The sequence below is a fragment of the Oncorhynchus keta genome, unplaced genomic scaffold (genome assembly GCF_023373465.1).
Source record: "Oncorhynchus keta strain PuntledgeMale-10-30-2019 unplaced genomic scaffold, Oket_V2 Un_contig_2152_pilon_pilon, whole genome shotgun sequence".
NCBI classification, from domain to species: domain Eukaryota; kingdom Metazoa; phylum Chordata; class Actinopteri; order Salmoniformes; family Salmonidae; genus Oncorhynchus; species Oncorhynchus keta.
In genome coordinates, this window is record NW_026282491.1 from 225,001 (window position 1) to 292,387 (window position 67,387).

The 67,387-nt window shown below is 48.4% G+C and overlaps 1 long non-coding RNA gene across 1 annotated transcript; it reads right to left on the reverse strand.

Moving 5' to 3' along the window:
• Nucleotides 1–35,082: 35,082 nt before the first annotated feature.
• LOC127921144 (uncharacterized) lies at nucleotides 35,083–41,280 on the reverse strand. Its single transcript, XR_008108296.1, has 3 exons — nucleotides 41,202–41,280; nucleotides 37,405–37,458; nucleotides 35,083–35,152 (listed from the first exon to the last, which is right to left on the reverse strand). It is a non-coding gene; the product is annotated as an uncharacterized LOC127921144 (long non-coding RNA).
• Nucleotides 41,281–67,387: the final 26,107 nt, after the last annotated feature.

Here is a 67,387-nt window from a genome sequence, read left to right on the forward strand (position 1 = left end):
GCAGCGAATGTCACCACCACCACCACCGCCCCTGCAGCGAATGTCACCACCACCACCACCACCCCTGCAGCGAATGTCACACCACCACCACCGCCCCAGCGATGTCATGTCACCACCACCACCACCACCCCTGCAGCGAATGTCACCACCACCACCACCACCACCCCTGCAGCGAATGTCACCACCACCACCACCGCCCCTGAAGCGAATGTCACAACCACCACCACCACCCCTGCAGCGAGATGTCACCACCACCACCACCCCTGCAGCGAATGTCACCACCACCACCACCCCCCTGCAGCGAATGTCACCACCACCACCACCGCCCCTGCATCGAATGTCACCACCACCACCACCGCCCCTGCAGCGAATGTCACCACCACCGCCCCACCGTCACCACCCTGCCGCAGCGAATGTCACACCACCACCACCACCCCCCTGCAGCGAATGTCACCACCACCACCACCACCACCCCTGCAGCGAATGTCACCACCACCACCACCACCGCCCTGAAGCGAGATGTCACCACCACCACCACCACCACCACCACCACCACCCCCTGCAGCGGATAGTCACCACCACCGCCCCTGCAGCGGATGTCACAACCACCACCACCACCACCCCTGCAGCGAATGTCACCACCACCACCACCGCCCCTGCAGCGAATGTCACCACCACCACCACCCGCCCCTGCAGCGAATGTCACCACCACCACCACCGCCCCTGCAGCGGCTGTCACCACCACCACCACCACCGCCCTGCAGCGAATGTCACCACCACCACCACCGCCCCTGCAGCGAATGTCACACCACCACCCCCAGCGAATGTCACCACCACCACCCCCTGCAGCGGATGTCACCACCACCACCGCCCCTGCAGAGGCTGTCACCACCACCACCACCGCCCCTGCAGCGGCTGTCACCACCACCACCACCACCACCCCTGCAGCGAATGTCACAACCACCACCACGCCCCTGCCCCTGCAGCGGCTGTCACCACCACCACCACCGCCCCTGCAGCGGCTGTCACCACCACCACCACCACCCCTGCATCGGCTGTCACCACCACCACCACCGCCCCTGCAGCGACTGTCACCACCACCACCGCCCCTGCCCCAGCGGCTGTCACCACCACCACCACCGCCCTGAAGCGAATGTCACCACCACCACCACCACCACCCCTGCAGCGAATGTCACCACCACCACCACCGCCCCTGCAGCGAATGTCACCACCACCACCCGCCCCTGAGGCGGATGTCACCACCACCACCACCCCCTGCAGCGAATGTCACCACCACCACCACCACCACCCCTGCAGCGAATGTCACAACCACCACCACCGCCCCTGCAGCGAATGTCACCACCACCACCGGAGCCCCTGCAGCGAATGTCACCACACCACCACCGCCGCCCCTGCAGCGAATGTCACAACCACCACCACCACCCCTGCAGCGAATGTCACCGCCCCCACCACCACCGGAGTCCCTGCAGCGAATGTCACCAACCACCACCGGCGTCCCTGCAGCGAATGTCACAACCACCACCGGAGTCCCTGCAGCGAATGTACCAACCACAACCACCACCACCGCCCCTGCAGCGAATGTCACAACCACCACCGGAGTCCCTGCAGCGAATGTCACAACCACAACCACCACCACCGCCCCTGCAGCGAATGTCACCACCACCACCACCACCCCTGCAGCGAATGTCACCACCACCACCACCCTGCAGCGAATGTCACCACCACCACCCCCTGCAGCGAATGTCACCACCACCACCACCACCCCTGCAGCGAATGTCACCACCACCACCACCGCCCCTGCAGCGAATGTCACCACCACCACCACCACCGCCCCTGCAGCGAATGTCACCACCACCACCACCGCCCCTGCAGCGAATGTCACCACCACCACCACCACCGCCCCTGCAGCGAATGTCACCACCACCACCACCACCCCTGCAGCGAGATGTCACCACCACCACCACCGCCCCTGCAGCGAATGTCACCACCACCACCACCACCACCCCTGAATGTCACCACCACCACCGCGAATGTCACCACCACCACCACCACCACCCCCTGCAGCGAATGTCACCACCACCACCACCACCCCTGCAGCGAATGTCACCACCACCACCACCACCCCTGCAGCGAATGTCACCACCACCACCACCACCCCTGAAGCGAATGTCACCACCACCACCGCCCCTGCAGCGAATGTCACCACCACCACCGCCCCTGCAGCGAATGTCATGTCACCACCACCACCACCACCCCTGAAGCGAATGTCACCACCACCACCACCGCCCCTGCAGCGGAATGTCACCACCACCACCACCGCCCCTGCAGCGAATGTCACACCACCACCACCACCACCCCTGCAGCGGATGTCACCACCACCACCACCACCCCCCTACAGCGAATGTCACCACCACCACCACCACCGCCCCTGCAGCGAATGTCACCACCACCACCACCGCCCCTGCAGCGAATGTGTCACCACCACCACCACCGCCCCTGCAGCGAATGTCACCACCACCACCACCACCGCCCCCAGCGGATGTCACCACCACCACCACCGCCCCTGCAGCGAATGTCACCACCACCACCACCGCCCCTGCAGCGAATGTCACCACCACCACCACCACCCCTGCAGCGAATGTCACCACCACCACCACCACCACCCCTGCAGCGAATGTCACCACCACCACCACCGCCCCTGCAGCGAATGTCACCACCACCACCACCGCCCCTGCAGCGAATGTCACAACCACCACCACCACCGCCCCTGCAGCGAATGTCACCACCACCACCACCGCCCCTGCAGCGAATGTCACCACCACCACCACCACCCCTGCAGCGAATGTCACCACCACCACCACCGCCCCACCACCACCACCACCACCACCGCCCCTGCAGCGAATGTCACAACCACCACCACCGCCCCTGCAGCGAATGTCACCACCACCACCACCACCCCTGCAGCGAATGTCACCACCACCACCACCACCCCTGCAGCGAATGTCACCACCACCACCACCACCCCTGCAGCGAATGTCACCACCACCACCACCGCCCCTGCAGCGAATGTCACCATGTCACCACACACCACCACCACCGCCCCTACAGCGAATGTCACCACCACCACCACCGCCCCTACAGCGAATGTCACCACCACCACCACCACCGCCCCTGCAGCGAATGTCACCACAACCACCACCACCACCCCCTGCATCGGCTGTCACCACCACCACCACCGCCCCTGCATCGGCTGTCACCACCACCACCGCCCCTACAGCGAATGTCACAACCACCACCACCACCCCTGCAGCGAATGTCACCACCACCACCACCACCCCTGCAGCGAATGTCACCACCACCACCACCACCCCTGCAGCGAATGTCACCACAACCACCACCACCGCCCCTGCAGCGAATGTCACCACAACCACCACCACCCCTGCAGCGAATGTCACCACCACCACCACCACCCCTGCAGCGAATGTCACCACAACCACCACCACCGCCCCTGCAGCGAATGTCACCACCACCACCACCCCTGCAGCGAATGTCACCACCACCACCACCGCCCCTGCAGCGAATGTCACCACACCACCACCACCACCCCCTGCAGCGAATGTCACCACCACCACCACCACCCCTGCAGCGAATGTCACCACCACCACCACCACCACCCCTGCAGCGAATGTCACCACCACCACCACCGCCCCTGCAGCGAATGTCACCACCACCACCACCACCCCTGCAGCGAATGTCACCACCACCACCACCACCCCTGCAGCGGCTGTCACCACCACCACCACCACCGCCCCTGCAGCGAATGTCACCACCACCACCACCACCCCTGCAGCGAATGTCACACCACCACCACCACCCCTGCAGCGAATGTCACCACCACCACCGCCCCTGCAGCGAATGTCACAACCACCACCACCGCCCCTGAAGCGAATGTCACCACCACCACCACCGCCCTGCAGCGAATGTCACCACCACCACCACCGCCCCTGCAGCGAATGTCACCACCACCACCACCGCCCCTGCATCGGCTGTCACCACCACCACCACCGCCCCTGCAGCGGCTGTCACCACCACCACCACCACCGCCCCTGCAGGCTGAGATGTCACCACCACCACCCCCTGCATCGGCTGTCACCACCACCACCGGAGTCCCTGCAGCGAACCACCACCACCACCACCACCACCGCCCCTGCAGCGAATGTCACACCACCACCACCGCCCCTACAGCGAATGTCACCACCACCACCACCACCCCTGCAGCGAATGTCACAACCACCACCACCACCGCCCCTGCAGCGAATGTCACAATCACCACCACCGCCCCTGCAGCGAATGTCACACCACCACCACCACCCCTGCAGCGAATGTCACCACCACCACCACCGCCCCTGCAGCGAATGTCACCACCACCACCACCACCCCTGCAGCGAGATGTCACCACCACCACCACCGCCCCTGCAGTGAATGTCACCACCACCACCACCACCACCACCACCCCTGCAGCGAATGTCACCACCACCACCACCACCCCTGCAGCGAATGTCACCACCACCACCACCGCCCCTGCAGCGAATGTCACCACCACCACCACCACCACCACCCCTGCAGCGAATGTCACCACCACCACCACCACCACCCCTGCAGCGAATGTCACCACCACCACCACCGCCCCTGCAGCGAATGTCACCACCACCACCCCTGCAGCGAATGTCACCACCACCACCACCACCCCCTGCAGCGAATGTCACCACCACCACCACCGCCCCTGCAGCGAATGTCACCACCACCACCACCACCACCGCCCCTGCAGCGAATGTCACCACCACCACCACCGCCCCTGCAGCGAATGTCACCACCACCACCACCACCACCCCTGCAGCGAATGTCACCACCACCACCACCGCCCCTGCAGCGAATGTCACCACCACCACCACCACCGCCCCTGAAGCGAATGTCACCACCACCACCACCGCCCCTGACAGCGAATGTCACCACCACCACCACCACCCCTGCAGCAAATGTCACCACCACCACCACCGCCCCTGCAGCGAATGTCACCACCACCACCACCACCACCCCTGCACCACCCCTGCAGATGTCGAATGTCACCACCACCACCACCACCACCCCTGCAGCGAATGTCACCACCACCACCACCGCCCCTACAGCGAATGTCACCACCACCACCACCACCCCTGCAGCGAATGTCACAACCACCACCACCGCCCCTACAGCGAATGACACACCACCACCACCACCGCCCCTGCATCGGCTGTCACCACCACCACCACCGCCCCTGCATCGGCTGTCACCACCACCACCACCACCCCTGCAGCGAATGTCACCACCACCACCACCACCCCTGCAGCGAATGTCACAACCACCACCACCACCCCTACAGCGAATGTCACCACCACCACCACCGCCCCTACAGCGAATGTCACCACCACCACCACCACCCCTGCAGCGAATGTCACCACCACCACCACCGCCCCTGCAGCGAATGTCACAACCACCACCACCACCCCTGCAGCGAATGTCACACCACCACCACCACCGCCCCTGCAGCGGCTGTCACCACCACCACCACCACCCCTGCAGCGGCTGTCACCACCACCACCACCGCCCCTGCAGCGGCTGTCACCACCACCACCGCCCCTGCAGCGGCTGTCACCACCACCACCACCACCGCCCCTGCAGCGAATGTCACCACCACCACCACCACCCCTGCAGCGAATGTCACCACCACCACCACCACCCCTGCAGCGGCTGTCACCACCACCACCGCCCCTGCAGCGGCTGTCACCACCACCACCACCACCCCTGCAGCGAATGTCACCACCACCACCACCACCCCTGCAGCGGCTGTCACCACCACCACCGCCCCTGCAGCGGCTGTCACCACCACCACCACCACCGCCCCTGCAGCGGCTGTCACCACCACCACCACCGGAGTCCTGCAACGGCTGTCACCACGACCACCACCGGAGTCCCTGCAGCGGCTGTCACAACCACCACCACCGCCGCCCCTGCACCTGCTGTCACCACCACCACCGCCGCCCCTATAGCGGCTGTCACCACCACCACCGCAGACCCTGCACCGGCTGTCACCACCACCACCGCCGCCCCTGCTGCGGCTGTCACCACCACCACCGGAGTCTCTGCAGCGGCAGTCACCACCACCACCGGAGTCTCTGCAGCAGCTGTCACCACCACCACCGCCACCCCTGTAGCGGCTGTCACCACCACCAACGGAGTCTCTGCAGCGTTAGTCACCACCACCACCGCCGCCCCTGTAGCGGCTGTCACCACCACCACCGCAGTCTCTGCACCGGCTGTCACCACCACCACCGCCGCCCCTGCAGCGGCTGACACCACCACCACCGCCGCCCCTGCACCGGCTGTCACCACCACCACCGCAGCCCCTGCAGCGGCTGACACCACCACCACCGCCGCCCCTGCACCGTCTGTCACCACCACCACCGCCGCCCCTGTCAGCGGCTGACACCACCACCACCGGAGTCTCTGCAGCGGCAGTCACCACCACCACCGGAGTCTCTGCAGCGGCTGTCAGCACTACCAACACCACCCCTGCAGCAGCTGTCACCACCACCACCCCTGCAGCAGCTGTCACCACCACCACACCCCCGCAGCGGCTGTCACCACCACCACCGCCCCTGCAGCGGCTGTCACCACCACCGCCGCCGCCCCTGCAGCAGCTGTCACCACCACCACTGCCGCCCCTGCAGCGGCTGTCACCACCACCGCCGCCCCTGCAGCGGCTGTCACCACCACCACCACCGCCGCGCCTGCAGCGGCTGTCACCACCACCGCCGCCGCCCCTGCAGTTGCTGGCACCACCACCACTACCACCCCTGCAGCAGCTGGCACCACCACCACCACCACCACTACCACCCCTGCAGCAGCTGGCACCACCACCACCACTACCACCCCTGCAGCAGCTGGCACCACCACCACCACTACCACCCCTGCAGCAGCTGGCACCACCACCACCACTACCACCCCTGCAGCAGCTGGCACCACCACCACCACTACCACCCCTGCAGCAGCTGGCACCACCACCACCACTACCACCCCTGCAGCAGCTGGCACCACCACCACCACTACCACCCCTGCAGCAGCTGGCACCACCACCACCACCCTGCAGCAGCTGGCACCACCACCACCACCACCACCCCTGCAGCAGCTGGCACCACCACCACTACCACCCCTGCAGCAGCTGGCACCACCACCACTACCACCCCTGCAGCAGCTGGCACCACCACCACCACCACCACCCCTGCAGCAGCTGGCACCACCACCACCACCCCTGCAGCAGCAGGCACCACCACCACCACCACCCCTGCAGCAGCTGGCACCACCACCACCACCACCCCTGCAGCAGCTGGCACCACCACCACCACTACCACCCCTGCAGCAGCTGGCACCACCACCACTACCACCCCTGCAGCAGCTGGCACCACCACCACCACTACCACCCCTGCAGCAGCTGGCACCACCACCACTACCACCCCTGCAGCAGCTGGCACCACCACCACTACCACCCCTGCAGCAGCTGGCACCACCACCACCACTACCACCCCTGCAGCAGCTGGCACCACCACCACCACCACCGCCCCTGCAGCAGCTGGCACCACCACCACCCCCCTGCAGCAGCTGGCACCACCACCACCACCACCCCTGCAGCAGCTGGCACCACCACCACCACTACCACCCCTGCAGCAGCTGGCACCACCACCACCACTACCACCCCTGCAGCAGCTGGCACCACCACCACCACTACCACCCCTGCAGCAGCTGGCACCACCACCACCACTACCACCCCTGCAGCAGCTGGCACCACCACCACCACTACCACCCTGCAGCAGCTGGCACCACCACCACTACCACCCCTGCAGCAGCTGGCACCACCACCACTACCACCCCTGCAGCAGCTGGCACCACCACCACTACCACCCCTGCAGCAGCTGGCACCACCACCACTACCACCCCTGCAGCAGCTGGCACCACCACCACCACCACCCCACCCCTGCAGCAGCTGGCACCACCACCACCACTACCACCCCTGCAGCAGCTGGCACCACCACCACCACCCCTGCAGCAGCTGGCACCACCACCACCACCCCTGCAGCAGCTGGCACCACCACCACCACTACCACCCCTGCAGCAGCTGGCACCACCACCAGTGCTGGTAAGTATTAATCTCCAGGTGCGGACTTGTCATCTGGCATTTTGGTCTTCTTTCAGTCTAGTTAGTCTGTCTAACATGTTTTTCCGGGGATAAAAATTATCATTATCTGGCTAATAATTTTGGAAAATATGAGCCAATATGTTAAAAATGCCAGGGCCAATTGCTGGTCCCAGTCCGTCCCTGTTTCACTGTCACCGTACACATCTATATGAGCGAAGTCAACATTTGAACATAAACATGAAAATACAATCCACTTTTGTAATTTACTGAACAACTGTTTTTCCTACTTTTTCAGGGTCATCAACCACATCAGGAAGTGCTCCCCGACCCACTTCCTTCTCTCTGGCTGCCTTGCCTCTCAGTTTGGCTCTATTAATGGTCCAGCTGCTGGCTAACTAATAGCCTGGGACATAGCTGCTGTGGCTCTGCTAGCTACTAGGCTAGCTATTAGCCTGGGACATAGCTGCTGTGGCTCTGCTAGCTACTAGGCTAGCTATTAGCCTGGGACATAGCTGCTGTGGCTCTGCTAGCTACTAGGCTAGCTATTAGCCTGAGACATAGCTGCTGTGGCTCTGCTAGCTACTAGGCTAGCTATTAGCCTGGGACATAGCTGCTGTGGCTCTGCTAGCTACTAGGCTAGCTATTAGCCTGAGACATAGCTGCTGTGGCTCTGCTAGCTACTAGGCTAGCTATTAGCCTGGGACATAGCTGCTGTGGCTCTGCTAGCTACTAGGCTAGCTAATAGATCATAGATAAAGCCTTAAAGCTAGAATCCTTAGTTGCTACACCCATTTTTTTACTTAGACATTCATTATATCTATCCATTGATTCTAGAAGAATATAACATATGAATTCCTCATGAGTTTAGCTCAACTGTCGTACCCCATCAGAACCCACAATATAAGCTCCTCCGACCAGCATGTGTGGTTAGAACTGATTCGATTGAAGCTCGGCCCTTATCTTTCAAATTACTATTTAACACTTAACTAAAATGAATTATTATTATTATTAATTATTATTAATTTGCACCAAAGCAACTTGCACACTATTTATCAGTGAATTTTTTTAACTAAAAAAAAACACAAAAATTACAAAAAGTTTCCACAGTTTGTTATATATAAATATATATTTTTAAATGTTTTATTTGATCATATTTCCCCCTTTAATTATTAACTGATGTAACTATATTTACAATTAAAATTCACCAAGACCAGAATGACATTTACTTTGAGTGATTTTGGGCATATCACTGAAAATGTGGACCACTTCAATGTTTTAAAACTGTTGTAGAGCCTCGGCTGGTTTGTACTTGTCTTGTTATTATTAAATGTAATATATTATGTAACACTCGTAGAATATAGATATGTCTTTTTTTAAATTACTGTTTGAATATAATGACATTTTGGGTCAAATGTAATGACATCTCAATATCCTTCTAGGGGCACATCTCAATAATCTGGTCTAATCTCCTTCTAGGGGTACATCTCAATAATCTGGTCTAATATCCTTCTCGGGGTACATCTCAATAATCTGGTCAAATATCCTTCTAGGGGTACATCTCAATAGTGTGGTCTAATATCCTTCTCGGGGTACATCTCAATAGTGTGGTCTAATATCCTTCTCGGAGTACATCTCAATAACGTGGTCTAACATCCTTCTAGGGGTGCATCTCTATAGTGTAATCTAATATCCTTCTAGGGGTGCATCTCTATAGTGTAATCTAATATCCTTCTAGGGGTGCATCTCTATAGTGTTAGTTTTGTTTTCAATTGTCGAACTAGACTGCCAAATTAAAATGCTCACTAGCTGTTCCACCTGACCCAAATATGGTGGCAGCATTAGTAAGACAGACAACATACTATTGAGAATCCCCTACACTACACTAGAGACACTCACCCCGGGACTACACTAGAGACAATCACCCCGAGACTACACTAGAGACACTCACCCCTACACTACACTAGAGACAATCACCCCGAGACTACACTAGAGACAGTCACCCTGAGACTACACTAGAGACACTCACCCCGAGACTACACTAGAGACACTCACCCCTACACTACACTAGAGACAATCACCCCGGGACTACACTAGAGACAATCACCCCGAGACTACACTAGAGACACTCACCCCGAGACTACACTAGAGACACTCACCCCTACACTACACTAGAGACAATCACCCCGAGACTACACTAGAGACACTCACCCCGGGACTACACTAGAGACAATCACCCCGGGACTACACTAGAGACAATCACCCCGAGACTACACTAGAGACACTCACCCCGAGACTACACTAGAGACACTCACCCCTACACTACACTAGAGACACTCACCCCTACACTACACTAGAGACAATCACCCCGGGACTACACTAGAGACAATCACCCTGAGACTACACTAGAGACACTCACCCCTACACTACACTAGAGACAATCACCCCGAGACTACACTAGAGACAATCACCCTGAGACTACACTAGAGACACTCACCCCGAGACTACACTAGAGACAATCACCCCGGGACTACACTAGAGACACTCACCCCTACACTACACTAGAGACAATCACCCCGGGACTACACTAGAGACACTCACCCCTACACTACACTAGAGATACTCACCCCTACACTACACTAGAGACTATTGAAACTCACCCCGTGGAGACCAGACTATTGAGATGCACCCCTAGGAGACAGAACTAGACTATTGAGATGCACCCCTAGGAAACAGAACTAGACTATTGAGATGCACCCCTAGGCTGACAGAACCTGACTATTGAGATGCACCCCTAGGAGACAGAACTAGACTATTGAGATGCACCCCTAGGAGACAGAACTAGACTATTGAGATGCACCCCTAGGAGACAGAACCTGACTATTGAGATGCACCCCTAGGAGACAGATCTAGACTATTGAGATGTACCCCTAGGAGACAGAACTAGACTATTGAGATGCACCCCTAGGAGACCAAACTAGACTATTGAGATGTACCCCTAGGAGACCAAGCTAGACTATTAAGATGTACCCCTAGGAGAGAGAACTTTACTATTGAGATGCACCCCTAGGAGACCAGACTACTGAGATGCACCCCTAGGAGACAGAACTAGACTATTTATATGCACCCCTAGGAGACAGAACTAGACTATTGAGATGCACCCCTAGGAGACAGAACTAGACTATTGAGATGCACCCCTAGGAGACAGAACTAGACTATTTATATGCACCCCTAGGTGACAGAACCAGACTATTGGGATGCACCCCTAGGAGACAGAACCAGACTATTGAGATGCATCCCTAGGAGACCAAACTTGCCTATTGAAATGCACCCCTAGGAGACAGAACTAGACTATTGAGATGCATCCCTAGGAGACAGAACTAGACTATTGAGATGCATCCCTAGGAGACAGAACTAGACTATTGAGATGCACCCCTAGGTGACAGAACCAGACTATTGAGATGCACCCCTAGGAGACAGAACCAGACTATTGAGATGCATCCCTAGGAGACAAAACTTGCCTATTGAAATGCACCCCTAGGAGACAGAACTAGACTATTGAGATGCATCCCTAGGAGACAGAACTAGACTATTGAGATGCACCCCTAGGTGACAGAACCAGACTATTGAGATGCACCCCTAGGAGACAGAACCAGACTATTGAGATGCATCCCTAGGAGACCAAACTTGCCTATTGAAATGCACCCCTAGGAGACAGAACTAGACTATTGAGATGCATCCCTAGGAGACAGAACTAGACTATTGAGATGCACCCCTAGGTGACAGAACCAGACTATTGAGATGCACCCCTAGGAGACAGAACCAGACTATTGAGATGCATCCCTAGGAGACCAAACTTGCCTATTGAAATGCACCCCTAGGAGACAGAACTAGACTATTGAGATGCATCCCTAGGAGACAGAACTAGACTATTGAGATGCATCCCTAGGAGACAGAACTAGACTATTGTTGATTTAATTTCATTATTCCTATATGTGTTCATTAATTCACATCACTCAGTCTATTTTATGAGAATTTGTAAGATTCTTATTTGAATAAAATAGACAGAGACCAGTCTTTTCAAAAATAGATAATGGTATTTATTCTCGGAGCGCGCTGCCATGTAACCACGAACAACAGTTTATATACAAAATATGACTTCACAGGTTCTAGAATGAAACTCCTCCTCCCGACCAAGACGGAGCAAGTTTAAAAGTGAATTCCGACCCACTAGCGCACACACAGGACACACAATAAAACTGAATTAACTCTTGATCCCTCACCATTATCGATCACCACTTAGCTGACAGTTCTAGTTAACAGAAAACCTGGGAATGCACTCACTGCCTTATCTAAAACACCCCAGAGCTCAGTTTCTGTAGGTTCAACCATAGGTTAATGACCTTTTCTGTTTACTTTTTAAAAAACACTTCCAATCTTCTCCAACGTGGCTGGAAGGGTATTTATTTTATTTAATTACTCCCCAGTTTCAGGCTCCACAATCCCTCACTTATGAATTCATATTGTTAATCATATATAATAAAACAGAGTATGAGTTTACTTAGTTACAGTTCTATTTAAAATGGGGATATTGTTTAGTCATTTATTTATGAAATTCCTAAAAATCCACCCTAAAATGTCAAAACAATTCATACCATCATTAAACACTATATGGCAACTTCAATGATATACTAGAATAAAACAAATCAATACATGTATTTACACACAATCAACTTCAATGACTGTTCTAATCAGAATCTTAACTCATCAGGATTTTCCGTTACAATCTTCATAAAAAAAAACTGTCTATACATTGACATAAGAAACCATCTAAATTCCTAAACATCAAATATGGTAATAATAATATCCTCGCGAGTGAAAGGATCCGGATTCTAATATTACGTCTGGAGCCATGCATTCATCATTCCACTGGTCAGAGCTTAGAGTGGGTCCATATTTCACCATCTGAAGTGTCATTGATTTCTCCAGAGTCCTGGAAATGAGAACTTTCATACACGGAATCAAACACATCCGCACAAAACTAACACAGTCACACAGGTGAAGGTTGCCCATAACACAGTAATCATTACATTTTTCCATCTTCCAAACACACTGTCAACCCAATTAGCCAGAGAAGTATCCACCCCTGAGTTCACTGCCAACTCGTGAACTAGGGTGTGTAAACCAGCCAAGGCCTTGGTCACTGATCCATCCGGAGCTGTTTTATCGGACACCAAACTACCTCCATACACTCCCACCCTTTTCAGCCAGCGAACATATCCAAGACTGGTCTATTCTGCCAAGTCATTCATTACATCTCCGGTATAATTGATGAAGCGCTGTGGATTATAATAGTTATAATTGATCCAATCCACGTTCTCATTGACAGTGGACCACCAAAAAAATACTTGACTCGGAGACAGAACTAGACTGTTGAGATGCACCGCTAGGAGACAGAACTAAACTATTGAGATGCACCCCTAGGAGACAGAACCAGACTATTGAGATGCACCCCTAGTAGACCAGACTATTGAGATGCACCCCTAGGAGACAGAACGAGACTATTGAGATGCACCCCTAGGAGACAGAACTAGACTATTGAGATGCACCCCTAGGAGACAGAACCAGACTATTGAGATGCACCCCTAGGAGACAGAACTAGACTATTGAGATGCGCCGCTAGGAGATACGTTTTTTGTATTTCACTTGTCAAGTCAGTTAAGAAAAAATTCTTATTTATAATGACGGCCTACAGGGAAACAGTGGGTTAACTGGTCTAGGAACAGTGGGTTAACTGGTCTAGGAACAGTGGGGTTAACTGGTCTAGGAACAGTGGGTTAACTGGTCTAGGAACAGTGGGTTAACTGGTCTAGGAACAGTGGGGTTAACTGGTCTAGGAACAGTGGGGTTAACTGGTCTAGGAACAGTGGGTTAACTGGTCTAGGAACAGTGGGGTTAACTGGTCTAGGAACAGTGGGGTTAACAGCCTTGTTCAGGGGACAGAACGATGACGGCCTACGGGAGAACAGTGGGGCGGCAGCGTAGCCTAGTGGTTAGAGCGTTGGACTAGTAACCGGAAGCTTGTGAGTTCAAACCCCTGAGCTGACAAGGTACAAATCTGTCGTTCTGCCCCTGAACAGGCAGTTAAACCCACTGTTCCCAGGCCGTCATTGAAAATAAGAATTTGTTCTTAACTGACTTGCCTGGTTAAATAAAGGTAAAATGTACAAATTAAAAAACTGCCTTGTTCAGGGGGCAGAATGACAGATTTTTACCTTGTCATCTTGGGGATTCAATGTAGCAACCTTTCGGTTACTGGCCCAACGATCTAACCACTACCTGCCGCCCGGTAGAGTATATACAGAGACATGTCTCTATGGAGATGCATCCCTACAAGGCATCTTCTTTGGTTAACTGGTCTAGGAACAGTGGGGTTAACAGCCTTGTTCAGGGGACAGAACGATGACGGCCTTTCGGTTACTGGCCCAACGATCTAACCACTACCTGCCGCCCGGTAGAGTATATACAGAGACATGTCTCTATGGAGATGCATCTTCTTTGAGTCTTTTGAGACATGTCCCTCTTTCTGGTTAATAATACAAGTGTTTCTTGTCCAGCGGTCTCTGGACAGAACAACCGTCAACCGAACAACCGTAACTGAAGCAATGATGAGGTTTGAGGGCTCTAGAGGGGCATATAAAGTTAGCTAGCTAGCCGTTTAGCTTTGTAGCTAGCTATCTTGGAAAAAAAAAATGAAAGATAAGTAATTACAGTTGTAAGTTGTAATTTCCAGATGGTAGAAATGCCAGATCGGTCTATAATAACTACCATTAAATAACGGAGATGTGAGTCTTCAGTGACAGTTGGTCCCTCTTTGCTCTGTGAGGTAGCTAACGTTACAGTATGTAGACAGACTGAAAATGTCCTTTTCTAAAACAAATTGGTCTACGTGGAGAGGAACAGCGCCACAAAACCAACCAGTGGCCAGGAATATATCACACCCTTAGTGATGAGACTTACCATAGAGAATGAATAGGAAAAATTAAGGAAAATTCCAACTTTACTATATCCGCCTCTTCCCTAGTGGCCTTCTCTCTCTGTCTCCTCTTTAACAGGCTGCCTCTCCCTTCTGCTCCTCTAGATTTAGGTTAAATTTAAGGTTAAATTGATTTGCAACAAAGAAAATAAGTGATAAACAACAATACAGATGAAAAACAAATCAATAAATATGGTGTACAGGTGGTTGGAAGCCGAAGGGCTGATTTATAAAAACAACAAATAAACTATATCTAGATGTGTGTCCCCTAGCTCCTTGTTCTCTCTCCTCAGCTCCTTGTTCTCTCTCCTCAGCTCCTTCTTCTCTCTCCCCTAGCTCCTTGTTCTCTCTCTCCCCTCAGCTCCTTGTTCTCTCCCCTCAGCTCCTTGTTCTCTCTCCTCAGCTCCTTGTTCTCTCTCCTCAGCTCCTTGTTCTCTATCCTCAGCTCCTTGTTCTCTCTCCCCTGGCTCCTTGTTTTCTCTACTCAGCTCCTTGTTCTCTCTCCTCAGCTCCTTGTTCTCTCTCCCCTAGCTCCTTGTTCTCTCTCCCCTAGCTCCTTGTTCTCTCTCCTCAGCTTATTGAGGGTAGGAAACAACATCTTCACCCCACTGATCCTCAACACTGGAGCCTCACAAGGGTGCGTCCTCAGCCCTCTCCTGTACTCCCTGTTCACCTGTGACTGCCTGGCCACGCAAGCCTCCCAACCCAATCATCAAGTTTGCAGACGACACTACAGTGGTAGGCTTGATTACAAACAACGATGAGACGGCCTACAGGGAGGAGGTGAGGGCCCTCGGAGTGTGGTGTCAGGAAAATAACCTCACACTCAAAGTCAACAAAACAAAGGAGATGATCGTGGACTTCAGCAGAGGGAGCACCCCCCTCCATCCACATCGATGAGACAGTATTGGAGAAGGTGGAAAGTTCAGTTCCTCGGCGTACACATCAAGGACAAACTGAAATGTACAGACGGCGTGGTGAAGGAGGCTGAAAAAGGAGGCTGAAAAAATTTGGCTTGTCAAACTTTTACAGATGCACAATCGAGAGCATCCTGTCTGGCAACTGCTCCGCCCACAACCGTAAGGCTCTCCAGAGGTAAGGGAACACCCCTCTGAAATGGACATAAATGAATGGGAAGTCATTGGCACTGGACAAACCATATACACGGTGTCCAATACCACTCAATTCGGCGTCGTTTTGTTCAAAGTTGATTGCAAATGCCATATGGCAAATGCCAGGTGTAACACTTTAAAAATCCAACAGGTGGCGAGCGCGCTCCTCCATGGTTTTTCATATTGCAAATGAAACACAAGTCAACATCCAAAAGCAAAATTTTGAAAAAGTGAAAAAAAAAATCAAAAACCCAGCAACCCCTGAAAAAAGTGCTTTCTGGACAATTTTTCAAAATTCTTTCAATTATTTTTGTCAATTACACATGTGTAAGAACTGTATGAATATACTTTTGTCCAATTTTATAATTATTATTTTTTTTTTACTTCTGCATAATATGTTTTGTCCATTTGCAATATGATTTCATAGGAAGTCAAAAGTCAAAGTCAAAAGTCACTTTTTTTTGGCCAAAGTCACACATATGAAGTATTTGGAAATGTTTTAACCCTTCAAAACAGACAGTGAGACCCAATTAAAGGCACTTCCGGTTGGCACAGGAAGCTATAAGTAAACACATATCTTTCTTGGGGTATGCTCTTACAGAATCCTGAGTTTAAAGTCTTTATGTTAAGAATGGACTGATCTTTACCGGTTTGAATACAGTGATTTTCATAGTGACAGGTTATGTGTTTCAAAACCCTAACGGTTCTCTCACTGTCACCCAAAAGCTAATTACATTTAGGGCCAGGCTTCATTTTGGGCCTTGTGTTTTTGAAGGTCGCTGCATTCAGAGCGAGCTACGGTCAAGCGGGGCGTCTCGTTGAACTCGGCACAGTCTGGAGACTATGGTGATGCCATTTTTAGTGTTGATTTCAGAATGCCATTTTGGTGATGGTCCCTCTCCGTTTAAACATATTGCAAATGTACAAAAGTCAACTAGCAAGTCAGTGTCCATCAGTCAATTAGATGTCATTCTGACATCAAACTGATATCAATTGACACCAAACTTTTTCCGACTCATTTAGAAGCCAACCATCACATATGTCAGAGCCCATAATTCACAACGCCTTCTGTTCAAACCATAATAAAAACAGACAGCCTTTAGAAATAAAACATAATAAAAACGTAAAACACATAGTTACGTTCTAGCTGCGGGTCCAGTTCGGACATTATGTGAAGGCCTATGTGAGGCGACCCCGAATCCCGAATTTCGGCTCGATAGATCCTTCGGTGCCCGAGCAAGACCCTTATTGGTGGTGAAAATCCATTTTTTTCCATGCCTTGCTACGGGGTTCTTGAATGAGCTATCGGACAGAAACGTTGGGGTCCGTCTCTATGGGCCGAGCCGGTTTCAATGCACCTAGTCTTGTGTCTCTGAGACTTTTCTAAATGTCGTCATTTTCGTAATGGTCAAAATGAATTGAAGTCATTGCAAATGTACGAGGCTGTTTCTCAGTCCGACAACCATCTAGAGCCACCTAACTCACCACGCACTATCGACCTGAGGTCTAGAACAGGTTTCTAAAGTTTCAGAACTCTAGGTCTGACGGTTCTTTTTTAGCTCGAACAAAGCTAACTATTGCAGGCACTGTCTGTCTCTAGGCACCCCAATGGGTCCCTCCTGCCAAGCTGTGTGTGTGTGTGATTTAGTTTTTCTTTGAAATTTTATGGGAAAAATGACTGATTTACAGTTCATGGGGGTTGCCTAATCACATATATGAAGTTTTGAAAAGGTCTGACCATTTTAACCCTTCAAAACAGCCACTATGACACCATTTAAGGCACTTCCGGTTGGTACAGGAAGCTATAAATAAACTCATATCCTGATTGGGGTATGCCTTTACAGAATCCTGAGTTTTAAGTCTTTACGTTAAGAACTGAGTTATTTACGGAGGGTTTAGTGAGTGTGTGTTATTTCAGAAAATCACAGAAATCTCGCAGAGCTCCGCAGCACACTTTAAAAAGATTCGTATGAACACCTTGCAACTGGATCTGTAACTGTTTTTAAAAGAAACACCTATTTTTGAACATCACCAATTTGACATTGTACGATTTCTCTTAACTTCTTCGAGATAGGGGGCGCTCTTTTAATTTTTGGATAAAAACGTTCCCGTTTTAAACAAGATATTTTGTCACGAAAAGATGCTCAACTATGCATGTAATTGACAGCTTTGGAAAGAAAAAACTCTGATGTTTCCAAATCTGCAAAGATATTATCTGTGAGTGCCCCAGAACTAATGCTTCAGGTGAAACCAAGATGACATTTCATACAGGAAATGGTCCAGATTATGAATGCCCTGTGTTCCAATGTCTCCTTATATGGCTGTAAATGCGCCAGGAATGAGCCTGCACTTTCTGTCGTTTCCCCAAGGTGTCTGCAGCATTGTGACGTATTTGTAGGCATATCATTGGAAGATTGACCATAAGAGACTACATTTACCAGGTGTCCTCCCGGTGTCCTCCGTCGAAATTATTGCGTAATCTCCAGCTCCATGCGCGTTCCATTTTCTTCAGAGGAGAAAGTCAACTGCCACGAATGATTTATCATCGATAGATATGTGAAAAACACCTTGAGGATTGCAGACAACTTGGAGAAACGATAGAAAGGGCAGGCTAATTCGTGGCGCTTTCACAGCCATATAAGGAGACAATGAAAAACAGAGCGTCAAAAATCCTGCTCATTTCCTGTTTGAAGTTTCATCTTGGTTTCGCCTGTAGCATCAGTTCTGTGGCACTCACAGATAATATCTTTGCAGTTTTGGAAACGGCAGAGTGTTTTCTTTCCAAAGCTGCCAATTATATGCGTAGTCGAGCATCTTTTCGTGACAAAATATTGCGCTTAAAACGGGCACGTTTTTTAATCCAATAATGACATAGCGCCCCCCATAGGTTGAAGAGGTTAAACAATACCCCTTTATATAATGTTACATACCCTACATATTACTCATCTCATAAGTATATACTGTATTCTATAACATCTACTGCATCTTGCCTATGCCGTTCGGCCATCACTCATCCATATATTGATATGTACATATTCTTATTCATTCCTTTACACTTGTGTGTACAAGGTAGTAGCTAGTAGTTGTGAAATTGTTAGATTACTCGTTGGTTATTACTGCATGGTCGGAACTAGAAGCACAAGCATTTCGCTACACTCGCATTAACATCTGCTAACCATGTGTATGTGACAAATCAAATTTTTGATTTGATTTGACATCTCTAGTTTCATTTCCCTCCTCCCCTAGCTCCTTGGTCTCTCTCCTCCCCTAGCTCCTTGGTCTCTCTCCCCCTAGCTTCTTGGTATCTCTCCCCCTAGCTCCTTGGTCTCTCTCCTCCCCTAGCTCCTTGGTCTCTCTCCCCCTAGCTTCTTGGTCTCTCTCCCTAGCTCCTTGGTCTCTCTCCTCCCCTAGCTCCTTGGTCTCTCTCCTCCCCTAGCTCCTTAGTCTCTCTCCTCCTAGCTCCTTGGTCTCTCTCCCCCTAGTTCCTTGGTCTCTCTCCTCCCCTAGCTCCTTGGTCTCTCTCCTCCCCTAGCTCCTTGGTCTCTCTCCCCCTAGCTCCTTGGTCTCTCTCCCCTAGCTCCTTGGTCTCTCTCCCTCCCCTAGCTCCTTGGTCTCTCTCCCCCTAGCTCCTTGGTCTATCTCCTCCCCTAGCTCTTTGGTCTTTCTCCTCCCCTAGCTCCTTGGTCTCTCTCCCCCTAGCTCCTTGGTCTCTCTCCTCCCCTAGCTCCTTGGTCTCTCTCCTTGGCTTATGTCCCATAACGGCATCATTGTATCTGTCCCATAACGGCACCAATGTATCTGTCCCATAATGGTGTAATATTATCTGTCCCATAATGGTGTCATATTATCTGTCCCATAATGGTGTAATATTATCTGTCCCATAATGGTGTCATATTATCTGTCCCATAATGGTGTAATATTATCTGTCCCATAATGGCATCATTGTATCTGTCCCATAACGGCATCATTGTATCTGTCCCATAACGACATCATTGTATCTGTCCCATAACGACATCATTGTATCTGTCCCATAACGACATCATTGTATCTGTCCCATAACAACATCATTGTATCTGTCCAATAACGACATCATTGTATCTGTCCCATAACAACATCATTGTATCTGTCCCATAACGACATCATTGTATCTGTCCAATAACGGCATCATTGTATCTGTCCCATAACGACATCATTGTATCTGTCCCATAACAACATCATTGTATCTGTCCAATAACGACATCATTTTCCATCTGTCCCATAACGACATCATTGTATCTGTCCCATAACGACATCATTGTATCTGTCCAATAACGGCATCATTGTATCTGTCTCATAATGGCATAATTGTATAGATATACATGACATCATTGTATAGATAGACATGGCATCATAGTACCTGTCCCATAATGGCATCATATTCCCTGTCCCATTATGGCATCATTGTATCTGTCCCCTAACGACATCATTGTATCTGTCCCATAATGGTTTCATATTATCTGTCCCATAATGGCGTAATTTTATCTGTCCCATAACGGCATCATTGTTTCTGTCCCATAACGGCGTCATATTATCTGTCCCATAATGACATCATTGTATAGATTGACATGGCATCATTGTATCTGTCCCATAATGGCATCATTGTATCTGTCCCATAATGGCATCATTGTATCTGTCCCATAATGACATCATTGTATAGATAGACATGGCATCATTGTATCTGTCCCATAATGGCATCATTGTATCTGTCCCATAATGGCATCATTGTATCTGTCCCATAATGACATCATTGTATAGATAGACATGGCATCATTGTATCTGTCCCATAACAACATCATTGTATCTGTCCCATAATTGTATCATTGTATAGATAGACATGACATCATTGTATCTGTCCCATAATGGCATCATTGTATCGATAGACATGACATCTTTGTATCTGTCCCATAACGGCATCATGTTATCTGTCCCATAATGGCATCATTGTATCTGTCCCATAACGGCATCAATGTATCTGTCCCATAATGGCATCATTGTATCTGTCCCATAATGGCATCATATTATCTGTCCCATAATGACATCATTGTATAGATTGACATGGCATCATTGTATCTGTCCCATAACGGCATCAATGTATCTGTCCCATAATGGCGACTCTATTAATAATGGCAACCCCATTGAGGGCATCTCAATTTTGAAGTAGTCCATTTTCTTCAACAACTTCTTCAATGAGTTGGTAAACAAACTAAAAGGGAGCACACTGCCCCCCGCAGGATGTTGTCTGAACAGGTATAAAGCCAAGGATGCTGATTTAATGCCACCTGCAATTATGGGACGTTTGGTCACAAATATAATGAATTGGCTGATTCCTGCTGATGACCCAGATGGAATCATTCCTTAACCCATAGGAAGTCACACCCAGCTGACTACTTCCAAATGGTGAAAGTCCTCAGTGGAGCTGCACATGCTAAAACAGTTTTATGGGCACTAGAGTCCTCTATCTAACTCTATGGTTGGGAAACACCACTTATCTCCTTGTGTATTCTCAATGGTGTAGCCTTAGGGGTGAGTCTCAATAGTCTCTAGTGTAGTCTAGGGGTGAGTCTCAATAGTCTCTAGTGTAGTCTAGGGGTGAGTTTCAATAGTCACTAGTGTAGTCTAGGGGTGAGTCTCAATAGTCTCTAGTGTAGTCTAGGGGTGAGTTTCAATAGTCACTAGTGTAGTCTAGGGGTGAGTCTCAATAGTCTCTAGTGTAGTCTAGGGGTGAGTCTCAATAGTCTCTAGTGTAGTCTAGGGGTGAGTTTCAATAGTCACTAGTGTAGTCTAGGGGTGAGTCTCAATAGTCTCTAGTGTAGTCTAGGGGTGAGTCTCAATAGTATATAGTGTAGTCTAGGGGTGAGTCCCAATAGTCTCTGGTGTAGTCTAGGGGTGAGCCTCAATATAGTCTCTAGTGTAGTCTAGGGGTGAGTCTCAATAGTATATAGTGTAGTCTAGGGGTGAGTCCCAATAGTCTCTGGTGTAGTCTAGAGGTGAGACTCAATATAGTCTCTAGTGTAGTCTAGAGGTGAGTCTCTATAGTCTAGTGTAGTCTAGGGGTGAGTCTCACACTCAATAGTGTAGTTGAGAGGTGAGTCTCAATAGTCTCTAGTGTCGTCTAGGGGTGAGTCTCAATTGTCTCTAGTGTGGTCTAGGAAGGTCTCAATTGTATATCTTCTCTCTTCGTCCGCCCACGTGTTCTCGCACACCCCGAGAGCTTCTGGTCAGCGGGGTGGTGGCACCGGGATCCTCATCTCTCCCAAGTGGTCATTCTCTTTTCCCCTCACCCATCTGTCTATCGCCTCCTTTGAATTCCATGCTGTCACAGTTACCAGCCCTTTCAAGCTTAACATCCTTATCATTTATCGCCCTCCAGGTTCCTCAGAGAGTTCATCAATGAGCTTGATACCTTGATAAGCTCCTTTCCTGAGGACGGCTCACCTCTCACAGTGCTGGGCGACTTTAACCTCCCCACGTCTACCTTTGACTCATTCCTCTCTGCCTCCTTCTTTCCACTCCTCTCCTCTTTTGACCTCACCCTCTCACCTTCCCCCTACTCACAAGGCAGGCAATACGCTCGACCTCATCTTTACTAGATGCTGTTCTTCCACTAACCTCATTGCAACTCCCCTCCAAGTCTCCGACCACTACCTTGTATCCTTTTCCCTCTCGCTCTCATCTAACACCTCCCACACTGCCCCTACTCGGATGGTATCGCGCCGTCCCAACCTTCGCTCTCTCTCCCCGCTACTCTCTCCTCTTCCATCCTATCATCTCTTCCCTCTGCTCATACCTTCTCCAACCTATCTCCTGATTCTGCCTCCTCAACCCTCCTCTCCTCCCTTTCTGCATCCTTTGACTCTCTATGTCCCCTATCCTCCAGGTCGGCGCGGTCCTCCCCTCCCGCCCCGTGGCTCGACGACTCATTGCGAGCTCACAGAACAGGGCTCCGGGCAGCTGAGCGAAAATGGAGGAAAACTCGCCTCCCTGCGGACCTGGCATCCTTTCACTCCCTCCTCTCTACATTTTCCTCCTCTGTCTCTGCTGCTAAAGCCATTTTCTACCACTCTAAATTCCAAGCATCTGCCTCTAACCCTAGGAAGCTCTTTGCCACCTTCTCCTCACTCCTGAATCCTCCCCCCCTCCTCCCTCTCTGCAGATGACTTCGTCAACCATTTTGAAAAGAAGGTCGACGACATCCGATCCTCGTTTGCTAAGTCAAACGGCACCGCTGGTTCTGCTCACACTGCCCTACCCTGTGCTCTGACCTCTTTCTCCCTCTCTCTCCAGATGAAATCTTGCGTCTTGTGACGGCCGGCCGCCCAACAACCTGCCCGCTTGACCCTATCCCCTCCTCTCTTCTCCAGACCATTTCCGGAGACCTTCTCCCCTACCTCACCTCGCTCATCAACTCATCCCTGACCGCTGGCTACGTCCCTTCCGTCCTCAAGAGAGCGAGAGTTGCACCCCTTCTGAAAAAACCTACACTCAATCCCTCCGATGTCAACAACTACAGACCAGTATCCCTTCTTTCTTTTCTCTCCAAAACTCTTGAACGTGCCGTCCTTGGCCAGCTCTCCCGCTATCTCTCTCTGAATGACCTTCTTGATCCAAATCAGTCAGGTTTCAAGACTAGTCATTCAACTGAGACTGCTCTTCTCTGTATCACGGAGGCGCTCCGCACCGCTAAAGCTAACTCTCTCTCCTCTGCTCTCATCCTTCTAGACCTATCGGCTGCCTTCGATACTGTGAATCATCAGATCCTCCTCTCCACCCTCTCCGAGTTGGGCATCTCCGGCGCGGCCCACGCTTGGATTGCGTCCTACCTGACAGGTCGCTCCTACCAGGTGGCGTGGCGAGAATCTGTCTCCTCACCACACGCTCTCACCACTGGTGTCCCCCAGGGCTCTGTTCTAGGCCCTCTCCTATTCTCGCTATACACCAAGTCACTTGGCTCTGTCATAACCTCACATGGTCTCTCCTATCATTGCTATGCAGACGACACACAATTAATCTTCTCCTTTCCCCCTTCTGATGACCAGGTGGCGAATCGCATCTCTGCATGTCTGGCAGACATATCAGTGTGGATGACGGATCACCACCTCAAGCTGAACCTCGGCAAGACGGAGCTGCTCTTCCTCCCGGGGAAGGACTGCCCGTTCCATGATCTCGCCATCACGGTTGACAACTCCATTGTGTCCTCCTCCCAGAGCGCTAAGAACCTTGGCGTGATCCTGGACAACACCCTGTCGTTCTCAACTAACATCAAGGCGGTGGCCCGTTCCTGTAGGTTCATGCTCTACAACATCCGCAGAGTACGACCCTGCCTCACACAGGAAGCGGCGCAGGTCCTAATCCAGGCACTTGTCATCTCCCGTCTGGACTACTGCAACTCGCTGTTGGCTGGGCTCCCTGCCTGTGCCATTAAACCCTACAACTCATCCAGAACGCCGCAGCCCGTCTGGTGTTCAACCTTCCCAAGTTCTCTCACGTCACCCCGCTCCTCCGCTCTCTCCACTGGCTTCCAGTTGAAGCTCGCATCTGCTACAAGACCATGGTGCTTGCCTACGGAGCTGTGAGGGGAACGGCACCTCAGTACCTCCAGGCTCTGATCAGGCCCTACACCCAAACAAGGGCACTGCGTTCATCCACCTCTGGCCTGCTCGCCTCCCTACCACTGAGGAAGTACAGTTCCCGCTCAGCCCAGTCAAAACTGTTCGCTGCTCTGGCGCCCCAATGGTGGAACAAACTCCCTCAGGACGCCAGGACAGCGGAGTCAATCACCACCTTCCTGAAACCCCACCTGAAACCCCACCTCTTTAAGGAATACCTAGGATAGGATAAGTAATCCTTCTCACCCCCCTTTAAGATTTAGATGCACTATTGTAAAGTGACTATTCTACTGGATGTCATAAGGTGAATGCACCAATTTGTAAGTCGCTCTGGATAAGAGCGTCTGCTAAATGACTTAAATGTAATGTAAAATGTATAGTGTAGTCAAGGGGTGAGTCTCAATAGTCTCTAGTGTATTCTATTGGTGAGTCTCAATAGTCTAGTGTAGTCTAGGGGTGAGTCTCAATAGTCTCTAGTGTATTATATTGGTGAGTCTCAATAGTCTAGTGTAGTCTAGGGGTGAGTCTCAATAGTCTCTAGTGTATTCTATTGGTGAGTCTCAATAGTCTAGTATAGTCTAGGGGTGAGTCTCAATAGTCTCTAGTGTAGTCTAGGGGTGAGTCTCAATAGTCTCTAGTGTGGTCTAGGGGTGAGTCTCGGTAGTCTCTATTGCAGTCAAGGGGTGAGTCGCAATAGTCTCTAGTGTATTATATTGGTGAGTCTCAATAGTCTAGTGTAGTCTAGGGGCGAGTCTCAATAGTCTCTAGTGTATTCTATGGTGAGTCTCAATAGTCTAGTATAGTCTAGGGGTGAGTCTCAATAGTCTCTAGTGTAGTCTAGGGGTGAGTCTCAATAGTCTAGTGTAGTCTAGGGGTGAGTCTCGATAGTCTCTATTGCAGTCAAGGGGTGAGTCTCAATAGTCTAGTGTAGTCTAGGGGCGAGTCTCAATAGTCTCTAGTGTATTCTATGGTGAGTCTCAATAGTCTAGTATAGTCTAGGGGTGAGTCTCAACAGTCTCTAGTGAAGTATAGAGGTGAGTCTCAATAGTCTCTAGTGTATTCTAGGGATGAGTCTCAATAGTCTAGTTTAGTCTAGGGGTAAGTCTCAACAGTCTCTAGTGAAGTATAGAGGTGAGTCTCAATAGTCTCTAGTGTATTCTAGGGATGAGTCTCAATAGTCTCTAGTGTATTCTAGGGATGAGTCTCATTCGTCTCTAGTGTAGTCTGGGGGTGAGTCTCATTATTCTCTAGTGACGTCTAGGGGTAAGTCTCAATAGTCTCTAGTGTGGCCAAAGGGTGAGTCTCATTATTCTCTAGTGTAGTCTGGGGGTAAGTCTCAATAGTCTCTAGTGTGGCCAAAGGGTGAGTCTCATTATTCTCTAGTGTAGTCTGGGGTAAGTCTCAATAGTCTCTAGTGTGGCCAAAGGGTGAGTCTCATTATTCTCTAGTGTAGTCTCGGGGTAAGTCTCAATAGTCTCTAGTGTGGCCAAAGGGTGAGTCTCATTATTCTCTAGTGTAGTCTGGGGGTAAGTCTCAATAGTCTCTAGTGTGGCCAAAGGGTGAGTCTCATTAGTCTCTAGTGTATTCTAGGGATGAGTCTCATTGGTCTCTAGTGTATTCTAGGGATGAGTCTCATTAGTCTCTAGTGTAGTCTAGGGGTAAGTCTCATTATTCTCTAGTGTAGTCTCGGGGTAAGTCTCATTACTGTTTTGTCTCTTATACTAATGCTGCCACTAGATGGGGTCAGATGGACCTGCAAGTGATATTTTTAATTTGGTATTCTAGTTCAACTATTGAGATGCATCGCTGGGAGGAAACAAAACTAGACTGTTGAGATGTACCGCTAGAAGAATATGAGACTAGATTATTGAGATTTACCCCTAGAAGGATATTAGACCAGATTATTGAGATATACCCCTAGAAGGAGTTTAGACCATACTATTGAGATGTACCCCTAGAAGGATATTAGACCATACTATTGAGATGTACTCCGAGAAGGGTATTAGACCACACTATTGAGATGTACCCCTAGAAGGATATTAGACCAGATTATTGAGATGTACCCCGAGAAGGATATTAGACCAGATTATTGAGATGTACCCCGAGAAGGATATTAGACCAGATTATTGAGATGTACCCCTAGAAGGATATTAGACCAGATTATTGAGATGTACCCCTAGAAGAATATTAGACTCGATTATTGAGATGTACCCCGAGAAGGATATTGAGATGTCATTACATTTGACCCAAAATGTCATTATATTCAACCAGTAATTTAAAAAAAAGGACAAATCTATATTCTACGAGTGTTACATAATATATTAGATTTAATAATAACAAGACAAGTACAAACCAGCCGAGGCTCTACAACAGTTTTAAAACATTGAAGTGGTCCACATTAGTCCCTCAGTCACTTTGACACTTCAGTGCCCAAAATAACAAATTTAAATGTAAATATAGTTACAGCAGTTAATAATTAAAGAGGGAACTATGATCAAATAGTCATCATGAATAGTAAGGTTAAATGTTAAATAAAGATGAAAGAAGGGCCTTAGCTTCCATCAAATCAGCTGTTTACCAGTGACAGACGACAGCTATTGTTTGGCAACTCGTTCTCAACTAGCCTGGGTAAATAAATAACGTGTTGGAGGTGCAACTGATCTTAGAACCTCTTAAAGCTAGGGGGCAGAATCTATACTTTTTATACTCACTTTTGGATAAATAGTGTGCCCAATTTCAACTTCCTGCTACTCATGCCAAGAATATAAGATATGCATATTATTCATAGATTTGGACAGAGAACACTCTGAAGTTTCTAAAACTGTTTGAATCATGTCTGTGAGTAAAACAGAACTTATGTAGCAGGCAAAACCCAGAGGACTAACTGTTCAGATGTTATTTTTTCCCTATATTGTCTTTGCCATGGGATATTTCATAGGAACCTATTTTCAGTTCCTACCGCTTCCACTGGATGTCGTCAGTCTTTGGAATTTGTTTGAGGTTATTCCTTTGTGCAATGAAGAAGTAGGCCAACACGGAACTGGGGACACTTTTGTGTTGTAATATGCTAGCTCCTTTGTTCACTGCTGGTGTAGACGGTGAAGGCTATCAGATAATAGCTTCTTATGCTTTCGCCGAAAAGCATTTTTAAAAATCTGACATGTTGGCTGGGGCGGTAGTGGTGACAGCTGCTGCAGGATTGGTGGTGGTACCAGCTGCTGCAAGAGAGGTGGTGCTGCCAGCTGCTGCAGGGGCGGTAGTGGTGACAGCTGATACAGGACGGGTGGTAGTGACAGCTGCTGCAGGATTGGTGATGGTACCAGCTGCTGCAGGGGAGGTGGTGCTGCCAGCTGCTGCAGGGGCGGTAGTGGTGACAGCTGATACAGGACAGGTGGTAGTGACAGCTGCTGCAGGATTGGTGGTGGTACCAGCTGCTGAAGGGTTGGTAGTGGTGACAGCTGCTGCAGGACATGTGGGGGTACCAGCTGCTGCAGCAGCGGTGGTGGTGCCAGCTGCTGCAGGGGAGGTGTTGGTACCAGCTGCTGCAGGACGGGTGGGGGTACCAGCTGCTGAAGGAGCGGTGGTGGTAACAGCTGCTGCAGGGGCGGTGGTGGTGACAGGGGCGGTGGTGGTATCAGCTGCTGCATTCAGCTGCTGCATTGGCGGTACCAGCTGCTGCAGGGGAGGTGTTGGTACCAGCTACTGCAGGGGCGGTAGTGGTGACAGCTGCTGAAAGCTGCTGCAGGAAAGGTAGTGGTGACAGCTGCAGACATGCAGGACGGGTGGTGGTACCAGCTGCTGCGGTGGGGGAGGTGTTGGTACCAGCTAGCTGCTGCAGGGCGGTAGTGGTGACAGCTGCTGAAGGACAGGCAGTGGTGACAGCTGCTGCAGGACGGGTCGTGGGTTACCAGCTGCCGCTGCTGGGCGGTGGTGGTGACATCTGCTGCAGGGGCGGTGGTACCAGCTGCTGCAGTGGTGGTGGTGCTACCAGCTGCTGCAGGGGCGGTAGTGGTGACAGCTGCTGCAGGACGGGTGGTGGTGACAGCTGCTGCAGGACTGGTAGTGGTACCAGCTGCTGCAGGGGCGGTGGTGGTGAGCTGCTGCAGCGTCGGTGGTGGTACCAGCTGCTGCAGGGGCGGTGGTGGTACCAGCTGCTGCAAGGGAGGTGTTGGTACCAGCTACTGTGGGGCGGTAGTGGTGACAGCTGCTGAAGGAAAGGTAGTGGTGACAGCTGCTGCAGGACGGGTGGTGGTGCCAGCTGCTGCTGGGGCCGTGGTGGTACCAGCTGCTGCAGGAAGGTGTTGGCACCAGCTGCTGCTGGAGCCGTGGTGGTACCAGCTGCAGCAGGGGCAGTAGTGGTGACAGCTGCTGCAGGGCGGTGGTAGTACCAGCTGCTGCAGGGGCGGTGGTGGTACCAGCTGCTGCAGGGGAGGTAGTGGTAACAGCTGCTGCAGGACGGGTGGTGGTGACAGCTGCTGCAGGACTGGTAGTGGTACCAGCTGCTGCAGGGGCGGTGGTACCAGCTGCTGCAGGCGTGGTGGTGCTACCAGCTGCTGCAGGGGCGGCAGTGGTGACAGCTGCTGCAGGACGGGTGGTGGTGACAGCTGTTGCAGGACTGGTAGTGGTACCAGCTGCTGCAGGACAGGTGGTGGTGACAGCTGTTGCAGGACTGGTAGTGGTACCAGCTGCTGCAGGGGCGGTGGTGGTGACAGCGGCTGCAGACACAGTGGTTGTTACAGCTGCTGCAGGGGCGGTGGTGGTACCAGCTGCTGCAGGGGCGGTGGTGGTACCAGCTGCTGCAGGGGCGGTGGTGGTACCAGCTGCCGCTTGGGCGGTGGTGGTGACATCTGCTGCAGGGGCGGTGGTACCGGCTGCTGCAGTGGTGGTGGTGCTACCAGCTGCTGCAGGGGTGGTAGTGGTGACAGCTGCTGCTGGAGCTGTGGTGGTGCCAGCTGCAGCAGGGGCAGTAGTGGTGACAGCTGCTGCAGGGGCGGTGGTGGTACCAGCTGCTGCAGGGGTGGTGGTACCAGCTGCTGCAGGGGCGTTGGTGGTACCAGCTGCTGCAAGGGCGGTGGTGGTACCAGCTGCTGCAGGGGAGGTAGCGGTGACAGCTGCTGCAGGACGGGTGGTGGTGACAGCTGCTGCAGGACTGGTAGTGGTACCAGCTGCTGCAGGGGCGGTGGTGGTGAAAGCTGCTGCAGGGGCGGTGGTGGTACCAGCTGCTGCAAGGGAGGTGTTGGTAGCAGCTACTGCAGGGGCGGTAGTGGTGACAGCTGCTGAAGGAAAGGTAGTGGTGACAGCTGCTGCAGGACGGGTGGTGGTGCCAGCTGCTGCTGGGGCCGTGGTGGTACCAGCTGCTGCAGGGAAGGTGTTGGTACCAGCTGCTGCTGGAGCCGTGGTGGTACCAGCTGCAGCAGGGGCGTTGGTGGTACCAGCTGCTGCAAGGGCGGTGGTGGTACCAGCTGCTGCAGGGGAGGTAGTGGTAACAGCTGCTGCAGGACGGGTGGTGGTGACAGCTGCTGCAGGACTGGTAGTGGTACCAGCTGCTGCAGGGGCGGTGGTGGTGAAAGCTGCTGCAGGGGCGGTGGTGGTACCAGCTGCTGCAGGGGCGGTGGTGGTACCAGCTGCTGCAGGGGCGGTGGTGGTACCAGCTGCTGCAAGACGGGTGGTGGTGACAGCTGCTGCAGGACTGGTAGTGGTACCAGCTGCTGCAGGGGCGGTGGTGGTGAAAGCTGCTGCAGGGGCGGTGGTGGTACCAGCTGCTGCAGGGGCGGTGGTGGTACCAGCTGCTGCAGGGGAGGTGGTGGTACCAGCTGCTGCAAGGGCGGTGGTTGTACCAGCTGCTGCAGTGGTGGTGGTGCTACCAGCTGCTGCAGGGGCGGTAGTGGTGACAGCTGCTGCAGGACGGGTGGTGGTGACAGCTGCTGCAGGACTGGTAGTGGTACCAGCTGCTGCAGGGGCGGTGGTGGTGAAAGCTGCTGCAGGGACAGTGGTGGTACCAGCTGCTGCAGGGGGGGGTGGTGGTACCAGCTGCTGCAGGGGCGGTGGTGGTACCAGCTGCTGCAGGGGAGGTGTTGGTACCAGCTACTGCAGGGGCGGTAGTGGTGACAGCTGCTGAAGGAAAGGTAGTGGTGACAGCTGCTGCAGGACGGGTGGTGGTGCCAGCTGCTGCTGGGGCCGTGGTGGTACCAGCTGCTGCAGGGAAGGTGTTGGTACCAGCTGCTGCTGGAGCCGTGGTGGTACCAGCTGCAGCAGGGGCAGTAGTGGTGACAGCTGCTGCAGGGGCGGTGGTGGTACCAGCTGCTGCAGGGGTGGTGGTGGTACCAGCTGCTGCAGGGGCGGTGGTGGTACCAGCTGCTGCAAGGGCGGTGGTGGTACCAGCTGCTGCAGGGGAGGTGTTGGTACCAGCTACTGCAGGGGCGGTAGTGGTGACAGCTGCAGCATGACGGGCAGTGGTGGTACCAGCTGCTGCAGGGGCGGTGGTGGCACCAGCTGCTGCAGAGGCAGTGGTGGTGCCAGCTCCTGCAGGGGCGGTGGTGTTACCAGCTGCTGCTGGAGCCGTGGTGGTATCAGCTGCTGCAGGGGTGGTGGTGGTACCAGCTGCTGCTGGGGCGGTGGTGGTACCAGCTGCTGCAGGGGGGGTGGTGGTGCCAGCTGCTAAGGGGCGGTGGTGGTGCCAGCTGCTGCAGGGGAGGAGTTGGTACCAGCTACTGCAGGGGCGGTAGTGGTGACAGCTGCTGCAGGACGGGTGGTGGTGACAGTGGCAGTGGTGTTACCAGCTGCTGCAGGGGCGGTGGTGGTACCAGCTGTTGCAGGGGCGGTGGTGGTACCAGCTGCTGCAGGGCGGAAATGGTGACAGCTGCTGCAGGATGGGTGGTGGTGACAGCTGCTGCAGGGGCGGTGGTGGTACCATCTGCTGCAGGGGAGGCGGTGGTACCAGCTGCTGCAGGCGTGGTGGTGGACCAGCTGCTGCAGGATGTGGTGGTGACAGCTGCAGGACGGGCGGTGGTGGTACCAGCTGCTGCAGGGGCGGTGGTGGTACCAGCTGCAGCAGGGGTGGTAGTGTGACAGCTGCTGTAGGGACGGTGGTGGTACCAGCTGCTGCAGGGGAGGTGGTGACCAGCTACGCAGGGGCGGTGGTGGTACCAGCTGCTGCAGGGTGGTGGTGGTACCAGCTGCTGCAGGGGCGGTGGTGGTACCAGCTGCTGCAGGGAGGTGGTGCTAGCAGCTACGCAGGGGCGGTGGTGGTACCAGCTGCAGCAGGGGCGGTGGTGACAGATGCTGCAGGATGGGGTGGTGACTGCTGCTGCAGGACTGGTGTTTGCACCAGCTGCTGCAGGGGTGGTGGTACCAGCTGCTGCTGGGGCGGTGGTGGTGACCAGCTGCTGCAGGGGAGGTGGTGGTGACCAGCTGCTGCAGGTGTGGTGGTGGTACCAGCTGCAGCAGGAGGTGGTGGTGACCAGCTGCTGCAGGGGTGGTGGTGGTGCCAGCTGCTGCAGGGGGAGGAGTTGGTGACCAGCTACTGCAGGGCGGTAGTGGTGACAGCTGCTGCAGGACGGGTGGTGGTGGTGGTGGACCAGCTGCTGCAGGGGCGGTGGTGGTACCAGCTGCTGCAGGTGCGGAGGTGGTGACAGCTGCTGCAGGACGGGTGGTGGTGACAGCTGCTGCAGGTGCGGTGGTGGTACCATCTGCAGCAGGGAGGTGGTGGTGACCAGCTGCGCAGGGGCGGTGGTGGGATCATGTGCTGCAGGGGTGGTGCTGCAGGGGGTGGGGGTGGTACCATCTGCTGCAGGGGCGGTGGTGGTACCAGCTGCTGCAGGGGAGGGGTGGTACCAGCTGCTGGTGGTGGTACCAGCTGCTGTAGGGGCGGTAGTGGTGACAGCTGCTGCAGGACGGGTGGTGGTGACAGTGGCAGTGGTGTTACCAGCTGCTGCAGGGGCGGAAGTGGTGACAGCTGCTGCAGGATGGGTGGTGGTGACAGCTGCTGCAGGGCGGTGGTGGTACCAGCTGCTGCAGGGGAGGTGGTGGTACCAGCTACGCAGGGGCAGTGGTGGTGCCAGCTGCTGCAGGGCGGTGGTGGCACCAGCTGCTGCAGGTGCGGAGGTGGTGACAGCTGCTGCAGGACGGGTGGTGGTGACAGCTGCTGCAGGGGCGGTAGTGGTGACAGCTGCTACAGGACTGGTGGTGACAGCTGCTGCAGGGGTGGTGGTGGTAACAGCTGCTGCAGGGGCGGTGGTGGTGATAGCTGCTGCAGGTGCGGTAGTGGTGACAGCTGCTACAGGACGGGTGGTGGTGAGAGCTGCTGCAGGAGGTGGTGGTAGCTGTGGTGGTGTGAGCTGCTGCAGGACGGGTGGTGGTGACAGCTGCTGCAGGGCGGTAGTGGTGACAGCTGCTGCAGGTGGGTGTGGTGACAGCTGCTGCAGGGGCGGTGGTGATGCAGCTGCTGCAGGGGTGGTAGTGGTGGTGACAGCTGCTGCAGGTGCGGTGGTGGTGACAGCTGCTGCAGGGGTGGGTGGTGGTGACAGCTGCTGCAGGTGCTGGTGGTAGTGACAGCTGCTGCAGGGGCGGTGGTGGTGAGAGCTGCTGCAGGGGTGGTGACAGCTGCTGCAGGTGCGGTGGTAGTGACAGCTGCTGCAGGTGCGGTGGTAGTGACAGCTGCTGCAGGGGTGGTGGTGGTACAGCTGCTGCAGGAGTGGTGGTGGTACCAGCTGCTGCAGGGGCGGTGGTGGTACCAGCTGCTGAAGGTGCTGTAGTAGTGCCAGCTGCTGACGGACGGGTGGTGGTGACCAGCTGCTGCAGGGGTGGTTGTGGTGACAGCTGCTGCAGGAGCAGTGGTGGTGACAGCTGCTGCTGGGGTGGTGGTGGTGACAGCTGCTGCAGGGCGGTGGTGGTGACAGCTGCTGCAGGGGCAGTAGTGGTGACAGCTGCTGCAGGGGTGGTAGTGGTGGTGACAGCTGCTGCAGGTGCGGTGGTGGTGACAGCTGCTGCAGGTGCGGTGGTGGTGACAGCTGCTGCAGGTGGTGGTGGTGACAGCTGCTGCAGGTGCGGTGGTAGTGACAGCTGCTGCAGGTGCGGTGGTGGTGACAGCTGCTGCAGGACTGGTGGTGGTGACAGCTGCTGCAGGACTGGTGGTGGTACCAGCTGGTGCAGGGGCGGTGGTAGTGACAGCTGCTGCAGGTGCGGTGGTAGTGACAGCTGCTGCAGGTGCGGTGGTAGTGAACCAGCTGCTGCAGGTGCGGTGGTGGTGACAGCTGCTGCAGGACGGGTGGTGGTGACAGCTGCTGCAGGACTGGTGGTGGTACCAGCTGGTGCAAGGGCGGTGGTGGTGACAGCTGCTGATGGGGGGTCGTGGTGACAGCTGCTGCAGGACTGGTGGAGGTGACAGCTGCTGCAGGACGGGTGGTGGTGACAGCTGCTGCAGGGGTGGTGGTGACAGCTGCTGCAGGACGGGTGGTGGTGACAGGTGCTGCAGGACTGGTGGTGGTACCAGCTGCTGCAGGGGCGGGGGTGGTACCAGCTGCTGCAGGGGCAGTGGTGGTGACAGCTGCTGCAGGACTGGTGGTGGTACCAGCTGCTGCAGGACTGGTGGTGGTACCAGCTGCTGCAGGGGCGGTTGTGGTGACAGCTGCTGCAGGACTGGTGGTGGTACCAGCTGCTGCAGGGGCGGTGGTGGTACCAGCTGCTGCAGGGGCGGTGGTGGTGACAGCTGCTGAAGGGGCGGTGGTGGTACCAGCTGCTGCAGGGGAGGTGTTGCAACCAGCTGCTGCAGGGGCGGTAGTGGTGGCATCTGCTGCAGGACTGGTGGTTGTACCAGCTGCTGCAGGGGCGGTGGTGGTACCAGCTGCTGCAGGGGAGGTGTTGCAACCAGCTGCTGCAGGGGCGGTAGTGGTGGCATCTGCTGCAGGACTGGTGGTTGTACCAGCTGCTGAAGGAGCGGTGTTGGTAACAGCTGCTGCAGGACGGGTAGTGGTGACAGCTGCTGCAGGGGCGGTGGTGGTTACAGCTGCTGCAGGGGATCTGGTGGTACCAGCTGCTGCAGGGGCGGTGGTGGTCCCAGCTGCTGCAGGGGCGGTGGTGGTGACAGCTGCTGCAGGGGCGGTGGTGGTGACAGCTGCTGCAGGACGGGTGGTGGTACCAGCTGCTGCAGGCGCAGTGGTGGTGACAGCTGCTGCAGGACGGGTGGTGGTGACAGCTGCTGCAGGCGCGGTGGTAGTGACAGCTGCTGCAGGTGCGGTGGTGGTGAGAGCTGCTGCAGGGGTGGTAGTGGTAGTGACAGCTGCTGCAGGTGCGGTGGTGGTGACAGCTGCTGCAGGACGGGTGGTGGTACCAGCTACTGCAGGCGCAGTGGTGGTGACAGCTGCTGCAGGGCGGTGGTGGTACCAGCTACTGCAGGTGCGGTGGTAGTGACAGCTGCTGCAGGTGCGGTGGTAGTGACAGCTGCTGCAGGTGCGGTGGTAGTGACAGCTGCTGCAGGTGCGGTGGTAGTGACAGCTGCTGCAGGTGCGGTGGTGGTGACAGCTGCTGCAGGACGGGTGGTGGTGACAGCTGCTGCAGGAACTGGTGGTGGTACCAGCTGGTGCAAGGGCGGTGGTGGTGACAGCTGCTGATGGGGGGGTGGTGGTGACAGCTGCTGTAGGACGGGTGGTGGTGACAGCTGCTGCAGGACGGGTGGTGGTGACAGCTGCTGCAGGACGGGTGGTGGTGACAGCTGCTGCAGGGGGGTGGTGGTGACAGGTGCTGCAGGACTGGTGGTGGTACCAGCTGCTGCAGGGGCGGTGGTGGTACCAGCTGCTGCTGGGGCAGTGGTGGTGACAGCTGCTGCAGGACTGGTGGTGGTACCAGCTGCTGCAGGACTGGTGGTGGTACCAGCTGCTGCAGGGGCGGTGGTGGTGACAGCTGCTGCAGGACTGGTGGTGGTACCAGCTGCTGCAGGGGCGGTGGTGGTACCAGCTGCTGCAGGGGCGGTGGTGGTACCAGCTGCTGCAGGGGAGGTGTTGCAACCAGCTGCTGCAGGGGCGGTAGTGGTGGCATCTGCTGCAGGACTGGTGGTTGTACCAGCTGCTGAAGGAGCGGTGGTGGTACCAGCTGCTGCAGGGCGGTGGTGGTGACAGCTGCTGAAGGGGCGGTGGTGGTACCAGCTGCTGCAGGGGAGGTGTTGCAACCAGCTGCTGCAGGGGCGGTTGTGGTGACAGCTGCTGCAGGACTGGTGGTGGTACCAGCTGCTGCAGGGGCGGTGGTGGTACCAGCTGCTGCAGGGGCGGTGGTGGTGACAGCTGCTGAAGGGGCGGTGGTGGTACCAGCTGCTGGGAGGTGTTGCAACCAGCTGGCAGGGTGGTGGTGGCATCTGCTGCAGGACTGGTGGGTACCAGCTGCTGAAGGAGCGGTGTTGGTAACAGCTGCTGCAGGCGGGTAGTGGTGACAGCTGCAGGGGCGGTGGTGGGGGCTGGTGGTACCAGCTGTGGTGGTGACAGCTACCTGCAGTGGTGGGACAGCTGCTGCAGGACGGGTGGTGGTACCAGCTGCAGGCGCAGTGGTAGTGACAGCTGGCAGGTGCGGTGGTGGTGAGAGCTGCTGCAGGGGGTGGTGGTGACAGCTGCTGCAGGGGCAGCTGCGGTGGTGGTGGTGACTGCAGGCGCAGTGGTGGTGACAGCTGCTGCAGGACGGGTGGTGGTACCAGCTACTGCAGGCGCAGTGGTGGTGACAGCTGCTGCAGGGGCTTTAGTGGTGACAGCTGCTGCAGGACGGGTGGTGGTACCAGCTTCTGCAGGCACAGTGGTGGGGACAGCTGCTGCAGGACGGGTGGTGGTGACAGCTACTGCAGTGGTGACAGCTGCTGCAGGACGGGTGGTGGCTGCAGGCGCAGTGGTAGTGACAGCTGCTTCAGGGGCTTTAGTGGTGACAGCTGCTGCAGGACTTGGTGGTACCAGGACAGCTGTGGTGGTACCAGCTAGCTGCAGGCACAGTGGTGGTGACAGCTGCTGCAGGGGCTTTAGTGGTGACAGCTGCTGCAGGACGGGTGGTGGTACCAGCTACTGCAGGGCAGTGGTAGTGACAGCTGGATTAGTGGTACCAGCTGCTGACAGCTGCTGCAGGTGTGGTGGTGTTGAGAGCTGCTGCAGGGGTGGTGGTGGTACCAACTGGTGCAGGGGCGGTGGTGGTGAGAGCTGCTGGAAATTTACAAACGTGAGAAGTATTTTTAAACCCTTCAATACACAACAAGTTTGCATTTCCTGCTGTACAGGAAGTGTACTGCAACAACGGGGTATGAAATGTGGCTGTGCATCCCCTCATGAGATATATAACATTTTTGTCCTAATGAAAGGTTAACCACTAAGGAACACAAACACAAACACAGTGTATTACCTGCTAGCAGGAGGAGAATCATCAGAGGCTTCATATCCATGTCCTTTTAGGTCTCTGTAGAGGTAAACCACACAACATCAATCATACATGAACCCCGTTAGATCTTCTGTGAAGGATGATGTCATTGACCAACATTAATTAGATATTAGTCCATATTACAAAATCATATGATGTTCATTGACCAACATTAATTAGATATTAGTCCATATTACAAAATCATATGATGTTCATTGATTTTCAAACAGCAGTCCCATAATACCTTCAGTTGTATTAACAGTATCCCCTCTGTGTTTAGCAGTAGATGTCTTATCAGCCTGCTTCTAATGTCTTCAGCCCTCTGCTCTGCTTTCACTGTAGATTACTGTATTAGTTATTAGTTATTAGTTATTCTGATCATTATTATCATTATTATATTTATTATTAATATTATTATCATTGTTATTATTATCATTATTATTATTATCATTATTATTATTATTATTATTATTATTATCATCATTATCATTATTATTATTATTATATTATCATTATTATCATTATTATTATTATCATTATTATTATCATTATTATTATTATTATTATTATTATTATTATCATTATTATTATTATCATTATTATTATTATTATTATTATTATTATCATTATTATTATTATTATTATTATTATTATTATTATTATTATTATTATTATTATTATTATCATTATTATTATTATTATTATTATTATTATTATTATTATTATTATTATTATTATTATTATCATTATTATTATTATCATTATTATTATTATCATTATTATTATTATTATTATTATTATATTATTATTATTATCATTATTATTATCATTATTATTATCATCATTATTATTATCATTATTATTATTATCATTATTATTATCATCATCATATTATTATTGCATTATTATTATTATCATTTTCATATATATATGCCAGACGCTTTTATCCAAAGCGACTTACAGTCATGTGTGCATACATTCTACGTATGGGTGGTCCCGGGAATCGAACCCACTACCCTGGCGTTACAAGCGCCATGCTCTACCAACTGAGCTACAGTTATCATCATTATTATTATTATCATTATTATTATCATTATTATTTGTATCATTATTATTATTATTTTGATCATTATTATCATTATTATATATATATATTTTATATATATTTTATATTTTATATATATATATATATAAGTATAGTACACTACTTAGGCACCCGATTCCCTATATACAGTATAGTGCACTACTTCGGCACCCTGTTCCCTATATACAGTTTATTTTAATGTAACTTTTATTTAACCAGGCAAGTCAGTTAAGAATATTTTTTTATTTACAATGACAGCCTACACCGGCCAAACCCAGACGACGATGGGCCAATTGTTAGCCGCCCTATGGGACTCCCAATCACGGGCCGAATGTGATCCAGCCTGGATTCGAACCGGTTGTCTGTAGTGACGCCTCAAGCACTGAGACGTAGTGCCTTAGACCACCGCGTCACTCAGGAGCCCAGAAGAAAAAATATGTGTTGCTAAGGTTACCAGTAATCAAGTATTTATTTTTTTACAAAATTATCTAACTATCAAAGACTGACTGGACGTTCCCAAAAGGTAGTTACTTTGACCAAAACAACGGTGGCCCTCTCTAGTGCAAAAGTTCACACAATTCCTTCAACAAAAGTTAGCCCCCTTTCTAGCCTTGTAATTACCAGACTAGCCAACAGTTATTGTCAGCTTGTGAAGGACGACCCCATCCTCTGAAGGTGTAGAGAAGGCCTTTAAAGGTGTAAATCCTAACCAGCCTCAAAACTCACCGATTCAGTGTGGTAATTATCTTAAAGTCATTGATTCAGTGTGGTAGTTATCTTAAAGTCATTGATTCAGTGTGGTAGTTATCTTAGTAATTTATTCAGTGTGGTAATTGTCTTAAAGTCATTGATTCAGTGTGGTAATTATCTTACAGTCATTGATTCAGTGTGGTAGTTATCTTAAAGTCATTGATTCAGTGTGGTAGTTATCTTAAAGTCATTGATTCAGTGTGGTAGTTATCTTAGTAATTTATTCAGTGTGGTAATTGTCTTAAAGTCATTGATTCAGTGTGGTAATTATCTTACAGTCATTGATTCAGTGTGGTAGTTATCTTAAAGTCATTGATTCAGTGTGGTAGTTATCTTAGTCATTGATTCAGTGTGGTAGTTATCTTAGTCATTTATTCAGTGTGGTAATTGTCTTAAAGTCATTGATTCAGTGTGGTAGTTATCTTAAAGTCATTGATTCAGTGTGGTAGTTATCTTAGTCATTTATTCAGTGTGGTAATTGTCTTAAAGTCATTGATTCAGTGTGGTAGTTATCTTAAAGTCATTGATTCAGTGTGGTAGTTATCTTAGTCATTGATTCAGTGTGGTAGTTATCTTAGTCATTTATTCAGTGTGGTAATTGTCTTAAAGTCATTGATTCAGTGTGGTAATTATCTTACAGTCATTGATTCAGTGTGGTAATTATCTTAAAGTCATTGATTCAGTGTGGTAATTGTCTTAAAGTCATTGATTCAGTGTGGTAATTGTCTTAAAGTCATTGATTCAGTGTGGTAGTTATCTTACAGTCATTGATTCAGTGTGGTAATTGTCTTAAAGTCATTGATTCAGTGTGGTAGTTATCTTAAAGTCATTGATTCAGTGTGGTAATTGTCTTAAAGTCATTGATTCAGTGTGGTAGTTATCTTAAAGTCATTGATTCAGTGTGGTAGTTATCTTAAAGTCATTGATTCAGTGTGGTAGTTATCTTAATGTCATTGATTCAGTGTGGTAGTTATCTTAAAGTCATTGATTCAGTGTGGTAGTTATCTTACAGTCATTGATTCAGTGTGGTAGTTATCTTAGTCATTGATTCAGTGTGGTAATTATAAAGTTTTACAAAGTTCTCAGTTGCCTGGACTCATTTAGCTAATTATGCAGTCTGTTGTCAATACCAATTCACATGGTAAAACACAATTTGCATATCTCACTTAGACTTTTCAGCAAAACTCTAAACACATTCTCATTCTCAAAAAACACATTTTGCACTCTAATGCACATGTCATCCATACTGGTAAACACAAGTGGCAACAATCAAATACAAATAGAGAACACATGTCATTGATTGAACACAACCACTCAACATTGATTTAACCTGTTTCAAATTATGCGACACAACCAATATAAGCCAGTTCAGAGAGCAAACAGGTTGTTGAAGTTGGGAAGGAGAAAGTCTGAGAATGGATAGAAGAAACAATGTGAGAGGACGAGGACGAGTGCGTATGCGAAGTGGGCGAGGAGGAAGAGGAGGAGGAGGGCAAGAAAGAGGAAGACAAAGAGTGGAAATATCTGGTGAAATTCGAGCAACAGTTAAAGACCATGGACTGACAATGAGGGAAGCAGGACTTAGAGTTCAACCCAATTTGAGCCGATTTTCTGTGTCCACCATAGTAAGGACATTCAGAGAAGAGAACAGGTACAGATGGAGCTTTCAATTGCATAGTTAGGTCTAAGACTACTAATGTCTTGAAATAGGAAGAAAAATGTACAGTGGGGCAAAACAGTATTTAGTCAGCCACCAATTGTGCAAGTTCTCCCACTTAAAAAGATGGGAGAGGCCTGTAATTTTCATCATTGGTACACTTCAACTATGGCAGACAAAATGAGAAAAAAATCCAGAAAATCACATCACATAAATATTTTTTTTGCCCCACTGTATATACAATTTGAACAAGCAATCATGACAATCAAATTCACCGAAGCTGCTTCTTACCTGAGAATATCAGAGACGTTGTGTCGGCTAGGACCTGTAGACTACTCAGATGAGAAAGTATGCACAAATAACTCCTCTCTTTCTGAGAACTGAAGATGATCCTGGGCAGAGGGGTTTTGTACAATGACAGAAAATGAGACTTGACCAACCAGTGTGGCTCTAACACAAATAGCTTTCTGAGAACTAAAGATGATCGACACCTGGGCAGAGGGGTTTTGTACGATGACGGAAAATGAGACTTGGAATTTTTATAACTTGCTGGACTCGTTTTTCAACTGCCACGAGCGTCAATCACCTTTCAAAAAGTTGACTTGCAAAACGACTAACCAAAATCAAAAAGTGACTCTTAGACTACCTTAACCACACCCTCAGTGTTATGATGTTGGCTGGCCCTCGCTTCATACTCGTCGCCAAACCCACTGGCTCCATGTCATCTACGAGACCCTGCCAGGAAAAGTCCCCCTTTATCTCAGATCGCTGGTCACCGTAGCATCACCCACCTGTAGCACGCGCTCCAGTAGGTATATCTCCAAAACCAATTCTTTCTTTGGCCGCCTCTCCTTACAGTTTTCTGCTGCCAATGACTGGAACGAACTACAAAAATCTCTGAAACTGGAAACACTTATCTCCCTCACTAGCTTTAAGCACCAACTGTCAGAGCAGCTCACAGATTACTGCACCTGTACATAACCCACCTATAATTTAGCCCAAACAACTACCTCTTTCCCTACTGTATTTATTTTATTTATTTATTTATTTTGCTCCTTTGCACCCCATTATTTTTATTTTTACTTTGCACATTCTTCCACTGCAAATCTACCATTCCAGTGTTTTACTTGCTATATTGTATTTACTTTGCCAACATGGCCTTTTTGCCTTTACCTCCCTTATCTCACCTCATTTGCTCACATCGTATATAGACTTGTTTATACTGTATTATTGACTGTATGCTTGTTTTACTCCATGTGTAACTCTGTGTCGTTGTATCTGTCGAACTGCTTTGCTTTATCTTGGCCAGGTCGCAATTGTAAATGAGAACTTGTTCTCAACTTGCCTACCTGGTTAAATAAAGGTGAAATATATATATATATTTTTGTTGTTTAAACCCAGCTGAAAACAAACAACGAATACAAAAGTGAGGGATCAATCACATTTATTCATAAAGCCCTTCTTAAATCAGCTGATGTCACAAAGTGCTGTACAGAAATCCAGACTAAAAACCCCAAACAGCGAGCAATGCAGCTGTAGAAGCACAGTGGCTAGGAAAAACCTCCCTAGAAAGGCAGGAACCTAGGAAGAAACTAGAGAGGAACAAGGCTATGAGGGGTGGCCAGTCCTCTTCTGGCTGTACTGGGTAGCCCAGAGGAACCAGGCTCTGAGGGGTGGGCCAGTCCTCTTCTGGCTGTACTGGGTAGACCAGAGGAACCAGGCTCTGAGGGGTGGGCCAGTCCTCTTCTGGCTGTACTGGGTAGACCAGAGGAACCAGGCTCTGAGCGGTGGGCCAGTCCTCTTCTGGCTGTACTGGGTAGCCCAGAGGAACCAGGCTCTGAGGGGTGGGCCAGTCCTCTTCTGGCTGTACTGGGTAGACCAGAGGAACCAGGCTCTGAGCGGTGGGCCAGTCCTCTTCTGGCTGTACCAGATAGAGAATTAATAGTAGGCTACATGTGGCCATTAAGGGCCTGTGAACAAGTCAGGGTTCAATACTCCAGATCAGACAGACTGGCCTTAACTCCCTGGCTATGCAACATAGATACTGGGCTCTGAGACAGGGGGGTTCAGAGCCCCATCTAAAGTTACCTCCGGACAGGGCCAACCAGGCAGGATGCCCACAGCCCCAACACGACTAGAGGGATATCAACAGACCACTCACTATCTTACTACCCTGAGACAAGGCTGAGTATAGCCCATCAGGTCCAGGTCAGGGCCTAAAGGTCTGGTACACCAGGGCTCTACTGTCCCTTCTTCATGTCCTAATGTCCTGGTACCCAACTCACCAATGACCGTCAGGTCCTAATGTCCTGGTACCCAGGGCTCCGTCCCTTCTTCATGTCCTAATGTCCTGGTACCCAACTCACCAATGACCGTCAGGTCCTAATGTCCTGGTACCCAGGGCTCGACTGTCCCTCCATCATGTCCTAATGTCCTGGTACCCAACTCACTGTCCCTCCATCAGGTCCTAATGTCCTGGTCTCTAATGTCCTGGTCCTAATGTCCTGGTACCCAGGGCTCTGTCCCTCCATGTCTAATGTCCTGGTACCCAGGGCTCATTGTACCCCTCCATCATGTCCTGGTACCCAGGGCTCTATTGTCCCTCCATCAGGTCCTAATGTCCTGGTACCCAATGTCCCTCCATCAGGTCCTAATGTCCTGGTACCCAGGGCTCTATTGTCCCTCCATCAGGTCCTAATGTCCTGGTACCCAGGGCTCTATTGTCCCTCCATCAGGTCCTAATGTCCTGGTACTCAGGGCTCTATTGTCCCTCCATCAGGTCCTAATGTCCTGGTACCCAGGGCTCTATTGTCCCTCCATCAGGTCCTAATGTCCTGGTACCCAGGGCTCTATTGTCCCTCCATCAGGTCCTAATGTCCTGGTACCCAGGGCTCTATTGTCCCTCCATCAGGTCCTAATGTCCTGGTACTCAGGGCTCTATTGTCCCTCCATCAGGTCCTAATGTCCTGGTACCCAGGGCTCTATTGTCCCTCCATCATGTCCTAATGTCCTGGTACTCAGGGCTCTATTGTCCCTCCATCAGGTCCTAATGTCCTGGTACTCAGGGCTCTATTGTCCCTCCATCAGGTCCTAATGTCCTGGTACTCAGGGCTCTATTGTCCCTCCATCAGGTCCTAATGTCCTGGTACTCAGGGCTCTATTGTCCCTCCAGGGCCCTATTGTCCCTCCATCAGGTCCTAATGTCCTGGTACCCAGGGCTCTATTGTCCCTCCATCAGGTCCTAATGTCCTGGTACTCAGGGCTCTATTGTCCCTCCATCAGGTCCTAATGTCCTGGTACTCAGGGCTCTATTGTCCCTCCATCAGGTCCTAATGTCCTGGTACTCAGGGCTCTATTGTCCCTCCATCAGGTCCTAATGTCCTGGTACACAGGGCTCTATTGTCCCTCCCATCAGGTGGTACACAGGGCTCTAATGTCCTGGTACCCAGGGCTCTATTGTTCCTCCATCAGGTCATAATGTCCTCGTACCCAGGGCCCTTGTTTGAACATAACAAGAATAGGCAACTGAGACATAAACTGAACAAGTTCCACAGACATGTGACTAACAGAAATGAAAGAATGTGTCCCTGAACAAAGGTGGAGTCAAAATCAAAAGTAACAATCAGTATCTGGTGTGGCCACCAGCTGCATTAATTACTGCAGTGCATGTCCTCCTCGTGGACTGCACCAGATTCGGCAGTTCTCGCTGTGAGGTGTTACCCCTCTCTTCCACCAAGGCACCTGCAAGTTCCTGGACATTTCAGGGGGGAATGGACCTAGCCCTCACCCTCCGATCCAACAGGTCCCAGAAGTGCTCAATGGGATTGAGATACGAGCTCTTCGCTGGCCATGGCAGAACACTGACATTCCTGTCTTGCAGGAAATAACGCACAGAACTAGCAGTATAGCTTGTTGTCATGCTGGAGGGTCATATCATGATGAGCCTGCAGGAAGGGTTCCACATGAGGGAGGAGGATGTCTTCCCTGTAACGCACAGCGTTGAGATTGCCTGCAATGACGACAAGCTCAGTCCGATGATGCCGTGTCAGGGCCCAACCTTACAAGGAACTGCTCACATCCTGTTTAGCCACCTTGTTGGGCAGAACAAAACATGAACAACATTCCCAAAGCTGTACTCATCCCTTTGTCTCCTCCCACCACCTCATGGACTCCACCCCTCCCCCCTACCACTCCTTCCACCACCCATTGTTTCATTACCTCTAGTGAATGGTCTATAGATCTTTACCTCTAGTGAATGGTCTATAGTTCTATACCTCTAGTGAATGGTCTATAGTTCTATACCTTTAGTGAATGGTCTATAGTTATATACCTCTAGTGAATAGTCTATAGTTATATACCTCTAGTGAATAGTCTATAGTTATATACCTCTAGTGAAGGGTCTATAGTTCTATAGTTCTTACCTCTAGTGAATGGACTACAGTTATTTACCTCTAGTGAATGGTCTATAGTTCTTTACCTCTAGTGAATGGTCTATAGTTCTTTAACTCTAGTGAATGGTCTATAGTTCTATACCTCTAGTGAATAGTCTATAGTTCTATACCGCTAGTGAATAGTCTATAGTTCTATACCTCTAGTGAATAGTCTATAGTTATATACCTCTAGTGAAGGGTCTATAGTTCTATAGTTCTTACCTCTAGTGAATGGACTACAGTTATTTACCTCTAGTGAATGGTCTATAGTTCTATACCTCTAGTGAATGGTCTATAGTTCTTTACCTCTAGTGAATGGTCTATAGTTCTATACCTCTAGTGAATGGTCTATAGTTCTTTACCTCTAGTGAATGGTCTATAGTTCTATACCTCTAGTGAATGGTCTATAGTTCTTTACCTCTAGTGAATGGTCTATAGTTCTTTACTTATAGTGAATTGTTTATAGAGCTTTACCTCTAATGAGTGGTCTATAGTTCTATAGTTCTATACCTCTAGTGAATTGTTTATAGAGTCTTAACTCTAATGAGTGGTCTATAGTTCTATAGTTCTATACCTCTAGTGAATTGTTTATAGAGTCTTAACTCTAATGAGTGGTCTATAGTTCTATAGTTCTTTACCTCTAGTGAATGGTCTATAGTTCTATACCTCTAGTGAATGGTCTATAGTTCTTTACCTCTAGTGAATGGTCTATAGTTCTATACCTCTAGTGAATGGTCTATAGTTCTTTACCTCTAGTGAATGGTCTATAGTTCTATACCTCTAGTGAATGGTTCTATAGTGAATGGTCTATAGTTCTTTACCTCTAGTGAATGGTCTATAGTTCTGGTCTATAGTTCTTACCTCTAGTGAATGGTCTATAGTTCTAGTTGGTCTATAGTTCTTTACCTCTAGTGAATGGTCTATAGTTCTTACCTCTAGTGAATGGAATAGTCTATAGTTCTATACCTCTAGTGAATGGTCTATAGTTCTATACCTCTAGTGAATGTCTATAGTTCTATAGTGAATTCTATAGTTCTTTACCTCTAGTGAATGGTCTATAGTTCTATACCTCTAGTGAATGGTCCTCTAGTGAATGGTCTATAGTTCTATAGTTCTTTACCTCTAGTGAATGGTCTATAGTTCTACCCTCATGTGAATGGTATATAGTTCTTTACCTCTAGTGAATGGTCTATAGTTATATACCTCAAGTGAATGGTCTATAGTTCTTTACCTCTAGTGAAGGGTCTATAGTTATAATGTTCTTTACCTCTAGTGAATGGTCTATAGTTCTATACCTCTAGTGAATGGTCTATAGTTCTTTACCTCTAGTGAATGGTCTATAGTTCTATACCTCTAGTGAATGGTCTATAGTTCTATACCTCTAGTGAATGGTCTATAGTTCTATACCTCTAGTGAATGGTCTATAGTTCTATACCTCTAGTGAATGGTCTATAGTTCTTTACCTCTAGTGAATGGTCTATAGTTCTATACCTCTAGTGAATGGTCTATAGTTCTATACCTCTAGTGAATGGTCTATAGTTCTATACCTCTAGTGAATGGTCTATAGTTCTATACCTCTAGTGAATGGTCTATAGTTCTATACCTCTAGTGAATGGTCTATAGTTCTATACCTCTAGTGAATGGTCTATAGTTCTATACCTCTAGTGAATGGTCTATAGTTCTATACCTCTAGTGAATGGTCTATAGTTCTATACCTCTAGTGAATGGTCTATAGTTCTATACCTCTAGTGAATGGTCTATAGTTCTATACCTCTAGTGAATGGTCTATAGTTCTATACCTCTAGTGAATGGTCTATAGTTCTATACCTCTAGTGAATGGTCTATAGTTCTACCTCTAGTGAATGGTCTATAGTTCTTTACCTCTAGTGAATGGTCTATAGTTCTAGTATGGTCTATAGTTCTCTAGTGAATGGTCTATAGTTCTATACCTCTAGTGAATGGTCTATAGTTCTATACCTCTAGTGAATGGTCTACCTCTAGAATGGTCTATAGTTCTATACCTCTAGTGAATGGTCTATAGTTCTATAGTGAATGGTCTATAGTTCTATACCTCTAGTGAATGGTCTATAGTTCTATACCTCTAGTGAATGGTCTATAGTTCTATACCTCTAGTGAATGGTCTATAGTTCTATACCTCTAGTGAATGGTCTATAGTTCTATACCTCTAGTGAATGGTCTATAGTTCTATACCTCTAGTGAATGGTCTATAGTTCTATACCTCTAGTGAATGGTCTATAGTTCTATACCTCTAGTGAATGGTCTATAGTTCTATACCTCTAGTGAATGGTCTATAGTTCTATACCTCTAGTGAATGGTCTATAGTTCTATACCTCTAGTGAATGGTCTATAGTTCTATACCTCTAGTGAATGGTCTATAGTTCTATACCTCTAGTGAATGGTCTATAGTTCTATACCTCTAGTGAATGGTCTATAGTTCTATAGTTTAATGTCTATTGAGACTCACCCCTTGTTAGTGTAATTTAATTATGCCAATGTGCTTTCATTAATTGAAAACACTTAATCTAATTTGTAATTCTTGTTTGCATAAAATAGATGGAGACCAGTCTTTTAAATAATAACAGAATTTATTATCGGGCAACAATTTATATGATCTGTATATAAATTGTTGCTCGTGGTTAAGTGGGAGCACGCCATGACGTCATTTCATTGCTTTAACAGAATCCCCTCCTCTCGTCCGGGACAAAGTGAGGTGAAAAGTTAATTCTAACTTACTAACACACTCCCAGGTAACTTTTGACCCCTCAACATTATCGATCACCACTGAGCTGACAGTTCTAATTAACAGAAAACTTAGGAATGCACTCACTGTCTTATCTAAAAACCCCAGAGCTAAGTTTCTGTAGGTTCAACGCAAGGTTAACGACCTTATGTGTTTACACAGTCCCCAACCCATTAGTTTCTTCCTCGTTGGAATGGTGTTCATTAACTTTAATTACTCCTTGTCCGTGTCACACAATCCCTTCGTATGAACTCATTTTGTTAATCAGATATAATAAAACAGAGTATTTTATTTGTAACTAAGTTTACTATACCACTACACTACCCAGCATCCTCTACTGCTATACCACTACACTACCCAGCATCCTCTACTGCTATACCACTACCCAGCATCCTCTACTGCTATACCACTACACTACCCAGCATCCTCTACTGCTATACCACTACACTACCCAGCATCCTCTACTGCTATACCACTACACTACCCAGCATCCTCTACCCACTACCCAGCTATACCACTACACTACCCAGCATCCTCTACTGCTATACCACTACACTACCCAGCATCTACTGCTATACCACTACACTACCCAGCATCCTCTACTGCTATACCACTACACTACCCAGCATCCTCTACTGCTATACCACTACACTACCCAGCATCCTCTACTGCTATACCACTACACTACCCAGCATCCTCTACTGCTATACCACTACACTACCCAGCATCCTCTACTGCTATACCACTACACTACCCAGCATCCTCTACTGCTATACCACTACACTACCAGCATCCTCACTGCTATACCCACACTACCCAGCATCCTCTACTGCTATACCACTACCACTACTACCCAGCATCCTCTACTGCTATACCACTACACTACCCAGCATCCTCTACTGCTATACCACTACACTACCCAGCATCCTCTACTGCTATACCACTACACTACCCAGCATCCTCTACTGCTATACCACTACACTACCCAGCATCCTCTACTGCTATACCACTACACTACCCAGCATCCTCTACTGCTATACCACTACACTACCCAGCATCCTCTACTGCTATACCACTACACTACCCAGCATCCTCTACTGCTATACCACTACACTACCCAGCATCCTCTACTGCTATACCACTACACTACCCAGCATCCTCTACTGCTATACCACTACACTACCCAGCATCCTCTACTGCTATACCACTACACTACCCAGCATCCTCTACTGCTATACCACTACACTACCCAGCATCCTCTACTGCTATACCACTACACTACCCAGCATCCTCTACTGCTATACCACTACACTACCCAGCATCCTCTACTGCTATACCACTACACTACCCAGCATCCTCTACTGCTATACCACTACACTACCCAGCATCCTCTACTGCTATACCACTACACTACCCAGCATCCTCTACTGCTATACCACTACACTACCCAGCATCCTCTACTGCTATACCACTACACTACCCAGCATCCTCTACTGCTATACCACTACACTACCCAGCATCCTCTACTGCTATACCACTACACTACCCAGCATCCTCTACTGCTATACCACTACACTACCCAGCATCCTCTACTGCTATACCACTACACTACCCAGCATCCTCTACTGCTATACCACTACACTACCCAGAATCCTCTACTGATGTATTGGTTGGTTGATCTATTGGTTGATGTATTGATTAATTTATGTATTGATTGAAGTATTGGTTTGTTGATAGGTTGATTTAGTACATTATGTATTGGTTGATTTATGAATTGGTTGGCTGATGGTTTATTTTTAATTTTTTTATTTTCCCTTTAGGCAAGTCAGTTAAGAACAAATTCTTATTTTAAATGACGGCCTAGAAACAGTGGGTTAACTGCCTATTCAGGGGCAGAACGACAGATTTGTACCTTGTCAGCTCTGGGATTTGAACTTGCAACCTTCCGGTTACCGGTCCAACACTATAACCAATAGGCTACCCTACCGCCCCGGGTAGCCTATTGGTTGGTTGGTTAATGCATTGGTTGATGTATTGGTTGGTTGATGTATTGGTTGGTTGATGTATTGGTTGGTTGATGTATTGGTTGGTTGATGTATTGGTTGGTTGATGTATTGGTTGGTTGGTGTATTGGTTGGTTGATTTATTGGTTGGTTGATTGGTTAATTTGTTGGTTGGTGTGTTGATTGATTGATGTATTTGTTAATGTATTGGTTGGTTGGTTGATTGATTGATTGATTGATTGATTGATTGATTGATTGATTGATTGATTGATTGATGCATTGGTTGGTTGGTGTATTGGTTGGTTGGTGTATTGGTTGATGTATTGGTTGGTTGATGTATTGGTTGGTTGATGTATTGGTTGGTTGGTGTATTGGTTGGTTGATGTATTGATTGATGTATTGGTTGGTTGGTGTATTGGTTGGTTGATGTATTGGTTGGTTGGTGTATTGGTTGGTTGATGTATTGATTGATGTATTGGTTGGTTGGTGTATTGGTTGGTTGGTGTATTGGTTGGTTGATGTATTGATTGATGTATTGGTTGGTTGATGTATTGGTTGGTTGATGTATTGGTTGATTGATGTATTGGTTGGTTGGTGTATTGGTTGGTTTGTGTATTGGTTGGTTGATATATTGGTTGATGTATTGGTTGGTTGATGTATTGGTTGGTTGATGTATTGGTTGATTGATGTATTGGTTGGTTTGTGTATTGGTTGATTGATGTATTGGTTGGTTGATGTATTGGTTGGTTGATGTATTGGTTGATTGATGTATTGGTTGGTTGATGTATTGGTTGGTTGATGTATTGGTTGATTGATGTATTGGTTGGTTGGTGTATTGGTTGGTTTGTGTATTGGTTGGTTGATATATTGGTTGATGTATTGGTTGGTTGATGTATTGGTTGATGTATTGGTTGGTTGATGTATTGGTTGGTTGATGTATTGGTTGGTTGATGTATTGGTTGGTTGGTGTATTGGCTGGATGATTTATTATTTGGTTGATTGATGTATTGGTTGGTTGATGTATTGGTTGGTTGATATATTGGTTGATGTATTGGTTGGTTGATGTATTGGTTGGTTGATGTATTGGTTGGTTGATGTATTGGTTGGTTGATGTATTGGTTGATGTATTGGTTGGTTGATGTATTGGTTGATGTATTGGTTGGTTGGTGTATTGGTTGGTTGATGTATTGGTTGGTTGATGTATTGGTTGGTTGATGTATTGGTTGGTTGATGTATTGGTTGGTTGATGTATTGGTTGGTTGATGTATTGGTTGGTTGGTGTATTGGTTGGTTGATGTATTGGTTGGTTGATATATTGGTTGATGTATTGGTTGGTTGATGTATTGGTTGGTTGATGTATTGGTTGGTTGATGTATTGGTTGGTTGATGTATTGGTTGATGTATTGGTTGGTTGGTGTATTGGTTGGTTGATGTATTGGTTGGTTGATATATTGGTTGATGTATTGGTTGGTTGATGTATTGGTTGGTTGGTGTATTGGTTGGTTGATGTATTGGTTGGTTGATGTATTGGTTGGTTGATGTATTGGTTGGTTGATGTATTGGTTGGTTGATGTATTGGTTGGTTGATGTATTGGTTGGTTGATGTATTGGTTGGTTGATGTATTGGTTGGTTGATGTATTGGTTGGTTGATGTATTGGTTGGTTGATGTATTGGTTGGTTGATGTATTGGTTGGTTGATGTATTGGTTGGTTGGTGTATTGGTTGTTTGATGTATTGGTTGGTTGATGTATTGGTTGGTTGATGTATTGGTTGGTTGATGTATTGGTTGGTTGATGTATTGGTTGGTTGATGTATTGGTTGATGTATTGGTTGGTTGGTGTATTGGTTGGTTGATGTATTGGTTGGTTGATGTATTGGTTGGTTGATGTATTGGTTGGTTGATGTATTGGTTGGTTGGTGTATTGGTTGGTTGATGTATTGGTTGGTTGATGTATTGGTTGGTTGATATATTGGTTGGTTGATGTATTGGTTGGTTGATGTATTGGTTGGTTTGTATTGGTTGGTTGTATTGGTTGGTTGATGTATTGGTTGGTTGATGTATTGGTTGGTTGATGTATTGGTTGGTTGATGTATTGGTTGGTTGATGTATTGGTTGGTTGATGTATTGGTTGGTTGATGTATTGGTTGGTTGATGTATTGGTTGGTTGATGTATTGGTTGATGTTGGTTGATGTATTGGTTGGTTGATGTATTGGTTGGTTGATGTATTGGTTGGTTGATGTATTGGTTGGTTGATGTATTGGTTGGTTGATGTATTGGTTGGTTGATGTATTGGTTGGTTGATGTATTGGTTGGTTGATGTATTGGTTGGTTGATGTATTGGTTGGTTGATGTATTGGTTGGTTGATGTATTGGTTGGTTGATGTATTGGTTGGTTTGTATTGGTTGGTTGATGTATTGGTTGGTTGGTGTATTGGTTGGTTGATGTATTGGTTGGTTGATGTATTGGTTGATGTATTGGTTGGTTGATGTATTGGTTGGTTGATGTATTGGTTGGTTGATGTATTGGTTGGTTGGTGTATTGGTTGGTTGATGTATTGGTTGGTTGATGTATTGGTTGGTTGATGTATTGGTTGGTTGATGTATTGGTTGGTTGATGTATTGGTTGGTTGATGTATTGGTTGGTTGATGTATTGGTTGGTTGATGTATTGGTTGGTTGATGTATTGGTTGGTTGGTGTATTGGTTGGTTGATGTATTGGTTGGTTGATGTATTGGTTGGTTGATGTATTGGTTGGTTGATGTATTGGTTGGTTGATGTTGGTTGATGTATTGGTTGGTTGGTGTATTGGTTGGTTGGTGTATTGGTTGGTTGATGTATTGGTTGGTTGATGTATTGGTTGGTTGATATATTGGTTGGTTGATGTATTGGTTGGTTGATGTATTGGTTGGTTGATGTATTGGTTGGTTGATGTATTGGTTGGTTGATGTATTGGTTGTTTGTATTGGTTGGTTATTGTATTGGTTGATGTATTGGTTGGTTGATGTATTGGTTGGTTGAATGTATTGGTTGGTTGATGTATTGGTTGGTTGGTGTATTGGTTGGTTGATGTATTGGTTGGTTGATGTATTGGTTGGTTGATGTATTGGTTGATGTATTGGTTGGTTGGTGTATTGGTTGGTTGGTGTATTGGTTGGTTGATGTATTGGTTGGTTGATGTATTGGTTGGTTGATATATTGGTTGGTTGATGTATTGATGTATTGGTTGGTTGTGTATTGGTTGGTTGATGTATTGGTTGGTTGATGTATTGGTTGGTTGATGTATTGGTTGTTGTATTGGTTGGTTGTTGTATTGGTTGATGTATTGGTTGGTTGATGTATTGGTTGGTGAATGTATTGGTTGGTTGATGTATTGGTTGATGTATTGGTTGGTTGATGTATTGTTTGGTTGATGTATTGGTTGGTTGATGTATTGGTTGGTTGATGTATTGGTTGATGTATTGGTTGGTTGATGTATTGGTTGGTGAATGTATTGGTTGGTTGATGTATTGGTTGGTTGATGTATTGGTTGGTTGATATATTGGTTGGTTGATGTATTGGTTGATGTATTGGTTGGTTGATGTATTGGTTGGTGAATGTATTGGTTGGTTGATGTATTGGTTGGTTGATGTATTGGTTGATGTATTGGTTGGTTGATGTATTGGTTGGTGAATGTATTGGTTGGTTGATGTATTGGTTGGTTGATGTATTGGTTGGTTGATGTATTGGTTGGTTGATGTATTGGTTGATGTATTGGTTGGTTGATGTATTGGTTGGTGAATGTATTGGTTGGTTGATGTATTGGTTGGTTGTTGTATTGGTTGGTTGATATATTGGTTGATGTATTGGTTGGTTGATGTATTGGTTGGTTGTTGTATTGGTTGGGTGATATATTGGTTGGTTGATGTATTGGTTGATATATTGGTTGATGTATTGGTTGGTTGATGTATTGGTTGGTTGTTGTATTGGTTGGTTGATTTATTATTTGGTTGATTTATTTATTGGTTGGTTGATTGATTGATTTATTGGTTGATTTATTTATTGGTTGGTTGATTGATTGATTGATTGATTTATTGGTTGATTTATTTATTGGTTGGTTGATTGATTGATTTATTGGTTGATTTATTTATTGGTTGGTTGATGTATTGGTTGGTTTGTGTATTGGTTGGTTGTTGTATTGGTTGGTTGATGTATTGGTTGGTTGATGTATTGGTTGGTTTGTGTATTGGTTGGTTGTTGTATTGGTTGGTTGATGTATTGGTTGATGTATTGGTTGGTTGATGTATTGGTTGGTTGTTGTATTGGTTGGTTGATGTATTGGTTGGTTGTTGTATTGGTTGGTTGATATATTGGTTGATGAATTGGTTGGTTGATGTATTGGTTGGTTGATGTATTGGTTGGTTAATGTATTGGTTGGTTGATGTATTGGTTGGTTGATGTGTTGGTTGGTTGATGTATTGGTTGGTTGATGTATTGGTTGGTTGATGTATTGGTTGGTTGATGTATTGGTTGGTTGATGTATTGGTTGGTTGATTTATTGGTTGATTTATTTATTGGTTGGTTGATTGATTGATTGATTGATTTATTGGTTGATTTATTTATTGGTTGGTTGATTGATTGATTTATTGGTTGATTTATTTATTGGTTGGTTGATTGATTGATTGATTGATTTATTGGTTGATGTATTGGTTGGTTGATGTATTGGTTGGTTGATGTATTGGTTGGTTGATGTATTGGTTGGTTGATGTATTGGTTGGTTTGTGTATTGGTTGACGTATTGGTTGGTTGATGTATTGATTGATGTATTGGTTGGTTGATGTATTGGTTGGTGTATTGATTTATGTATTGATTGGTTGATGTATTGATTGATGTATTGGTTGGTAGATGTATTGGTTGGTTGATGTATTGGTTGGTTGATATATTGGTTGATGTATTGGTTGGTTGATGTATTGGTTGGTTGATGTATTGGTTGATTGATGTATTGGTTGGTTTGTGTATTGGTTGGTTGATATATTGGTTGATGTATTGGTTGGTTGATGTATTGGTTGGTTGATGTATTGGTTGGTTGATGTATTGGTTGATTGATGTATTGGTTGGTTTGTGTATTGGTTGGTTGATATATTGGTTGATGTATTGGTTGGTTGATATATTGGTTGATGTATTGGTTGATTGATGTATTGGTTGGTTTGTGTATTGGTTGGTTGATGTATTGGTTGGTTGATGTATTGGTTGGTTGATGTATTGGTTGGTTGATGTATTGGTTGATGTATTGGTTGGTTGATGTATTGGTTGGTTGGTGTATTGGTTGGTTGGTGTATTGGTTGATGTATTGGTTGGTTGATGTATTGGTTGGTTGATGTATTGGTTGGTTGATGTATTGGTTGGTTGGTGTATTGGTTGGTTGGTGTATTGGTTGGTTGATGTATTGGTTGGTTGGTGTATTGGTTGGTTGATGTATTGGTTGATGTATTGGTTGGTTGATGTATTGGTTGATGTATTGGTTGGTTGATGTATTGGTTAGTTGATGTATTGGTTGGTTGATGTATTGGTTGATGTATTGGTTGGTTGATGTATTGGTTGGTTGATGTATTGGTTGGTTGATGTATTGGTTGGTTGGTGTATTGGTTGGTTGATGTATTGGTTGATGTATTGGTTGGTTGATGTATTGGTTGATGTATTGGTTGGTTGATGTATTGGTTGGTTGATGTATTGGTTGGTTGATGTATTGGTTAGTTGATGTATTGGTTGGTTGATGTATTGGTTGATGTATTGGTTGGTTGATGTATTGGTTGATGTATTGGTTGGTTGATGTATTGGTTGGTTGATGTATTGGTTGGTTGGTGTATTGGTTGGTTGATGTATTGGTTGATGTATTGGTTGGTTGATGTATTGGTTGATGTATTGGTTGGTTGATGTATTGGTTGGTTGATGTATTGGTTGGTTGATGTATTGGTTAGTTGATGTATTGGTTGGTTGATGTATTGGTTGATGTATTGGTTGGTTGATGTATTGGTTGGTTGATGTATTGGTTGGTGTATTGATATATGTGTTGGTTGATTGTATTGACTGGTTGATATATTGATTGATTGATTTCAGATCCATGTGAAGAGAGGGGAGCATCTGAAAGCAGCTCGCATGCTCATCAGGGTTTCCAACAACGTCAGCAAAGTCCCCTCCATTGAGTAACACACGTACAGACAAAGACACAGACACACCCTGACACACAATTGATGTGTTGTTAAAATAGATCTGATGTGTTTATCTCTCTGTCTGTCTACCTGCAGTCTGAAATAGGTACACACTCACTTCCTGCAGCCTGATACAGGTAAACACTATAGTGTGTGGAAGGTGGAAGGAGGGAGGGGTGGTGGAGGGAGTGGGGAGGGAGGGGTGGTGGAAAGATTGGGGAGGGAGGGGTGGTGGAAGGAGGGGAAGGGAGGGGTGGTGGAGGGAGGGGGAGGGAGGGGTGGTGGAAGGAGTGGGGAGGAAGGTGTGGTGGAGGGAGTAGGGAGGGAGGGGGTGGTGGAAGGAGGGGGAGGGAGGGAGGCTACTACCTTTCAGACCAGATTAGTAGACCCACTCGCCCGAGGCTACTACCTTTCAGACCAGACTAGTAGACCCACTAGCCTGAGGCTACTACCTTTCAGACCAGACTAGTAGACCCACTAGCCCGAGGCTACTACCTTTCAGACCAGACTAGTAGACCCACTAGCCTGAGGCTACTACCTTTCAGACCAGACTAGTAGACCCACTAGCCCGAGGCTACTACCTTTCAGACCAGACTAGTAGACCCACTAGCCCGAGGCTACTACCTTTCAGACCAGACTAGTAGACCCACTAGCCCGAGGCTACTACCTTTCAGACCAGACTAGTAGACCCACTAGCCCGAGGCTACTACCTTTCAGACCAGACTAGTAGACCCACTAGCCCAAGGCTACTACCTTTCAGACCATATTAGTCGACCCACCCAAAGAGTGGGAGGGAGGGAGGGAGGGGTGGAGTCCATAAGGTGGTGGGAGGATGAGAGCAGCTTTGGGAATGCTGTTAATCTTTTGTTCCGCCCAACAAGGTGGCTAAACAGGATGTGAGCAGTTCTGAGATGGTTTTGCGGGAAGTATGTGCCTCTGGGTTACTGGGGAATAGATGCCTTTGTGTTTCCCGGTAAGGTTGGGCCCTGACTGTTTGTGTTGTTAAGAGGATTCTAGAACAGTTTGGTTGGTATCTTATTGTCACATAAGGATTCTAGAACAGGTCAGTTGGTTTCTTACAGGCTACTACTACCTTTCATACCAGACTAGTAGACCCACTAGTCTGAGGCTACTACCTTTCAGACCAGATTAGTAGACGCACTAGCCCGAGGCTACCACCTTTCAGAACAGATTAGTGGCTGCTGAGGACAATAACAGGCCACTTTAAAATGTGCAGTTTTGTCACACAAAACAATGTCACAAATGCCTCAAGTTTTTAGGGAGCGTGGAAATGGCATGCTGACTGCAGGAATGTCCACCAGAGCTGTTGCCAGATAACTGAATATTAATTTCTCTACCATAAGCCGCCTCCAAAGTTGTTTTAGAGAAATTGGCAGAACGTCCAACTGTGAGAGCCCTGGGTACCAGGACATTAGGACCTGATGGTCGTTAGTGAGTTGGGTACCAGGACATTAGGACCTGATGGTCGTTAGTGAGTTGGGTACCAGGACATTAGGACCTGATGGAGGAACCTGGACATTAGGACCTGGCGGTCGTTAGTGGGTTGGGTACCAGGACATTAGGACCTGACGGTCGTTAGGGAGTTGGGTACCAGGACATTAGGACCTGATGGAGGGACAATAGAGCCCTGGGTACCAGGACATTAGGACCTGACGGTCGTTAGTGAGTTGGGTACCAGGACATTAGGAACTGATGGAGGGACAATAGAGCCCTGAGTACCAGGACATTAGGACCTGACAGTACATACCTACACGTACGCTACGGTCACAAGACGCAGGCCTCCTAATCGTCCCTAAAAATTCTAAGCAAACAGCTGGAGGTAGGGCTTTTTCCTATAGAGCTCCATTTTTATGGAATGGTCTGTCTACCCATGTGAGAGACGCAAACTCGGTCTCAACCTTTACGTCTTTACTGAAGACTCATCTCTTCAGTGGGTCAAATGATTGAGTGTAGTCTGGCCCAGGAGTGTGAAGGTGAACGGAAAGGCTCTGGATCAACGAACCGCCCTTGCTGTCTCTGCCTGGCCTGTTCCCCTCTCTCCACTGGGATTCTCTGCCTCTAACCCTACTACAGGGGCTGAGTCACTGTCTGGCAACTGCTCCGCCCACAACCGTAAGGCTCTCCAGAGGTAAGGGAACACCCCTCTGAAATGGACATAGATGAATGGGAAGTCATTGGCACTGGACAAACCATATACACGGTGTCCAATACCACTCAATTCGGCGTCGTTTTGTTCAAAGTTGATTGCAAATGCCATATGGCAAATGCCAGGTGTAACACTTTAAAAATCCAACAGGTGGCGAGCGCGCTCCTCCATGGTTTTTCATATTGCAAATGAAACACAAGTCAACATCCAAAAGCAAAATTTTGAAAAAGTGAAAAAAAAAATCAAAAACCCAGCAACCCCTGAAAAAAGTGCTTTCTGGACAATTTTTCAAAATTCTTTCAATTATTTTTGTCAATTACACATGTGTAAGAACTGTATGAATATACTTTTGTCCAATTTTATAATATTTTTTTTTTTAAACTTCTGCATAATATGTTTTGTCCATTTGCAATATGATTTCATAGGAAGTCAAAAGTCAAAGTCAAAAGTCACTTTTTTTTGGCCAAAGTCACACATATGAAGTATTTGGAATTTTTTTAACCCTTCAAAACAGACAGTGAGACCCAATTAAAGGCACTTCCGGTTGGCACAGGAAGCTATAAGTAAACACATATCTTTCTTGGGGTATGCTCTTACAGAATCCTGAGTTTAAAGTCTTTATGTTAAGAATGGACTGATCTTTACCGGTTTGAATACAGTGATTTTCATAGTGACAGGTTATGTGTTTCAAAACCCTAACGGTTCTCTCACTGTCACCCAAAAGCTAATTACATTTAGGGCCAGGCTTCATTTTGGGCCTTGTGTTTTTGAAGGTCGCTGCATTCAGAGCGAGCTACGGTCAAGCGGGGCGTCTCGTTGAACTCGGCACAGTCTGGAGACTATGGTGATGCCATTTTTAGTGTTGATTTCAGAATGCCATTTTGGTGATGGTCCCTCTCCGTTTAAACATATTGCAAATGTACAAAAGTCCACTAGCAAGTCAGTGTCCATCAGTCAATTAGATGTCATTCTGACATCAAACTGATATCAATTGACACCAAACTTTTTCCGACTCATTTAGAAGCCAACCATCACATATGTCAGAGCCCATAATTCACAGCGCCATTAGAAATAAAACATAATAAAAACAGACAGCCTTTAGAAATAAAACATAATAAAAACGTAAAACACACAGTTACGTTCTAGCTGCGGGTCCAGGTCGGACATTATGTGAAGGCCTATGTGAGGCGACCCCGAATCCCGAATTTCGGCTCGATAGATCCTTCGGTGCCCGAGCAAGACCCTTATTGGTGGTGAAAATCCATTTTCCTCAGCTCCTTGGTCTCTCTCCTCCACTAGCTCCTTGGTCTCTCTCCCCCTAGCTCCTTGGTCTCTCTCCTCCCCTAGCTCCTTGGTCTCTCTCCTTGGCTTATGTCCCATAACGGCACCAATGTATCTGTCCCATAATGGTGTCATATTATCTGTCCCATAATGGTGTAATATTATCTGTCCCATAATGGCATCATTGTATCTGTCCCATAACGGCATCATTGTATCTGTCCCATAACGACATCATTGTATCTGTCCAATAACGGCATCATTGTATCTGTCCCATAATAACATCATTGTATCTGTCCCATAACGGCATCATTGTATCTGTCCCATAACAACATCATTGCATCTGTCCCATAATGGCATCATTGTATCTGTCCCATAATAACATCATTGTATCTGTCCCATAACAACATCATTGCATCTGTCCCATAATGGCATCATTGTATCTGTCCCATAATGGCATCATTGTATCTGTCCCATAACAACATCATTGCATCTGTCCCATAACAACATCATTGCATCTGTCCCATAATGGCATCATTGTATCTGTCCCATAATGGCATCATTGTATCTGTCCAATAACGGCATCATTGTATCTGTCCCATAATAACATCATTGTATCTGTCCCATAACGGCATCATTGTATCTGTCCCATAATAACATCATTGTATCTGTCCCATAACAACATAATTTCATCTGTCCCATAATGGCATCATTGTATCTGTCCCATAACGACATCATTGTATCTGTCCCATAACAGCATCATTGTATCTGTCCAATAACGGCATCATTGTATCTGTCCCATAATGGCATAATTGTATCTGTCCCATAATGGCATCATTGTATCTGTCCCATAATAACATCATTGTATCTGTCCCATAACAGCATCATTGTATCTGTCCAATAACGGCATCATTGTATCTGTCTCATAATGGCATCATTGTATCTGTCCCATAATGGCATCATTGTATAGATAGACATGGCATCATTGTATCTGTCCCATAACAGCATCATTGTATCTGTCCAATAACGGCATCATTGTATCTGTCCAATAACGGCATTATTGTATCTGTCCCATAACAACATCATTGTATCTGTCCCATAATGGCATCATTGTATCTGTCCAATAACGGCATTATTGTATCTGTCTCATAATGGCATCATTGTATCTGTCCAATAACGGCATTATTGTATCTGTCCCATAACGACATCATTTTCCTTCTGTCCCATAACGACATCATTGTATCTGTCCCATAACGGCATCATTGAATCTGTCCCATAACGGCGTCATAATATCTGTCCCATAACGGCGTCATAATATCTGTCCCATAATGGCATCATTGTATAGATAGACATGGCATCATTGTATCTGTCCCATAATGGTTTCATTGTATCTGTCCCATAATGGCGTAATTTCATCTGTCCCATAACGGCATCATTGTTTCTGTCTCATAACGGCATCATTGTATCTGTCCCATAACGGCGTCATATTATCTGTCCCATAATGACATCATTGTATAGATAGACAAGGCTTCATATTATCTGTCCCATAATGACATCATTGTATCTGTCCCATAATGGCGTAATTTTATCTGTCCCATAACGGCATCATTGTTTCTGTCTCATAACGGCATCATTGTATCTGTCCCATAACGGCGTCATATTATCTGTCCCATAATGACATCATTGTATAGATAGACATGGCATCATTGTATCTGTCCCATAATGGCATCATTGTATCTGTCCCATAATGACATCATTGTATAGATAGACAAGGCTTCATATTATCTGTCCCATAATGGCATCATGTTATCTGTCCCATAACGGCATCAATGTATCTGTCCCATAACGGCATCATTGTATCTGTCCCATAATGGCATCATTGTCTCTGTCCCATAACGGCATCAATGTATCTGTCCCATAACAGCATCAATGTATCTGTCCCATAATGGCATCATTGTATCTGTCCCATAATGGCATCATTGTATCTGTCCCATAACGGCATCATTGTATCTGTCCCATAACGGCATCAATGTATCTGTCCCATAATGGCATCATTGTATCTGTCCCATAATGGCATCAATGTATCTGTCCCATAATGGCATCATTGTATCTGTCCCATAACGGCATCATTGTATCTGTCCCATAACGGCATCAATGTATCTGTCCCATAATGGCATCATTGTATCTGTCCCATAATGGCATCAATGTATCTGTCCCATAATGGCATCAATGTATCTGTCCCATAATGGCATCATTGTATCTGTCCCATAATGGCATCAATGTATCTGTCCCATAATGGCATCATTGTATCTGTCCCATAACGGCATCAATGTATCTGTCCCATAATGGCGACTCTATTAATAATGGCAACGCCATTGAGGGCATCTCAATTTTGAAGTAGTCCATTTTCTTCAACAACTTCTTCAATGAGTTGGTAAACGAACTGAAAGGAAGCACACCGCCCCCCGCAGGATGTTGTCTGAACAGGTATAAAGCCAAGGATGCTGATTTAATGCCACCTGCAATTATGGGACGTTTGGTCACAAATGTAATGAATTGGCTGATTCCTGCTGATGACCCAGATGGAATCATTCCTTAACCCATAGGAAGTCACACCCAGCTGACTACTTCCAAATGGTGAAAATCCTCAGTGGCGCTGCACATGCTAAAAAAGTTTTATGGGCACTAGAGTCCTCTATCTAACTCTATGGTTGGGAAACACCACTTATCTCCTTGTGTATTCTCAATGGTGTAGCCTTAGGGGTGAGTCTCAATAGTCTCTAGTGTAGTCTAGGGGTGAGTCTCAATAGTCTCTAGTGTAGTGTAGTTTCTAGTCTCTAGTGTAGTGAGTGAGTCTCAATAGTCTCTAGTGTAGTCTAGGGGTGAGTCTCAATAGTCTCTAGTGTAGTCTAGGGGTGAGTCTCAATAGTCTCTAGTGTAGTCTAGGGGTGAGTCAATAGTCTCTAGTGTAGTCTAGGGGTGAGTCTCAACTAGTGTAGTCTAGGGGTGAGTCCCAATAGTCTCTGGTGTAGTAGTCTAGGGGGTGAGCCTCAATATAGTCTCTAGTGTAGTCTAGGGGTGAGTCTCAATAGTATATAGTGTAGTCTAGGGGTGAGTCCCAATAGTCTCTGGTGTAGTCTAGAGGTGAGACTCAATATAGTCTCTAGTGTAGTCTAGAGGTGAGTCTCTATAGTCTAGTGTAGTCTAGGGGTGAGTCTCACACTCAATAGTGTAGTTGAGAGGTGAGTCTCAATAGTCTCTAGTGTCGTCTAGGGGTGAGTCTCAATTGTCTCTAGTGTGGTCTAGGAAGGTCTCAATTGTATATCTTCTCTCTTCGTCCGCCCACGTGTTCTCGCACACCCCGAGAGCTTCTGGTCAGCGGGGTGGTGGCACCGGGATCCTCATCTCTCCCAAGTGGTCATTCTCTCTTTCTCCCCTCACCCATCTGTCTATCGCCTCCTTTGAATTCCATGCTGTCACAGTTACCAGCCCTTTCAAGCTTAACATCCTTATCATTTATCGCCCTCCAGGTTCCCTCAGAGAGTTCATCAATGAGCTTGATACCTTGATAAGCTCCTTTCCTGAGGACGGCTCACCTCTCACAGTGCTGGGCGACTTTAACCTCCCCACGTCTACCTTTGACTCATTCCTCTCTGCCTCCTTCTTTCCACTCCTCTCCTCTTTTGACCTCACCCTCTCACCTTCCCCCTACTCACAAGGCAGGCAATACGCTCGACCTCATCTTTACTAGATGCTGTTCTTCCACTAACCTCATTGCAACTCCCCTCCAAGTCTCCGACCACTACCTTGTATCCTTTTCCCTCTCGCTCTCATCTAACACCTCCCACACTGCCCCTACTCGGATGGTATCGCGCCGTCCCAACCTTCGCTCTCTCTCCCCCGCTACTCTCTCCTCTTCCATCCTATCATCTCTTCCCTCTGCTCATACCTTCTCCAACCTATCTCCTGATTCTGCCTCCTCAACCCTCCTCTCCTCCCTTTCTGCATCCTTTGACTCTCTATGTCCCCTATCCTCCAGGTCGGCGCGGTCCTCCCCTCCCGCCCCGTGGCTCGACGACTCATTGCGAGCTCACAGAACAGGGCTCCGGGCAGCTGAGCGAAAATGGAGGAAAACTCGCCTCCCTGCGGACCTGGCATCCTTTCACTCCCTCCTCTCTACATTTTCCTCCTCTGTCTCTGCTGCTAAAGCCATTTTCTACCACTCTAAATTCCAAGCATCTGCCTCTAACCCTAGGAAGCTCTTTGCCACCTTCTCCTCACTCCTGAATCCTCCCCCCCCCCTCCTCCCTCTCTGCAGATGACTTCGTCAACCATTTTGAAAAGAAGGTCGACGACATCCGATCCTCGTTTGCTAAGTCAAACGGCACCGCTGGTTCTGCTCACACTGCCCTACCCTGTGCTCTGACCTCTTTCTCCCCTCTCTCTCCAGATGAAATCTTGCGTCTTGTGACGGCCGGCCGCCCAACAACCTGCCCGCTTGACCCTATCCCCTCCTCTCTTCTCCAGACCATTTCCGGAGACCTTCTCCCCTACCTCACCTCGCTCATCAACTCATCCCTGACCGCTGGCTACGTCCCTTCCGTCCTCAAGAGAGCGAGAGTTGCACCCCTTCTGAAAAAACCTACACTCAATCCCTCCGATGTCAACAACTACAGACCAGTATCCCTTCTTTCTTTTCTCTCCAAAACTCTTGAACGTGCCGTCCTTGGCCAGCTCTCCCGCTATCTCTCTCTGAATGACCTTCTTGATCCAAATCAGTCAGGTTTCAAGACTAGTCATTCAACTGAGACTGCTCTTCTCTGTATCACGGAGGCGCTCCGCACCGCTAAAGCTAACTCTCTCTCCTCTGCTCTCATCCTTCTAGACCTATCGGCTGCCTTCGATACTGTGAATCATCAGATCCTCCTCTCCACCCTCTCCGAGTTGGGCATCTCCGGCGCGGCCCACGCTTGGATTGCGTCCTACCTGACAGGTCGCTCCTACCAGGTGGCGTGGCGAGAATCTGTCTCCTCACCACGCGCTCTCACCACTGGTGTCCCCCAGGGCTCTGTTCTAGGCCCTCTCCTATTCTCGCTATACACCAAGTCACTTGGCTCTGTCATAACCTCACATGGTCTCTCCTATCATTGCTATGCAGACGACACACAATTAATCTTCTCCTTTCCCCCTTCTGATGACCAGGTGGCGAATCGCATCTCTGCATGTCTGGCAGACATATCAGTGTGGATGACGGATCACCACCTCAAGCTGAACCTCGGCAAGACGGAGCTGCTCTTCCTCCCGGGGAAGGACTGCCCGTTCCATGATCTCGCCATCACGGTTGACAACTCCATTGTGTCCTCCTCCCAGAGCGCTAAGAACCTTGGCGTGATCCTGGACAACACCCTGTCGTTCTCAACTAACATCAAGGCGGTGGCCCGTTCCTGTAGGTTCATGCTCTACATCATCCGCAGAGTACGACCCTGCCTCACACAGGAAGCGGCGCAGGTCCTAATCCAGGCACTTGTCATCTCCCGTCTGGACTACTGCAACTCGCTGTTGGCTGGGCTCCCAGCCTGTGCCATTAAACCCCTACAACTCATCCAGAACGCCGCAGCCCGTCTGGTGTTCAACCTTCCCAAGTTCTCTCACGTCACCCCGCTCCTCCGCTCTCTCCACTGGCTTCCAGTTGAAGCTCGCATCTGCTACAAGACCATGGTGCTTGCCTACGGAGCTGTGAGGGGAACGGCACCTCAGTACCTCCAGGCTCTGATCAGGCCCTACACCCAAACAAGGGCACTGCGTTCATCCACCTCTGGCCTGCTCGCCTCCCTACCACTGAGGAAGTACAGTTCCCGCTCAGCCCAGTCAAAACTGTTCGCTGCTCTGGCGCCCCAATGGTGGAACAAACTCCCTCAGGACGCCAGGACAGCGGAGTCAATCACCACCTTCCTGAAACCCCACCTGAAACCCCACCTCTTTAAGGAATACCTAGGATAGGATAAGTAATCCTTCTCACCCCCCCCCCCTTTAAGATTTAGATGCACTATTGTAAAGTGACTATTCTACTGGATGTCATAAGGTGAATGCACCAATTTGTAAGTCGCTCTGGATAAGAGCGTCTGCTAAATGACTTAAATGTAATGTAAAATGTATAGTGTAGTCAAGGGGTGAGTCTCAATAGTCTCTAGTGTATTCTATTGGTGAGTCTCAATAGTCTAGTGTAGTCTAGGGGTGAGTCTCAATAGTCTCTAGTGTATTATATTGGTGAGTCTCAATAGTCTAGTGTAGTCTAGGGGTGAGTCTCAATAGTCTCTAGTGTATTCTATTGGTGAGTCTCAATAGTCTAGTATAGTCTAGGGGTGAGTCTCAATAGTCTCTAGTGTAGTCTAGGGGTGAGTCTCAATAGTCTCTAGTGTGGTCTAGGGGTGAGTCTCGGTAGTCTCTATTGCAGTCAAGGGGTGAGTCGCAATAGTCTCTAGTGTATTATATTGGTGAGTCTCAATAGTCTAGTGTAGTCTAGGGGCGAGTCTCAATAGTCTCTAGTGTATTCTATGGTGAGTCTCAATAGTCTAGTATAGTCTAGGGGTGAGTCTCAATAGTCTCTAGTGTAGTCTAGGGGTGAGTCTCAATAGTCTAGTGTAGTCTAGGGGTGAGTCTCGATAGTCTCTATTGCAGTCAAGGGGTGAGTCTCAATAGTCTAGTGTAGTCTAGGGGCGAGTCTCAATAGTCTCTAGTGTATTCTATGGTGAGTCTCAATAGTCTAGTATAGTCTAGGGGTGAGTCTCAACAGTCTCTAGTGAAGTATAGAGGTGAGTCTCAATAGTCTCTAGTGTATTCTAGGGATGAGTCTCAATAGTCTAGTTTAGTCTAGGGGTAAGTCTCAACAGTCTCTAGTGAAGTATAGAGGTGAGTCTCAATAGTCTCTAGTGTATTCTAGGGATGAGTCTCAATAGTCTCTAGTGTATTCTAGGGATGAGTCTCATTCGTCTCTAGTGTAGTCTGGGGGTGAGTCTCATTATTCTCTAGTGACGTCTAGGGGTAAGTCTCAATAGTCTCTAGTGTGGCCAAAGGGTGAGTCTCATTATTCTCTAGTGTAGTCTGGGGGTAAGTCTCAATAGTCTCTAGTGTGGCCAAAGGGTGAGTCTCATTATTCTCTAGTGTAGTCTGGGGGTAAGTCTCAATAGTCTCTAGTGTGGCCAAAGGGTGAGTCTCATTATTCTCTAGTGTAGTCTCGGGGTAAGTCTCAATAGTCTCTAGTGTGGCCAAAGGGTGAGTCTCATTATTCTCTAGTGTAGTCTGGGGGTAAGTCTCAATAGTCTCTAGTGTGGCCAAAGGGTGAGTCTCATTAGTCTCTAGTGTATTCTAGGGATGAGTCTCATTGGTCTCTAGTGTATTCTAGGGATGAGTCTCATTAGTCTCTAGTGTAGTCTAGGGGTAAGTCTCATTATTCTCTAGTGTAGTCTCGGGGTAAGTCTCATTACTGTTTTGTCTCTTATACTTATGCTGCCACTAGATGGGGTCAGATGGACCTGCAAGTGATATTTTTAATTTGGTATTCTAGTTCAACTATTGAGATGCATCGCTGGGAGGAAACAAAACTAGACTGTTGAGATGTACCGCTAGAAGAATATGAGACTAGATTATTGA